At 40.8% G+C, this 60,948-nt stretch overlaps 7 protein-coding genes across 8 annotated transcripts in view; 6 read left to right on the top strand and 1 right to left on the bottom strand.

The window, feature by feature from the left end:
- The first annotated feature begins 827 nt into the window (after positions 1-827).
- On the top strand, positions 828-5,872 carry LOC101913806 (arylacetamide deacetylase-like 4). The gene is made up of 4 exons (XM_013300309.3): positions 828-983; positions 2,999-3,215; positions 4,011-4,074; positions 5,095-5,872. The coding sequence occupies exons 1-4, from the start codon at positions 828-830 to the stop codon at positions 5,870-5,872; spliced, it is 1,215 nt and encodes a 404-aa protein (XP_013155763.3).
- Positions 5,873-13,709: 7,837 nt separating this feature from the next.
- Positions 13,710-18,189, top strand: LOC101921650 (arylacetamide deacetylase-like 4). Its single transcript, XM_005229612.1, has 4 exons — positions 13,710-13,892; positions 14,273-14,489; positions 17,026-17,089; positions 17,415-18,189. Exons 1-4 carry the CDS (start codon positions 13,710-13,712, stop codon positions 18,187-18,189), a joined length of 1,239 nt encoding a protein of 412 aa, XP_005229669.1.
- Positions 18,190-20,421: 2,232 nt separating this feature from the next.
- Positions 20,422-24,946, top strand: LOC101921821 (arylacetamide deacetylase-like 4). Its single transcript, XM_005229613.1, has 4 exons — positions 20,422-20,598; positions 22,727-22,943; positions 23,343-23,406; positions 24,172-24,946. Exons 1-4 carry the CDS (start codon positions 20,422-20,424, stop codon positions 24,944-24,946), a joined length of 1,233 nt encoding a protein of 410 aa, XP_005229670.1.
- A 303-nt stretch (positions 24,947-25,249) lies between these two features.
- On the top strand, positions 25,250-29,747 carry LOC101913976 (arylacetamide deacetylase-like 4). Its single transcript, XM_055799935.1, is given in 6 exon segments — positions 25,250-25,418; positions 26,182-26,294; positions 27,163-27,385; positions 27,388-27,427; positions 27,717-27,775; positions 28,894-29,747. Coding segments are annotated over 6 exon segments (1,458 nt in total).
- A 1,183-nt stretch (positions 29,748-30,930) lies between these two features.
- LOC101914143 (arylacetamide deacetylase-like 4) lies at positions 30,931-35,430 on the top strand. The gene is made up of 4 exons (XM_055800727.1): positions 30,931-31,333; positions 33,185-33,404; positions 33,606-33,669; positions 34,356-35,430. Exons 1-4 carry the CDS (start codon positions 31,166-31,168, stop codon positions 35,128-35,130), a joined length of 1,227 nt encoding a protein of 408 aa, XP_055656702.1. The 5' UTR covers positions 30,931-31,165; the 3' UTR covers positions 35,131-35,430.
- Positions 35,239-39,765, top strand: CFAP107 (cilia and flagella associated protein 107). Its single transcript, XM_027787690.2, is given in 8 exon segments — positions 35,239-35,310; positions 35,779-35,883; positions 35,885-35,926; positions 36,949-37,062; positions 37,940-38,035; positions 38,038-38,137; positions 38,736-38,882; positions 38,885-39,765. Coding segments are annotated over 8 exon segments (813 nt in total). The 3' UTR covers positions 39,022-39,765.
- Positions 39,766-55,636: 15,871 nt separating this feature from the next.
- LRRC38 (leucine rich repeat containing 38) overlaps positions 55,637-60,948 on the bottom strand; it is a 21,727-nt gene continuing 16,415 nt past the window's right edge. Inside the window, exon 4 of one of the 2 annotated variants that reach the window (XR_003554882.2) lies at positions 55,637-60,855. The gene's annotated coding sequence lies outside the window, so the exon portion shown is untranslated. The other variant, XM_027788192.2, reaches the window with a different exon arrangement.

Raw genomic sequence — 60,948 nt, 5'->3', positions numbered from 1 at the left:
TGCCTAGTCATTGCTACTAGCATTGAAACCATGAAGTCCAAGTCTAGTTTTCATTAGCTGGAATCATATCTCTACCTGGAATGACATCTGTAAGTAATATATTAATAAGAAAACAGAGACAGCAGTACTGTAAGGCTCAACCAAGAGGCTGTTAAAAAACCAAACACAAACCAAACAAACATAACTGCTGGAGAAAATCTACCCAGGAGGATGAAGCAAGCTGCAAAGCACTGACACTTCAGGCTCTAGCTGCTTCTGGTTCCATTAGACTCAAAGACGCAACAGCATAGCAGTGCACAAAATCAGTCATCAAAGATGATGAAATGTGTTTGCGACACTGAAACCCTGATTTCATTAAAAAGTCTAAAGAAGGAAGGTGTGGAAGCACAATAAACCAAGGAACTGAGCAGCTCTGAAGATGACTACTACGAAACCCTGTTTCACAGGAACTCAGAAATAATACAGACTTGACTGCATTCAAGAACTAGGGAGAGACATAAGTTTTTGTCTTCTTTTAACGCTGATGCTACAAATGATACATCAAGTACGGCTTCTATATTGATAGGCAGAGACTCAGAACATGTTAGCTGCAAATACGAAAAACTGCTTATGTAAGCCTCTCCCACAACTAATTGTTACTGCCTGTTTAATTGTATGGTTTGATTGCCACACACTTTCATCTTCCTATTGGCATTTTTAAAAGCTGAATGATGGGATATGAAGAGAATTGCTAATCCTTTGCCTTTACCTTCAGAAATCCTTCAAAAGCCAGAGGGGGAAAGAAGCCACAGCTGGTTCTTCTGTTTGGCTCCTAACACTACAGTGAGATGGAACTCCTCCTAGTGACTTTTCTGGCTGTTTTGACTGTCTTTGTGGCAATGGCATTCTATTATGAACACCCCACGGCAGACATCCCTCATGGAATTAGTCAGCGCCGAAAGCTTTACCTTTTTCATTACATCCTGAACTTCGGGTTTGGTCTGGTAAGTAAAACTTCATTAAAGCTGGAGTTTTTAATTTCTGATAGAGGGGTAATGGATTGCTGAGGTTTTTTTAGAATCAGTGTTTAAATATATTGGAAATATGCCACTGGATTTATTTGGTGATGTGAGAACCACTGCAGATACCTTCAGCTCAGCTGGATGTAACAGACTCTGCTGCTTGCTACAGAGCACCAAAGGTAACAATATGGAAAAATAAAATTCTGCAGACTGTGTAATTCCCAGTGTTTTCTGATGGCCTGTGTTTTAGCTTTTTAATCCTGTTGCCTTGATGCACTGCTGGAAGGCTTCAGAAGCTTACTGCACTGTATATGTGGAACTTCTGCGCTGTGTAACACAGTGCTTACTTACAGAAGGAGCAACTAAATAATGTTTATGACTTCAGCTCCTTTCTACAGCTGTGTACTCTGAGCCTTCTGAAAGACAACTGCCACACTCATCATCTTTTGCCTTTCAATATGTCTATATGATTTTCTTTTTTGAGATAGTACACATAGTATTAAAGCTGTCTTTCTCTGTCATTGTTTTTGGCACATTTTTGATCCTCCCTTGTTTTTCATACTTGCTTCGCTTCAAAACTAAAATGTGACTTCTACTTGTCTTTCTGTTTCAACACCTATTCTTTGCTGAATTAACTGTTGCCTCTGTCATTTTAAAAACACTTCTGTGATACCTAAAATCAAGCTTCTTTTCTTTTAGTTCTTTGAATTGTAAAAAAAATAATCAGTTTCTTTGACTTGAGTATCACATTTCACTTCAATTTCATGTTCCAATGTTTTTTCTTCCTCCCTTTCCCTGCTACATTGCTTATGAAGTTTTGTTTGAAGTCAGCCAGTAAGCTCCTACGAACTGACTCATCACGTCTCTGGAGAAGTGCCCCACCCGGGCCTGAACACTGCTGCCACAGCAAAGCAATGCAGTGAAACAGAAGAGCAACACAAGTCAAATTAAATTTTCTACATCTACTCTACAATGTGTGGACTTCAACATTTTCAAAACACTGTATGAATACTCCTTATTCATCAGACAAATTTTATCTTTGTGTAATTCATATGGAAAAAGCTGAACTTCAGAATTTGGAAATAAAATGGTGATTAATGTGGTTTTTAACTTCTGATCTTATAATTTTGTACCTTTTCTGCTGACCTCTTCTGAAAGGCCAAGCGAAAGCACTGTACCACATCATCTAAAGAAGCAGAAAGATAAGAATATTAATGTATGGTTATACAAAAGTTTAAATGCAAGTGAAGTCAGAGTCACGTAGCAACTTGTGGTATTGCTGTTGGGCAAATTAGTTATGCCAAAGTAGCCAAATCCTTTCAAAGATTGTCACAATGTCAAAACTGCAGGGGAAATTAAAGTCTACTAGCATATCTAGTCTTCAGCTGGGACAAAAGATGCACGTGATGTAACTGGAGAGAAAGCAGTTTGAAGTAGTTGTGTCCGATCTAATAGATTTTGTGAGAGGATGTCTGCATTCACCTATGAGGATACACTTAAATAAACCCCTCCTCACCTTAAAGTTAATACAACTTCTTCACTAAAAAATTCATTAACTCATCCTTTATTTTTTCACCCAATATTCAGTCTATAAGAAGAAAAACTGACATATTGGTAAAGCTAAACAATCGACAGGCGACTTACAACTGATCCTGTCTTGGTAATAGAGGGACTGGTTAAATTATGCTACCTACCGCGTCAATAATTGTGTAAGCTTCTTGTACCCAGTTTATTCCAGCAATGATTTAGGTAGAAGAGCTGGCATGAAGTGCAGTCAGGTTCTGGGGTGCACACGGTAGGCCTGTGTACCTGTGTACAGAGGCCAGAGGACCCTAACACCACAGATAGCACAGCTCTGTCACATCCCTCCCACAGACATTGCTCTGTGCATGTTGCTGCAAACCCTAGTCCTGTGCTTGAGCATGTCTCTGGGCCCCCACTCCTAAGCCAAGACAGACATCTGCACTAATCTGTGGTTTCTTTCCCTTTATTAATAGGGCAAATTTTTGGACAAAGTAGGTATCACCTCAGAGGTCCATTTCCTCAGGGCTGCAATGGATGGAGTACCACCATTAAAAGACAAACATCTTTTTATCAAGGACTTACGGTTTGAAAAGGTTAAAGTAAGAATTTACCAGCCAAAAATGTCAACCACTGGCCAAAGAAGAGGAATCCTTTATTTTCATGGAGGAGTTGGACGGTTTGGAAGCATACGTAAGTAATATAAATAGTATGACCTATAACTAAAAATACTGTGCAGTTTCTGATCTGATTCAGTATTTCTTACATGACAAGAAGAGTTAGTAGGTTAAGCATTATAAATAACAAAATTAATTTCAGGACAGCAGAGTAATTTTGTTTATATGCAGTGGGAATCATGTTAAATTCTCTTTACATAGGTTGTGTATCCAGAACTTTTAATATCTGATCATTTATAATGCCTGTTTTCTTCCTTCTTCATGCTTATGAGAAAAGTTGAAAATCTCATTAGAATTTTATTTCTTAAAGAACCCAGTCTGTGTTCACATGTATGTACAAGCTTATGTGTATGTGTGTATACTGCTGTGTCTTCACAGTGGCAAAACAAGGAAAAAAAACATTTTGGTATTTGAATTGGAAAGGCCTAAGAGATTAGACAGCAGCACATGCACAGGAAAAATCCTTGTGCTAGGTTTAGCAGGGGGAGTTCATGTTGCCGGTTTTTTTAAAATAACTTCTCACCTGCAATGCTGCTTTAGAAGTGGCAGCAGTGGTGCCTTCTATTAACTGACTTTTCAAAGAGAAGAATGAAACAATACAATACATTCATGTAAATTCCAGGGGGTTTACTGGCAAGAAGATTCCCCCAGAAGTAATGAAATGGTGAGCAATGTCCAGATTAGACCATGCTACAATAATAGAATTACAGTGTAGTATTAATCACAGAATAGAGAGAAGAATTTCAGAATGGTTTCATTCAAATTGGTTTTAACGCAAGTTACAGTTCCATTGAAATATTTTGTTTTACAGGGGCCTATGAAAGAACATGCCGCTATTTCGCTAGAAAAAGCAATTCAGTGGTTGTGTCTGTTGGGTAAGTGGAGTCAATCCAGACACACAATACGATAGCCATTTGTGCCTCCTTCTAGGTTTGTAAGTCTTTACTACATAGTCACAATCCTTGTAAAGTGCATACAGTACTTACATTTAATAATCACATGTGTTTCACAGCACTAATTACTCTTAGGAAGAATTAGTCACCTAATCTCCAATTGCTTATTTCCAAATAAAATTCATTATAATAATTTTCTAATTTGTAGCCACCACTAAGAGGTAAGGATGGTTTTGTCTCCTAAAGCTGTATCCAAACCACCTATAAGGTGAAAGCCAACACTGTGCCTGAAGTATAACTGTTCCTGTAAAAGCACAGTTGCCCAGACTACTAAACACTCACTTCAGTGAGTAGTTCTGAAAAACTGGTGGAGGGATATCCACATTTAACTTGCAATCAACCTGCGATTGATTTCAAACATCAAAAATATTTTTCTGATGAGCTTTTAAAGGAAGCAATTTCTAAAAGTTCAGGAAAAAAGTTGGTGTCTTAGAAACTGATTAAAATTGCACTAACTAGTGTTTACATCCTAAAATACTTGAACAATTAACTCCTATTGATTCTGTTTATAAAGAACTCAGCTGATAAAAAAACACTGAAAACCTTTCCTATTTTCATTATCAATTTCCTGTGCTCATATTCTCTAACAATTTGTTGGGAAACGTTCACTGCAATTTCTAATTAGAATTGCTGATAACTGATACAGTTCATATCAAGGCCACACATACTGGTCTTGCCACCTAATTCTACAATGACCCAGCCTGTGCCTTCAGTCACCTAAGAGATAGGGAAAGGAGTATTCTGCAAAGATGTTTGAGGGAGTCAGTACGCTATTAACAACAATAGCAAATAATACATAAGAAAGCAATAACTGATAAATTCTATTGCTGTCATTATCTCAGAATATTTTCCTGTCTTCAGAAAGAAATACATGAATGAAAAGATGACAAGAGGACCATTCACTAGATATGACTATGTTAAAACACTTTAACTCATATTTAGGTATCGCTTAGCTCCCGAGTATCCATATCCAACCCAGTCTGAGGATTGTGTCACTGCCACCGTACACTTTATGAGGACTGCACAGGAATATGGAGTAGACCCTTCCCGCATTATCATCTGTGGAGACAGTAGTGGAGGTACACTCACTGCTGCTGTTGCACAAGCACTGGTGAACAGAAGAGATCTCCCAAAGCTGAGAGCACAAATCCTAATATATCCTTTTCTCCAGTGTGTAGACTTCAATTTGCCTTCTTATCAGCAGAATAAGGGAGTCCCCATTTTGTTAAAGGAACGAACCCTTGCTCTTGGTTTGAAGTATCTTAATAAAGACTTGTCTGTCATGGAAGCAGTGTTCAAAGGTTGTCATATTCCAGAAGATTTGCAACTTAAGTATCAGAAATGGATAAACGTTGACTGCATCCCTCATGAGTTTAAAACAAGAGGCTACAAACCAAGTACAAAGCATCCTTTCTCAGAAGAAGTCTATGCATTGGTCAAGCCTATGTTTGACACTGTTTTTTCACCACTGCTAGCTGAAGACAGTGTTATTGCTCGACTGCCTGAGACTTTCATTTTGACCTGTGAATTTGATGTGCTTAGAGATGATGGACTGCTGTACAAGAAACGATTAGAGGATCATGGTGTAAAAGTGACCTGGTGCCATCTGCAAGAGGGATTCCATGGAACATTATTCTTAGCTCTTTATGGTAAGGTGATAGGATTCCGGTCTGGAAATAAAGGCCTGGAAAAGATAGTACATTTTCTAAGATTGATGTAAAATTCCATTTCTTGCTTTTCTTTCCTGATTCCTGTCTCTTATTGCCTGCAAAGATTTTTAAAAAATACCCTCTATTTTCCTATTAAATCATCTTCTTAAATTTCTGCAGTGCATCTGTATTCTTTTTACCCAATAAATCAACTTGGTGATTGCTTTTGCTTCGTCTTCTCTTACGAGAGGCAAAATCAGGTAAACTTACCTTTCTTCTACCACCTCTTCAAAGTTTTCTCCTGTGCCCATAAAAGATCTGGTCTCCATGGCAAGTGTTCTGTAATGACGTTTGGCTCAATAAAGTTCTGGTAATATTAAAACACAAACCGCAATTTGAGGACTACTTGGGGCAGGTAACGGAATGAATCATGGAAGGTTAAGTGTATAATGAGCACAGTTAATGATTTATTAAAGCCTACATCTGGTGAAAGCTGAATTTGAAGAATGCTTAAAGAGAATTGAATATAGTAGAAAAGATTTGAGCATAGACATAAAAGAAGTGGAAGGAAAGGAGGTCAGGAAAAGGGTTAGGCCTGAAACTACAGATGTTATAAAAAGTATTGGTTAAGGAATATAAAATCTGTTTTTAAAATCCTGTATATATCTTTTATATATAGATAAAGATATATGGGAATATACAGTAGTATCAGTTACTTTACAAAGAGCTTTGTATTAACTGTAGGCCTGCACTGTTTGAAGCAGGAAGCACTTCCTCACAGAGGAACAATGTAAAGTGCCATGGCAAAGTAAGGAGAATGAAGAAGGAAGAAAAAAAAATCATAATGAAATCAAAGTTCACATTGTTCTTAAACTGTTTACAACAAGATGAGATTAATGATCAGTAAAAATACAAAACAAAATAGCATGGCAAATGTGTACCGATATTTTCTTAGAAATGTAAGCAAGTATTGCCAAGAAATGTAAACATTTCAATGACACTGTTCTCCTGAGATGAGTGTCTCACAGTATAACTGTTTCCTCTCTGCTTTTATTATAACCTTATATCTTGCATTACAATAATTTATAATGTCATTAGACTCTAATATCTTAAATTCTTCAGTAAATTATACTTAGAGGCATCATATATTTCCACACAGAAATAGAAGCAGGGCTAGGTAGCAATTTTACTTACAGTCAAAACTTCTGACTATCTTTGCTTAAATTAATACCTAGAACACTACCCATACTATGAATTACCTTCATTCTTCTCAGGGAAATTTATAGATTTAACATATAAAATTAATAATAATATCTTTATCTGATGTTATTGTACATATTTTCTGCCCACCACTGGCTTATTTAAACTATAATCAAAAGCAATGCCATGTGGCAGACAGTTATGTAAGGTAAGTGTTCCAGCAGAAGACACCCTACAAGCAACAGAAGGACATTCTGCCATGCTCTGCGTGGCTATATTATCTGTATTCAGCATATGAGAAAATAAAGCCTGCCAGAACAATATGAATGACATTCAGTTACACTCAGGAAAAAAGAGGAAATTTTACAGGGCTCTTCCATATGCCCTTTCTGAATGAGTACAATTTGAATAAGCAAAAAGCCTGAAAAATCTTCTACAGTATTTTCCTGATTTCTAGACACACCTATCAGTTAAAACCAATTTTTGAATGCTGCGTTTTTCATGTGGGCAACCTATCCCACTAACGCTAAGATTTACTTGCTCCATTGATGTCAGTGGCAGTTTGTCCATAAAGTAATAGAAGAGTAGATTCCCAATGCTAGAATACAGAAGAAGTCAGACTAAGACAAAGGCTGACAACTGTCAAATCTCTCATGGGTATTAAACCCTGAAGAAGGCATGCTGAAGATACTACAGATTTTTTTTTTTTTTTTTTTTTTTTTTAACCTAGGTAACTGCTAGGTTATCAAGGAGTCTTTACCCATAAAGAACGTAGGAAAATATAATCTTGAAAAATAAGTTTCCTTAGATATGGCAGTTGCTTCCCATCTCAACAGAAACAACTAGTTCTTTCCAAAAGGGAAGGCGAGTATGCCTGAGGTGATAATTAACTCTAGAGTTTACATCCTGAGTAAAGAGGCAGACCATGCCATGATGCTCCCCAGGCAGTAACAGGCTGTGGACAAGGCTGGTCCACTACAGAGGTAGTAAGACTAAATAACATGGACATGAGCCACATTTCTTTAGCTAGACTTTGGCACAAAGGCAGTATATCACAAATAAAAGGATTCAGGAACAGATCAGAACACTGTCAAGACCTGAAAACTGGTGAAATGCTGCAAAGTTCAGTACAGCTGGGAGCTCCTGACACTATTTGTGCAGCTATGTGTTACAGGAAGATGTTAAAAGAAATTAAGAAAAGGAAAAATTGTTGTGCATCATTCCCATCACCAGATGTCAGTACACAATTGAGTTTCTAATGCCAGCAGAATAAACTGGCAAACTTCTTTGTGCTCTGGGCACAGAAGACGAGTACCCAAAACACATTACAAAAAGTCAATCCATGCTTTAAGTACTTTTACCGAACCTGTTGTTATGTCTTCATAGACTGAAGCTGTTATTTTTAATAACAGAGCACCTTTTAAACCACATGATTTTAAAGTTAGATTACCTGTTCTAAACCAATCAAGTTACAGTGGTTTATTACAGAAGTCTACAACTTCAATTATCTTCTGCTTTGCTGTCTTTACAGAACCTCTTTGTACCTTTCTAATTAAAAGTTAATATGTAACAGCAAGTATTTTCAAAAATAAGCAGGCAAATAGAAAACATTCCAAATGTATTAACTCTACTATTTATAAAGATTATTATTTATTTAAAAGCATTTAACATTACTGCCTGCATATGATGCACTTTCTCCTTATGGCTCCTGAAATAAATAGGCATAATCCTGCAGACGATGGCTCCTTTATTCCGATCAGTCTTCTTTCTCTGATTACCCATTACCTCAATGATTCATTGTGCTCACTGACTGTCTCATGATAGTGAAGAAACTGCTAACCTAAATACTTGGAGTAATGAGTCTCAGACAAATCTGGCCACAGCAAATTAAGGCCAGTTGTGGTTTACATATTTACATTGCAACTACTTATGGCTTAACAAGAATACATCTTGGCGCGGTGCCCTGTCATGAAAATCCAGGTGGATGTTCCAGAGCAGTTTATTTGGACTCCATTTGCATGGAGCAGAGTTCATCCATTCTGAGAAACAGAACTGCACAGCTACTGAGACACATATATCCAAGAACTTGTCCACATTTCAAAATGCTACATAACAAAAAAACCCTTCTGTTGAGTCACCATTTCAAAAATATACCTGCTCTGAACTGTACAGCACAAGATCTGAATTTCCATCACTGAATGCTAGAACTTAATATTTGTCATAATTTTTTCAATTTTTTTTTTATACAGTACAGCTTTTTACTGCAGAATTTGTCAGCAGATGTTTAAGCTAGGAGTCATTTGGAAGGGACAGACTTCAAAGAATAACTTAGAGGAAGAAAGGAAAGGTTAAAATAAAGATTTTATGGCAGACTAAATGGAAGACGGCTTTCAGTTGTAAGTAAGGGCAAAATGCACAGGGAGTAGCTACTCATGTGGGTGGGGAGATGGAGATAACAAAAAGGGAGGACACCAGAAAGTAGGTAGGAGGCAGGCTAAATGAAGAAGGAGATAAATCAAGCAAATACATAGCAGCTTTATAAAACAGCATCATAAAGCACATACTAAGCTGTAATTTCTTAAAGCATCTTATTGTCACTGTAAAGAGCATGCTAAAACCATTTCACAGATGGGAAGAATAAGGCTTACAGGTATGAAGAAGTCTGAGATGTTTTCAGTCATTTGTTTACATAAATACAAGAGAAGAAATGTGACCTGGAGGACAATAATTTTTCTTACATGCTTACTTAATAAAAACAAAGTTAGTGAAATTGCAATACACAGCCTAACTGTCCTACTAAATTACCTAAAGTAAATAAATAAAATAAAATAAAAAAGCCAGGCAAATTATATTTACCAGAGTGTTTCAATTTGAAATGTACATTAAAAAAAAAAAGAAAAAAGGAATGTATCAGAAGCTGTTATTTCTGCTGTTAATTCCTCTTTGGAATACATAATTTTTCCTGTTTTCTTAGCTTTATGCCTTCCAGTTAGTTGTTAAGTCCAGCTATACTTGTCAGAATCAATACCTCAGTCATTACAGCTAGCTACTTATCCATGCTTTAGTTAATCCTTGTAGTATTTCCTGTATTACACATAGTAGCTCCACCAACAGTCAACTAACTATAGGCTAACTGTAGGCTGTGTTAGGAAACACAGGCTACAATCACAAGCGAAATGTTTTGCAATATTTTACATAAAGACATTACAAGAAAAACAGTAACACATGACATTAACATAACTCATTAGCACCAACCACCCTGACACTTTTGCCTTTGTTAGTGTTTGGCTTGAAAGCTACCTGCCTCTTACGCTGATAGATCATTGATGTGAAGTTGATGAGTTTTTACACATTCTCAATCTACAAAGAGGTCTGTGATTACACAGCTACGTAAACTTTACAAAACCTGACAGGTTAAGCCTGGGGAAAACCCAGCAAAGATCATATTTCTTTGAATAGGTATTGTTATAATACTTGGCCTCCCTATCATTACTAGGACCATTAGAAATACGCTGAAAAGTTAAGAAAATAATTAATTTTAGAGGTGACTAATCTCTTGCATAAACAGAGGATTGCTGATGAGAAAATGAAGAATTTACTCAACTATCATCAATTGATATATTAAACCTGTCAGTCTCCAGCAACACTAAATTCAATGAATAAAGTATCGGTTTCATGAGATCCAAGTAGCTGACTGTTTTATAAGAATAAAGAACCATATGCACATCCATAATGCACATTACAATGCCACACTCCAGGCTGTGTTAATTTTCACCAGTTTAGTGGAATCTCTCCCAACTTCTTTACCTAATGCAAGGCTGTTCTCATCTATGGATAGGTGAAGACTTTGTGGAAGCTGGGGTTTTGCACCAAGCTTGTTGAAAGAATGAAAGAATGGATGTAGCAAAACACATCAGCAAAACCCTACAGTTTAAAGAGCTACTATTAGTAACTTTTTCTCCAAGATGGATATCTATCTACTGCAAGAAAGAGAGAAAGCCTTTTTGCTTGCAAAGATGTAAGGCACTCACTTCATGGAGTGGGTTGAAAGGGAATAAAACATTTTTTTCACAATTTAACACCTCAAAAAACGATTGAGAAAAAAACAACCAAAAAACCCACTGACTGTTAGAAACATGCAAGACTGACAGTGATCATAGATATCTCTACCCATACATCTGCAGGTACAGGAATGGCTGACCAGACTGGAAATATCTGAAGCACCTCTGAACAAGCATCAGTAGTAAAGTGACATGCAGCAACAGGATTATTTGAGTCACTTGAACATTTTTAAATATGACACACCAAGTATCATGAAACAGTTGTGAATATGAGCATCCCAAGAAGGACAGAGTAGCTCAAAGACATTGGGATTTGCTTGATTCTGGAAAAACATGAAAACTGTTGTAAAAGGACTGAGGTGCTGACATAGCATACAGTTAGAATATGCTCTAACTAAGCATACTCTGAGTATGCTTTAAGAGTAAAATATTAAGATATTAAGAGCTCAAGAGTAAAATATTAAGATACTATTCTGAAACATTACTTAACCAAGATTTCTTTAACAACAGAAGGGCTATAATGCATAACTGAAAGATTTTTGTTCAGACTGTAATGACTGTACAAGGTTCTTACTGAAGACAACTGCCAGGGCATAACATCAAAACACAAACAAACAGAAACCAAAACCCCCAGACTGTCTCTTTTTTAATTAATTTTTTAAATAAAAAAGACAGTAAAGAAATATTCCTTCCACTCTATCAGACCCATCAAAGTTTCAAAACAGAGATGGCATCTGTGAGGTGTTTTGGTTTTGATGAAAGACGTTTAATTATTGACTCACTGAATACTGTGAAGAAAAGACTCCTGCCCGTGTGGTGTCAGCAACAGCTTATACAGCTACAGCAGACATACGTGTCCTCTTTGGTATTAAGTTTTTCAATCTGAACTGATTTATTCCAAGTGTCGGGTATTTAATTGTTATTGGTTGCTCTTAAAAGTTTCATTTACTGCCACTGCAGTTGTTAAGTGCCTTTATGAGTTTACTATTCTTGTTTACAGGTTCTTCTGAAAGCACAGAATATTCCTCCTCTGAGGATTCAAACATAAGAAACTATCAAGAATGCTGAAACACAATATTCAAAGCTGATCTCCATGTGTTAACTTATTTCAGGATATTTGGATTGATGGCACAGACATCAGAAATAAGCACTTAATAACAACTGTGGTGTTCTGCTGTTTTGCTGGGAAAATACAGCAAAACAAATAATAAAAACCCCACAGACTGTGCTATAATATCACACTACAGAGAAACTATTTATAGAACCAATAACCAAAACCATCCACAGGATGACCCTACTGTGCTGCAGAAAAAGCCCTGCAGATATATGTTGATAAGCTTAGGACAGAATGAGCGTTGACCAGAGTCTGCGTTTGGCTTCAGCACTAGTCTGACATTTGTAAGGAACTATATCGCTAGATTTATGCTCCATGTAAGGGACAGCCAACCCCAGCCAAGGCAAAGCTCTTACTGTGAACAGCCCACGACCTGCCCATTTCACAAATGTTGGTGCAAATTGGTTGCTTTATCCCACACATTCTTGTCTCCACAAGCTACAATTGTGTAAAAATTTTTGCTTTGCTTTAAATACTGTGCTAATGAAGCTAAGGACTGATTCAGTTTTCAGACTGGAATTTCACTTTAAAAGCCAGGAGAGGAAAAAGTTTGGGAGCTGTAACTTTAAAATTGTGTGGAAATGACATTCTGCTAAGAAGAATACAAACCAGAAAAATTATTTCACCAAACAACTGCCACCAACTTTAATCATTCCTCTCTAATACACATGTATTCCTAATGCCTGTACATTAAACTACAAACAAGAATTACAATGAAAATAAAATTCTGGGAGTTTAATTAGTGAAAAGCTTTTACCAGAAACAACAGTGACTTAAATCTACAAACACACCACCATGTATCTGGAGAGACTTTAATGTACATTAAGACTTGCACTGTCTAGCACTGATTCTACTTGTATTCCTACTCCGATGTGAATAGCGGTATCTATGCGTAAAACATCTATCTTGCACAGCTGAAGTAATGTAGACATGTATCACATAAACAGAGCAAATCTGTCTGCCAGAGCATATCACAGGTTATACACCGAGCAAATGTACTCTTATTTAAACCAAAATTAAAGAATTAATGTCTCTGTGCATTCCACTATGAAACAAAGTTTCAAAAACACGTGGATTTGAGTATTTTTCTTCTCAGAGAGGTATATACCTTGATGACAACTGCAAGTAGCCCCACATCACTAAAATTTAACACTACAACAGGAATGTCCATCCATAATGAACCCACAATGAACCAAACACAGACAATCTTCAGTTAAGGGCCCCTCTGAATAATAATAATTTCTCATTGTTAGTGAAGAACTCATGATACAAATCAATTCCACGTACTTTGAATTCCACCTTTTGTAAAGGGTAGAAGCTTCCCCCTGCCTTTATTTTAGTATAAGGAAGTGTTGCCAGTAATATCATTAACAAAAGAAGGGTGGAGAAAATTATGGTATTGCAACATTAATAAACTTTTTATTCTGCTTATGAACTGAGTGCTTAGTCTCCTGTGAAGACACCTCAGAAACACTTGAAAACAAGGCTAAAGACAGCATAGGTTTTTTAAGTGTTCACTTCTGTCGAAGTGAAATGGCATTGGTTTATACAATTTTAGCAATAATAGGAATGGGTTTAATTTCTCCTGTTATAATACCAGCACTGGTTTTGGGCGGGTTGTTTTATGATTTTTTCAATTCAGAACTGCCACCTGGAATTGACCAACCTCTAAAGCTTCGGTTTTTCCATTCATTGTTGCTTACAACCATGGTCTTGGTAAGTTAACTTTCTTATAACTGGGGTTTTCACTTTTATTTTGGTAGGATATTTGGGAGCAGGAAGACAATGACTTAAGAAAAAAAAAAAAGACAAGAAGAAGCAATTCACTCTCCTGAAGCCTGTAAGCATTGCTATATGAACCACATCACGTTAAATTAACTCATAAAACTGATACGACTGATCTTAAAAGCTTATTTAGATTTTTCAGTGCATCTGTCAAACTACAGCCACTATACATTGGAAAACTTTCACATGAGAATTAAAAAATAACTGCATGTATTCTGTACCTATTAAACTGCATGTATATTTAATAATGCTATCTATTCAGAAGCAAGCCTACATTACTCTTCTTCTTCCAAATTCTTTATTTTCCACAGGGAAAGATTTTGGAGAAGGTAGGGATCTGCAGTGATTTAAGCTTATTGCGAGTTATGCTAGATGGAATACCACCATGGAGAGATTCAAAACTTCTTATCAAAGATGTCAAAGCAGATGAGGTACCATTGAGGATTTATCAGCCTAAATGGCCACCTACCGGCAAAAGAAGAGGAATACTGTATTTTCATGGAGGCGCTGGCACATTTGGGAGCATTAGTAAGAAATCAGCAAGTTTTGTTTTTAAAATCAAATCCAAACCTTTTACACTTTTACCTTCAGACATGTGTCAGTCAGTATCTCACCTGTCCTTTCTAGTGACGATAGCCTTTGCAATCAGTCCCAATACAAATGCAAAACACCTTGTGGAATTAATAGTCTAGTGCACAGTCCAGGTAATCACATTTCTGCTTTCTCTGGGCTACAGGCAAAGTTGATGAAAGCAGCTCTTAGCAGACCTGAGGCTTCTAACTCCAGAACTGTGATTCAGAAACCCCTCAATCAGCTGTCAGCTAACAGCAAAGGGACTCTGCTCCTCCTGTTGAAGCTGTTCTGAGAAAGATTCAGTTTGCTGGGGCCGAGAAAGAGACACCATTAAAACAAAACACGTATGCTTAGGTCACTGTGAGGGAAGATCAGCTCACAGGATGTTCGTGAACCTTAACTAATGGCTAGCTAAAAATAAGATACAGCAACAGTCCTGGAGTAAGAGTTGGAATCTATGGCTCTTCTCTCATTCTCTGTACTCCATCTTTTTTGAAAATGTACCTTAAAATCCTTTTAGGTTGATATGGAACTCAGCCTAGATCTACTTTCTGGAATAATTACAGTATCATGAAAATGGCAATGCTGTTGCTAAAAAGAGTATATTCTGGCTTCCTTCTTTGGAACAATGCTTTGCTTACTTCTCAAGGAGAAATTTTTAGTTTTGGATCTCAATTGGACTGAAGTATTTCCTGTAAGCTTGGGTAGGGCCTCAAAGTACAGAATTTAAGATATACTTCTGCGCTCAGCACTAAACTTTTGTGTGGAAACGCTACAAAAGTCAGTGTTTCTCAACTTGCAGTCCATGCATCAAAGGAAGTCTAAAAGATATAACATGGTCCAAAATAGAATTTAAAGAATACATTAAAAACCTAATCTGTACATATATTCCCATTCATGCAAACAAGGAATGAAAATGAAGGGAAATATAAATAATAAATGAGCATTAAAAATAGAAGCAGTCTGGGAGAGTTTGATCCTTGTAATAACACTGCACAGAATGCTTTATTTCTTTTTCAGAAAGGGAGACAACCCTTTGATTGCCTCAGTAGCAGCTGGCTCAGCCTCCTAATCATTCTGAATCTTTTTCTGAGCAACCAAGTCTATGTGTGCTTTGTCTGGAAGCCAGGGCACCTAACATGGAAACCCAGGCTTCATTCCAGGGGTCAGACAGGGAAGTTCGTGGGGTTTGAAACCTTTACTGTTTCAAAGGGTAAGTCTCCACTAGCACTACATTAGACAGACTTCAGTTACCTGCAAACGAGTTAGAGTCTCCCTAGCTTCATTGAGCATCATGCAGAAACAGTAATAGTTTACAATACAATACAAACCCCTAGTAACTGAGGTTCCGTTCTGCACTGTGGCAGAAATAATCTACCCTCGTTTCACTGCAGAGCATGTTAATCTGGGTGGAGTGTTAGGCTGACACCAGCTGTGATGCTTCCAGTTCTAGAGCTAGTTTGGGTGGACTCAAGAGATAAGCCTCTTCCAATCTAAGTGAAAGGTAAATTGCCATTGCTGGAATTAAAAAACACACCACAAAGTTGCATAGTTGTAGTTGTTGTTCACAACACAATTGCTGTTGCACAATCAGGACACTGAGGGAGCTGTATCATATGCCATGGATTAATATAATACCCATACCGATACACTGACTGTATCATGTGACCTTCCGTTTGAATTCCCGATCGTACTTGGTAACAGGAAAGCAACATAAGGACAAGCTTTTAAAGGGACTTGGGGAATCTACATACTAGTAAGCCTGAAGTCTGCAACTAGCAAGTTAGCAGAAGCTACAATGAACAGGATCATTGGGCAGATAAATATGACTTACTCCTTAAAATCCATATGAATGGCAGCCATGCTTCACAAATGAATTTAAATTTTTTTAAATGAGTCAGCAAATACATGAATAAAGGAGACTGAGGTGATGGTATGTCACCAAATAGAAGTAGTGAATGCCAGGTACAAAATGAGCAAACAGAAATGGTTCTTTACATGTTTGTAAGCAAGCTATGGACATTTTCAATGCATAAAGTTGTTAATGTTAAAATCATGGCTTTGAGAAGTGGTTTGAATAATTCAGGGAAGAAATATTAATCAATGGCATTAAATATAAAGACACAGTTTCTGTCTCAAAGGAGTTCTCTGAGCCTCAACTTTTTGTATGCTTCTTATTACTACATGCTTGTCCTCAGCTTATGCTTCTCCTTAGCCATCTTTTGCTGACCACCAGCTGAGGTGCAATACCAGCCTAGACAGACTTCTGTTTTTTCCTAGTATTACCATTCTTACACGCTTATGCCCTAACAGCCACTGACCAATAACCAGAGAATGTGTTAACATGTAAAGACTGCATTGCGTAACACAAGTTACTCATCGGTCTCATGTTGCAGTGCCTTCCACAAAGCATAGGTTCAAGGATCTATATTTTCATTTCAAAAGGATATTTGATTTTTAAAACATGATTTCTGATAAACTTTCTCTTTAGGAGCTTTTGAAAGAATATGCCGATATATTGCCAAAAAATGCAACTCAGTGGTTGCGTCTGTTGGGTAAGTGCTACTTTTACATAGAAGTATTTGTGGTAATACAGTTCAGTGTTGAAACACTTCTGAAAAATCTGCTGAAAATACTTTTTTTAGATTGGGCTCCGTATTTTTTGCTTTAGCCTTTCGTTTAATTTAGAAGTGTGCTTATAGGCAAAGTATTCTAATACCATTAGTTTTTCTTTCCAATCTACACTAGTTAAAAACAAATATAATCTTTAAAAATTAGGAAAAAAGGCCTACATAACTATCATACCAGTCAACCATGAACAACACAAGTTAAATTTTTATAATTACTTTGACAATAACCACAGTACTGTTGACATTTCAGTTATCGTTTGGCTCCTGAACACCCATACCCAGGGCAATATTTTGATTGTCTCAATGCCACCTTATACTTTATGAGGAATTTAGAAGAGTATCATGTGGATCCTGCTCTCATCATCATTAGTGGTGACAGCTGTGGAGCTAATTTTGCTACGGTTATTTGCCAAATACTGCTGAATAAAAAAGATCTCCCAAAAGTACGTGCTCAAGTCTTACTCTATCCTGGACTACAGGGGCTAGATTTTCATTTGCCTTCCTATCAGCAGAATGCTTCAGTCCCCATGTTGTTTCGGAGGCTAGTTATCTACTTCTGTTTTCGTTATCTTAATAAAGAACCATCAGTTTTGGAAGATGTCCTACAAAACTGCCATGTTCCTGAGAGTATGAAACGGAAGTATAAAAAATGGATAAGTGCTGACATTATTCCTGATGAATTTAAGATTAGAGGCTATGTACCACAGAAATCCACTTCATACAAACCTGAAGTCCATGAAGCAGTCAAAGAACTTTTAGCAATAACATTTTCCCCACTTTTAGCTGAAGACTCCATAATTTGCCAGCTCCCTGAATCCTACATTGTGACCTGTGAGTTTGATGTACTGAGGGATGACGGACTATTATACAAGAAGCGATTAGAGGACAATGGTGTTCAAGTGACCTGGTATCATTGTGAAAGTGGGTTCCATGGAATTTTAGCCTTTTTTGGCTACGGGATTTTTTCCTTTTTATCTGGAAAAAAGATAATGGATAGTACTGTGAAGTATATAAACAGTTTATAAAAGTATTTTTCAGAATAAAGATGCAAGTCTTGCATTATTCTTGGCAAAGAATGTTAACACTTTTGATTAATGTTTTGGATTTAGATTGCATTTTTTCTTTCTTATTTCTGCTTCTATAGTGACTCTCTAAAAAATGTTAAGATTATTTAAAGCACCACCATTCTAGAAAACATTATTATAAAAGCACACCAATAAGATCCAAGATGCAAACCCAAGCCACTTGGAACATACTCTTTCACTTTAACTCTAGCAATCCCAGTATCTTTGCATGGCTGGCACACATTCAAGGCAAGCAGCAAGAACACCCCTCCCTGAAGATTCTTTGACGGCCCATAAATGCTGAAGACAACAAGCGGGGTCTACTTTGGTCCATTTGGTGAGAGACAGGAGGTGTTTACACTATCAGATGGAGAGCCCAATGACTCGGGTTCTATCAAGTCTTATGTCCAATAGGGAAATTGCAGCTATACATTTTGATTTTTAGGGTTAGTTTGCACAAAGACTTTCAAAAGAAAGGCTTCTGTCCCAGGTGGAAGTTCTAAACTGGAACTAGTATGTGTTTGACTTTGTTTGGAATCTGAGAAACAACATTTCATTTTGGAACTTGATTCTTAAACTAGAATCCCTAAACTTTAATGAGTGTCTACATGTTAGGGAAGTGTAGAGGTGAGACTTCTTTTCCTTTTTGTACTCTTTCCTTCAAGATTGTCTCATGCTCAAGACTACCTGTTACGCTACATTTGTTGAAAAAGTTCTGAAGATCACAGATGTAAGAAGGCAGAGGAGCACAACATTATATTATCTTACCACTGTAATGCTATGGCAATTTTGTGATGCTTTCAACAACAACAACAACAAAAACCAACAAACTAGCTCTTCAAATATTTGTTACGAGAGCAAGTTACATTTGCTAAACACATACTCAGTGATGAACCTGAACAAACACCTCATGGTGAAAGGAACCATGCAACACTGGCAGACAGAGACCACAGTCTTGCTAATTCTACCTTGTCAAACCTGTGCTCTGCACAGTAATTCATTTACCAGACTACTGGACTATCCAAGACTATTGTATATGATCACACAACTGTGGAACCATAACACAAACTGAAAGTCCAGCAACGCCACTGGGTGGGCTTTTTTTTTTTTTTTAATCTGGACTTTTGCCATTTTAAACAAACCATTTCCTTCTATTTCAGAATATTTTACAATGACCATGTGCCCTATTAAAAATACTCAACTTCTCATTGGAAAAAATAATGAAATTTAATTTTCTATGAAGTTTTCTAACTAAAATGGCATGGTACTTTCCTCCTATCACTTACAATTTCACTTAAAATAAAAAAGTTACATTATAACATGGCTGATTATTGAAGTTAGATTTTTATTTCTTTCATTTCCCCGGGGAATTTGCAATTTCAAGAATGTTCTGATATCCTAGTTATCTGAAGAGTTGCAGACTCAGATTCACAATTAGTATCTCAAGCTTCATTTACATCACAGCACTCTACATTAGCACAATCCCATTCTACAGCAAGAGCAAGATAAAGCAGTTTGACTCGAACTCTTTAATTGCCGATTACCTTAAGCCATTTTATGCTGTACCTATTGCACACTGAGAGTGACTGAAGCTCACCTGACAGGAGGTAACCTGATCATGAATCTAAACTCAGCCTCCTGTGGGTTTTTCTAACCATGTTTTTCTTTTAGAAGAAAACACAAAAACTAATAAAAACTGAGATTGAGATAATGGCATCATTTTATAAGCACACTTTTCTGAAAAACATTGGTGACAATCCATTTGGCCCTTTAGAGTCAGAATCATCATATCTCTGCAAAATCCTAGAGAGACTCTTCTTCAGAATAGTGCGGTTTAGTGTCACAGACTCAAAGCACACAAATGCCCTGTGTCCATCTTCCACCTCTAACTAATTTAATATTAATGCTTAATAACCAGCTAAGGACTGGTTTCTTGCAAAAATTCCAAAGTGATGCTGGCATAGATCTTTAAATGAGTTCAGGGCTTTAACCAACTTATTTTTTGTGAAATAAAGGCAGCACAGGGGAAGAAAGTGGGAGAGGGAAAGATACCTACTAATGTATTCGTAAAGGCAGGAGAAAGGTTTTTACTAGAGCAACCTTATGACAAACAAAGAATCAGGAAGTAACAAACCGAAGGTATCTGGGAAAGTCAAATCAAAGGCATTTCAGATCACTTTGCTGCTTGGCAAAATGGCAGTTGTATACACACTGCTGGTGTTATTCTTAGCAGTTTTTGTTGCTGGATTCATATTATTGGTCATAGGGGCAATTAATTTTGATATCTCCAACTCAGAAATTCCTCCTGGAGTGAACCAGCCTGTAAAGCTCCGAATCATTCATGTAATTTTAATAAGCAGAGCCGTGGTGGTAAGTTAACCTGGTGTGATTTCTGGGGGAAGAATGGTTAAACCTATAGATTTTAAACAATGCAACGCTAGAACCCTACTTGGAATTAATTTTCAGGGAGGAGAGCAGGGCATTGCTGTCGTGCTACATGTTCGTTTTTTCTAAAGAAACCTTTACCAGATTTTTTATGCTACACTGCATTACTACAGTCCTGCCTAGCTCTTACATTAGGCAGTATATAAATGCCGCCTAACACAAGCATTTGAAAGTCTGACTGTGCTTCTGCAATTAATTGTACTAACCTAGCAATAATTTAATTAAGAACACTATCATATGTTGGATCATTTATATTTCCATTCTGTATATCAGATGTTTTTGGGTCATGCTTTCTAGCTCTTCTTGGATCTGGGTATGAGGAGTTAAGTATTTATTTTGAAGATAAAATTGGAAACTGAACATTTCAAAACTGGTTTTGGGAAGGGGGAGTTTTTGTCACACAAGTGACAAAGTTAGGTAATGTTGCTCAAGAGGAGCTGAAAGAATTCCATCTCCCTTGAACACATATTTATAACTTCTGCAGCAACTAAGCAGGCTTCTCTGATGGGAATGGGGGGTTCTGGCCAGCCCAACTTCTTCAGATGAACTGGCAGGTAAAAGAGTGGGAAGCTAACCAGCCCACAGGAGCTGAAGCTCTTACCAGCACTCAACTTCTGGTGATCTCTGCTGACACAGGATCTCACTGAATCAGCCTATTTCCATGTAATGATAGACGCACAGATGCTGTGATGACAGAAGTTGTTAGAAATATATGAGATGGCAGAAATTGTGCACATATTTAATAATGTACTTAAACACCGCCAAGAGAGAAAAACTATTTAAAATGGGGCTGGGGGGAATAATTGTCAGAAATACTCTAGATTATAGTGGACCACAGTAAAGAATTCTAGATACGTATTCACATGCTTTGGCTGCACACAAGTTGCAGTTAGAAAGAGATTACTTCACTCAAGCAGCCAGAAAAGCCAGTTCTCTTTTTATCATCTACACACTGCCCATTAACACCATAAACCAGAACTGTATGCAGCAATGTAAACAATACAGGATGAAAGAGACCAAACAAGTTGAATGTAAAGGTGAGAATATTCTTTGGAGTTGTTCCATTTCTGCTTGGAAAATAGCACATCCAAAAGAATAAATAACTTGATCATGTTTGTATACAATCAGAGACACTAAGATTAGTTTCTATAATGAATTAAAATCAGTAGGTTGCAAAATATATTAGTTTCTTCAGCTTCAAAATCTGTTATGGAGAACATTACAAATACCTGGAGTCACTGAAGAAAAGATCTTTCATAGGTAAATATATCGAGAAGCATAACACCGCACTGACAATCCATACAGATGGAAATATTCATAACAAAATATTGAATACTAAGAGCTTGATCCAAATCTTCATAAGGACCAAAGTACTGGTTTGGCACGACTAAATAATGTATTTCAAAACAGAGTTATGCCTTTTTTTCTTATTTTTGCAAACTTATATTGGACCAGTAGCTCTCATTTATATTTTTTTCATCTTCTGGTGCCTGGCACGAATATCACGTCAGCATATGTAAAGATCAGAAGTTTGGTCCTACTAAATATCTCAGGATCTTTCATTGTATTGTATACATCAGTGAACATTTCTGAGACCAATCAAAAAGCAATTATCCAATATATTCTCAAGTTAGTCAACTCTACTTTGGGCAAGTATCCAAATAATGAAAATCAGCACCAGAACTATCATCTTTCACAACGTTTTCACATCTTCTCAGGGGCAAGGACAGAATAACCAGTGAAAATCAAACTTGTTTTCAATGTTAGGTAAAGGACCTGCTGAGAAAGCAAACGAATATATTTCACCAGTCTTTGTTAATGCTGTGTTGTTTTGGGATTATGTTTTTTGGTGAGCACTGCTGTTCATGTGACCTCTCATGATGCTACTGTTAGTTGTGCAGTTGTACTACACTTGTACAACTACTCAAATATTTTATGATTGCCCTAAACTATACGACTTAGACATCATGAGTATACTGCCCATACAGTTCCTTTACCTTGGAAAATACAGAATCTCTTGAGTGAACTCCCTATTCTCTTTGCATTTAAACAGGGAAAGATTTTGGAGAATATTGGCATCTGCAGTCAGGTTACATTTGTCCGGTACACACAAGAAAGAAAGACTCTGGGAATGGACTCAAAGCTCTTCATCAAGGACCTGTGGTTTGAGAAAGTGCCTGTAAGGATTTATCAGCCTAAGGATCCATCTGCCAGCCAAAGGAGAGGAGTTGTGTTTTTCCATGGAGGAGGATGGGTATTTGGAAGTCTTGGTAAGATATCTAACAGAAAAAAATATTGTAATTTAGCTAAAGAAGTATTTTCTTCATAAATGGTAAAGCTGATTGTCGCCTGACCTGTAGCAGTTATGACATTCAAGTATAACCACAGATGCACTCTCCCAAGCACTGCTGTTAGAGGAAAGCATCTGCTGTGCATTGTTTTTCTTAAAAGACAAGGACGACGAGGTATAAGAGGAAAAAATACAGTAAGCAAATATTGAAATAGGAAGATGACGGGGTACAAAAGATCTGAAGAGCTATGTGGCAAGGAAAAATAGTGTTTTCTTCTTGCAATTCTTTGACCTCTGCAATAGACAATGTTAACACTCTGGGGAAAAAAACAAACCAAAACTAAACAAATCCAAACCCCACCAAATATGTTTCTTTCAGAGACTCATGAAAAGCTATGCCGCTGTATTGCCAGAGAAAGCGAGTCAGTGGTTGTATCTGTTGGGTGAGTCTTTCCTCACATTGCTTTTTAGAGATTATTTCCCATAGCGTTCATATCACCTTAGAGCTTCCCTGAGTGCAGCAACAACCATTCTCAGGTAAGTGTTTCTGTAGGACTTGTCAAGGATGCGATTTACAAATTCACTCTGCTTTTGTTTGGAGCCACTGAAGGCTGACTCAAGCTAAGTTTTCACTGTTTGACTACATCACAAATAATACTTGGGGATATCTAGCAGGAAAATGAAGTTTTGAATCAATGTTTTCAAATTCCAAACTCAAAATCGATAGTAAACAGATAGTAAGCCATATATTCAACTTAATCATTATTCAAGGGAACTCTGCCTAATGCTAACAGAGGCACTACATGAATGACAAGACATCATCGATGTACTGACATAAGGATTTGGATTATGAGAATATAGTTGCACTGTAATAAAGACGTAAAACAGAAGCACTGACATTTGTATCCAACCCATGGAAAGCTAAAGCATAAAATGACTAAATGAATGTCAATAAACCCCAGACATAATTGGAGGGTGGTTACTCTTGTGTTCTTAAAGACCTGAGAAACATCCTAAACAGATGATATCCTAACAAATTAATCTGCACCACCTGGCTGAACTAGCCACAGTTTATTTATGATCAGCCTGTGGAGAAAGGGAAATTCTGAGGAATCCAGGTATCACTGGTGGTAGGAACCAGTATTTTCAGCAATATCTTTAAACCCACTTTCCTTCTCGTACTTTTGTTGCCACTTTCTGTGTACCAGGTATCGTTTAGCCCCTGAACACAAATACCCTGCTGCATATGAAGACTGTCTTAGTGCCACCATACACTTCATGAAGAATATCGAGCACTATGACGTGGATCCTGGCAATGTCATTGTCTGCGGGGACAGTGCTGGGGGCAATCTAGCAGCTGCTGTTAGCCAGACCCTTGCAGGCAGATCAGACCTCCCCAAACTACGTGCTCAGATCTTGATCTACCCAGGCCTTCAGGCACTGGACTTCAATTTACCATCCTATCAGCAGAATCGGGGAGTCCCTCTCTTATTCCGAGAACGCGCCGCTTTCTATGTGTTACAGTACCTAAATGGGAATGCATCAAATCTGGATGAGGTCTTGGAGGGTTCCCATATTCCTATAGATATTAAATTAAATTACAGGAAGTGGGTGAGTCCAGATAACATCCCCGAAAAGTTTAAGGTCAGAGGCTACAAACCACATGTGCTACTTGACTGCACAACCGAAATTTATGAGACAGTGAAAAGATTCTGTGAGCCCAACCTGTGCCCGCTGTTGGCCGAAGATGCTATTATTCACCAGCTGCCCGAGTCTTTCATCTTGACTTGCGAGTATGATGTGCTGAGGGATGACGGCTTGCTTTACAAGAAGAGACTGGAGGACAACGGTGTTCAAGTGACCTGGTACCACCTCGAGGATGGATTCCACGGAATCATAAATACATTTAATAGTGATTGGTTTTCATTTCCAGCTGGGAAAAGGGGTCTTGACAATATTGTGAACTTTCTAAAAAGCTTATAGAAACAATTTTCTTTTCTTCTGTAAGAACTGCCAATTTTCTGTGGTCTTTTATCTCCCAAATTCCCTACAAGAGGTTTAGATAGGGCAATTTCTTAATGAGCAATTACGTCAGTGTGACCACTGAAGAATGTATTTCAAGAACGCTGTGAAAGTTTCTTTCAGCGCTGTTTGAAGTATTTCATGTGCAGTCTGCCTATTTTAATGATCTATTTGTACTAGACACTTTCCATTCTCCCAGTGAACATTAAAGATGCAGTAAAATTTTAAATCAACATCTAGTCTGATCAATTTTATTCAATTACAATGGATGGTGTCATTCTTCCTAGAGGCCAAGTGCATTTTGGCGAAGGAGAAAGTATTACAATGTACCGGTATTACAATGCTACAATGCAGTGCCCATGCTATATGCTACAGGTAGCACCTGATTCTAAGATTCCCAGTCACCAACTTGCAGAAAATTTCTATGCGCTAGGTAACTGGTATTTTAGACTCAAATAAATGAAGTCAAAACTGCAACTGTCACCAACAGAGATAGTCTATTAACAGCTTTGTTTAAATTAAAATGGAGGAAATGCTGTGTTTCCCTATGTTTATGAAACACATAGGTATGCTGAAAAACTTGTTCCTGTGCTTAAATACTTCAACAACAAAGTAAGATTGATGTATTTACCTTTCTAGAGCACATGTTAGCTGGCTTGGTTTTTTCCCTTCATGTTAGCTCCCGTTTTCTTTTCTAAATGTCATTGTTAAAACTATATATTCTAAACTACTTAAAGAATGTCCACAACACAGGAAGCAATATGTTGTGGCTGCAGATCAGATGTAAGAGACAACCTCCACATTAGTTGTCTCTCCTTGTAAATAGTGACCATCATAAACTGGAATGTCATTCGGTACTTAACAGCTATCTCTCTCTGAACAGCCTTTCATATCATCCGCAATCCAATAATAGCACGTAGAATATCAGGCCCTGTATCAATCCCACAATTAATATAAAGCTAAACAGGAAATTAAATACATTCTCCTCTGACTCTTCTCCAATGTGATGCATGAGGGCACCTTGCAAATATTTCCAAGGACTTTAAAGTGTGTGGCACTTGAGAGATCTGTTACTACTGAGAAAGATAAATCAAAGATAGGCATAAAGATACCTCACCTTTGGTTAAGTGAAATGGTGGGGTTTTATATACTGCCGGTGATACTGCTGGTGATTTTTACTGCTTCATTCATCCTAGCAATTATGCAAACAATTAAATCCGAGTACTCCAACTTCAGCATCCCTCCTGGAGTTAATCACCCTGGAAAGCTTCGAATTGTCCTTGCTTCTATGATTTGTACATCTGCTATGGTGAGTTGCTCTCATGATTTCTGCCAGAAATGTGTTTGAGGTGTTCTTTTTGTAAGGTTATATGTGTAAATATAAAATAAGATGCTGGCTACACCCAGAAGGCTTTCCTTTTTTGGGGAGCTGACTTTAGAGAACAATTTTTGTAAAATAATCTGTTAGGCCTCAAGCAGTTTCAGCCAGGTTTTCCCTACAACACAGGGACTAAGCCAATCATAAAAACCCAAGCTTTATCAGCTCAGTTTCCCTAATAAAGTTTAAATTAATTATTTATAAAAAGTGAGATTGCTTTGGCTTCCATTTTAGCTCAGCACAGATGATGGTTTTTAGGCCATTCTTGGGGCTTTCCAGTAATACTGATGGAAAGCTAGGTGCTTCTTAAGCAGATAAAACCAGAGACTCAGGGGAACCACTGGGGAATGACACCCGAGTGGCAAGGTGGGCAGTGGCGGGAGGCTGGCACAAACCCTAGCATGTGGTGACGCTGGGACAGAAACTCCTTTTTTTTTCCCGTAAGCCATTTTTGCCTGACGGAGCGTGAGTGGGAGACGTGGGCCTACCTGCTCAGGCGCGCGGTGCCACTGCCACCCCGCTCGGCCGGGCGCACTGCCTCAGCTCCATCTTCTCCTGGGCCAGCTCTCGGTGAGGACCAGCCCTGGGGCGGCCACCAAGGCTGAAGGTGGAGGCCTGCGGCTCTGGGGCGGGCTGGGCCCCGCCGACACAAAGCCCAGGTGCCCCCTCAGGCCTGGCAGCGGCCGGGGGGCGGCAGGCGCAGGGTCTCCTTCGTGGCAACCTGCCCGGCTGCTGCAGCTGCTGCCCGCGGGGAGGCCGCGCTCCGCTCGGCCGGGCTCTCTTCCCTCTCTTCGAAGAGGGGAAGATTTGGGAGAAGATGGGGGTGTGCAGCCGGATCGCCTTCAGCCGCTACGTGCGCGCCGGGCGGGAGCTGGGGCCGGGGCCGGGGCCGCACCGTGGGGCCGGGGCCGCACCGTGGGGCCGGGGCCGCACCGTGGGGCCGGGGCCGCACCGTGGGGCCGGGGCCGCACCGTGGGGCCGGGGCCCAGTGCGGCTCCACCGGCCCCGCGCGCCATCTGCCGGCTGCGCCCGGCCGCCATCTTCTTGCACGGCGGCGGGCGGCTGTCCTGCGGCACCGGCTGGGCGGGCCGGGCCTCGGCCTCTTGCCGCAGCGCAGCCGGGCGCTGCCGCGGTCCCTGCCGGAGCCGGGGGGATGATTCTGGCCCGGGACCGAAATCTGGAGGAGACTGCGCGTCATGTTCGGGCAGCTCGGCGCTGCCGGCGAGCCGCGGGTGCCCGCGTGAGGCGAGGGGAGGCGGCTGTGAGGGGCGGGAAAAGGGCGGGAAAAGGGCCGCTGCCTGTGGAGCCGGGCGGCAGCGCGCAGCCCCCCGCTTTCCTGCGGATCCCCGTGAGCGGGGCTGCCGTCACGCCGCCGGAGAGCCAGCGGTGGTTGTGCCGGGACAGCTACGCCGGTGCGACCCTGCGGGCCAGCGTCTTTTTGCTTCTGGGCACTTCTGGGCATGGCAGGGTGGCACATCTTGTGGGAATGCCACCCCTCAGCACACTGTGTGCCCAGACCCCTGTGGCCTGGCAGCACCTCAGGGGGTGCTCATGGCCTCTCCCCAGTCTGGTGAGGCGGGGCGAGCCCCGAGCAGGGCCCGTGTGCCTCCCAGCATGGCCATGTGCCTCCCAGCACGGCCCATGTGCCTCCCAGCACAGCTATGTGCCTCCCAGCACGGCCGTGTGCCTCCCAGCACGGCCGTGTGCCTCCCAGCACGGCCGTGTGCCTCCCAGCATGGCCGTGTGCCTCCCAGTATGGCCCATGTGCCTCCCAATATGGCCTGTGTGCCTCCCAGCACGGCCATGTGCCTCCCAGTAGAGCCCGTGTGCCTCCCAGTAGAGCCCGTGTGCCTCCCAGTACGGCCCATGTGCCTCCCAGTACGGCCCATGTGCCTCCCAGCATGGCCATGTGCCTCCCAGCATGGTCGTGTGCCTCCCAGCACGGTGTGCTGCTGGCACCACGCAGAAAAGAGGGAATGTTTTCCAGAAGAGTTTTCTAACATGTTGAGAACTGACTAATAAACGAACTTGGAAGGTGATGATTCAGTGATCCATTTAAGTAGATGTAATTGCCCTGCAAACTCCAAGGAGCTTTCTAACAGTAAAGAAAATGCTAATGTATTTTAATAATACAGAAAACTATAACTGTCCCATTATTTAAATAAAGAAAAATAGAGTAAAAAAAATTCTCAAGGCAAAATACCCTAAGTAAAGGCGAGGTGCAGATCGATTAAATTACTTTATCTGTAAGCCAGATGCAGTCTATACCAGAAGAGCAAAATGAACTTGGATCACTTAAGTTCTGATTAGTGCTGTTCTACGAAGACAATCCCAGCTATGCTACATCCTTGCAACTTCATCCTACTGGCTATCATTTATCTGCGATAACTCACTGGACAAACACCTGTTTAGCAGATAACAGCACTGGGGGTTTCTTTGCTGAAGGAAAAATACTCCAAACATGGCAAAAAAAAAGGTGCTGTTAAGAAATTTGCATTTGAGCTTATGACACTTCTTCTCTTTTGTTGCCTCCTTGTGTGTACCGGGTATCGTTTAGCCCCTGAACACAAATACCCTGCTGTGTATGAAGACTGTCTTAGTGCCACCATACACTTCATGAAGAATATCGAGCACTATGACGTGGATCCTGGCAATGTCATTGTCTGCGGGGACAGTGCTGGGGGCAATCTAGCAGCTGCTGTTAGCCAGACCCTTGCAGGCAGATCAGACCTCCCCAAACTACGTGCTCAGATCTTGATCTACCCGGGCCTTCAGGCACTGGACTTCAATTTACCATCCTATCAGCAGAATCGGGGAGTCCCTCTCTTATTCCGAGAACGCGCCGCTTTCTATGTGTTACAGTACCTAAATGGGAATGCATCAAATCTGGATGAGGTCTTGGAGGGTTCCCATATTCCTATAGATATTAAATTAAATTACAGGAAGTGGGTGAGTCCAGATAACATCCCCGAAAAGTTTAAGGTCAGAGGCTACAAACCACATGTGCTACTTGACTGCACAACCGAAATTTATGAGACAGTGAAAAGATTCTGTGAGCCCAACCTGTGCCCGCTGTTGGCCGAAGATGCTATTATTCACCAGCTGCCCGAGTCTTTCATCTTGACTTGCGAGTATGATGTGCTGAGGGATGACGGCTTGCTTTACAAGAAGAGACTGGAGGACAACGGTGTTCAAGTGACCTGGTACCACCTCGAGGATGGATTCCACGGAATCATAAGCCTGTATGATTATTGTGGTTTCTTATTTACTGCTGGGAAAAGGGGATTGGACAGAACTGTTAAATTCCTAAAAAGGCCTATAAAACCAACTTTCCTTATGCTTCTCACACTAATGTCTCCATTTAGGCTCCCAAACCTTAGGTAGCACTTGTCAGCAAAAATGTGATGCAAATACCAATTTTAATATTCATGAACTTGAAATGAGCACTGGTCTTTGTCCTCGTAAGACTAGTTCAGTCTTTACAGTCTTAATATTTTCCACATGCTGTGTTTCAATCCCTTGTCTTTCAAATCAGCATTTGATTGATTCCTTTTATTTATTTACCAGATTATTTACTTCTAGGTAAATAACATCTGTGGAATGATTTGGATTAAGTAGCTCCCATGAATTACAGTCAGGACCTTTGTGATGTCCATTTGATAGGCCCCAAAGCATGATTTTATTTAGGTAGAAAGTACAAGTTAGCTACGTGGTGAGCAGGAGGGAGGAAAGCTCTGGAAAAACAGGCAGCGGTCAAGGTCTGTGTGAAAAATTCGACATTCAGTGGGCATGGCAGAACCACATCTCTGAGTGTGGCAGTGGGTGGCCCGAGTTAATTGGGGACACCTTGCTGGAGGCAAGGAAGGGCTGCCCTGATTTTGAAATAATCGCAGCACTACAAAAGCCTGTTTCATTTTGGGATGTTTCCATTATGTCCACTTAAGCTCTGGGCATATCTCATATCTGAGATACTGGTTGAGAGGAAACATGTCAGTTTTTAGGAAGAAAGCAAGGGTTAGCCAAGTGGGCTCTTGACCTGTGTCTGCTGGAAGGTTTAGGGTAAAGAGACAAAACACTTTCATGTTCTTTCAGAGTAGTTCCCCAGTATTCTTTTTTTTTTTTTCATTTTGTGCTGTTTCTCCACGTTGTGTGTTTTCTTTATATGACAAGCCAGTGTATTCCTCGACATGATGCTTTGTTATACCCTGCTGATGAAAGCAAGGAAGACCAGCAGCGAGCACACTCAAAATAGCAAGCTGAAGAAATGAAAACCCTAAGGAAAACCAAAAAAGATCCCAAGACAGAGGAAATCAGGAATTTTTACGGAACAAGTGCTGTCCCGTTCAGATGCCGCAAGGGCTCAGGCAGCCAGCCCCCGCGGCCCCCGCCCGCACGGCCCCGCGGCACGGCACGGCACGGCACTGCACGGTCCGGCCCGCGCCCGGTGCGGGCTGGCCCGGCAGGAGTCCCGCGCACCATCCGCCCCTCGGCAGCGCCCGCCCGCAGCCCGCCGAGCCGAGCCGAGCCGAGCCGAGCCGAGCCGAGCCGAGCCGAGCCGAGCCGAGCCGAGCCGAGCCGCAGGTCACGCACTGCCTCCTTGAACCGAGATTACGGCGCGCCTCAAGCCGGCGGCGCGGCCTCCCCCCAGCCCGCGGCCGCCCGCACCATGACCCCGGCGGCGGCTTTGCAGAGCTGTCACAAACGGGCCGTGACGCCGCCGGCCCGGGCCGCGGAGGAGGGGGCGGGCGGGCGCTGCGGGCCCCGCGGCGGGCCGGGGAGCCCCGCGGGGCGGCCGCCGGGCCATGGCGCTGCTGCCCGCGCTGCTGCTGCTGCTCCTGCCCCTGGCGGCGCTGGCCGTGGCACTGGCCACCGTCCTCCTCGGCCTCCCCAGCTACGACATCCCGCCCGGGGTGAACCAGCCCGCCAAGCTGCGCCTGGTCCTGGCCGTCCTCCTGGGCACGGCGGCCCTGGTGAGTGGCGCCCGCCGCCGCGCTTCGCCTTTTCGGGGGGCGGGGGTGCTCCGGCCGCGCCGGGGTGCTGCCGGGTCTCGCGGGGTCGCCTCCACCCGCACCCGCCGGGGTCCCCCGCGGCGAGGCCGGTGCTGGAGGCCGCCCCCCGGGCCGAGGCGTGCGGTCCCCGGGCCGCGCCGGGTCGGGCTGGTCGCTGCCCGCGGCCCCAGGCGAGGGCACCTTGCGCAAGGGGCCACACCGCTGCGCGGCCCCTGCCCTGCGCGGCCCCTGCCCTGCGCGGCCCCTGCCCTGCGCGGTCCCTGCCCTGCGCGGTCCCTGCCCTGCGCGGTCCCTGCCCTGCGCGGTCCCTGCCCTGCGCGGTCCCTGCCCTGCGCGGTCCCTGCCGCGGCTGACATTGACGGTGCAAAGCCGGTCAGGGCTGCGCTGCTTAATCCCTGGGCTCCTTCTGCAGCGTTGCATAAACGGCATTAGAGCTCTCCCAGCTCCTCCTTTGTCACTTGCTGTATCTTTTCCATTTTTGTACATCTTCACTTTTCTCCATCACTCCTGTAGCCACAACACTGCCAGGGCAGTCACACACACCTTGTTTTCCTCTGCACCGTTTCTTACACCATTTACATCCTCTTGGAATTTACTGACAAAGCTACTCCTGAATTCCACTAGCAGGTGACAACAAGGAAATGGATCAAGACAGACTCTTGCCAGGCATTTGAAACTGGGATCTTGTTTAGTAACTGAACTGCAATAGTTTATTTGTGTGATGCCATTAATTAATTTGGTTCCCAACTTCTTGTTTGTGCGCTTACTACATGAGATTTATATTCTAGCTTGCAAGAGCACTGGGAAAGGAAGCTGCTTGATTTTGGTCAGTAAATCTGTTGTGCAAATAAAAAGCAGTAACTAACTCACACAACACAACTCAGCACTTAAGATTTGCAGATTCTCTGAGTTTTATGGTCTAATTCAGGCATATCAGTTATGCACTGAAGAACTATTCAAGTTTTTATTACTGCTTCTATATATGGCATTTCATTTTTACCCAGTAAAACTGGAACAAAATGAGCACAGAAGTGTGCAGGACAATACAGAGAATTAAAATGTATACTCCAAGACAGCCAGTTTGGGTGGCCTATATAAAATTTCTGATGTGACATTGGAATGATACTGGATTTGAGTAATGGAAGTAGATTTTTTACCGTCTGTAGGATGTGAGAGCTTGGGATTAATTTTTTTTCTGAATCAGAGTGCTTTTATTTTTATCAGACAACAGGGGCCAAAATTACTGTATGAGAAGGCTAGATTTTTTAATCTGATTCTTCAGATTCCAGTGATTGCTCATATGCGAAAAGGTAGAACTCCTTTTCGGTAAAACTAATCTAGGCAAATTTACAACAAATACTGTTTTCTGACTGTATCTTGGGATCTCTTACCTTCCTAGCACTGGGCATTCCTCTCAAGAAAACCAGCTGTGGAGTTACTTTTCCTCACTGTTTTCCACAGGCTTATCAAGGCAAACCCCAAGGACTACACGGCCTGTTAGAATGAACTCCCTGTCAGTACTTGGCGTACAGGAAGCCGTTTAGAGAATGGTTGGAAGATGCTTGCATAGCCATTACCCTTCCCTGTCAGCAGTCCTCACAGTAGCTATTCTAACTTCTTGTGCTCTTTTATTATTTTATTGTCTTATAGTGTATTAATATTTTAGAACATTACAACTTTTGTTCTCCAAAGTTCTGTGTTTCTTTTAAAATTTCCCTCAAATACAGTTCAATGTAAGTATGATGCAGAGTTGTTATACCTTCAATAACTCAAGACTTTCAAAGAAGCCTTAATTTCTTTTACCTTTAACAGGGAAGGATCTTGGAGAAGACTGGACTTTGCAGTCAGATCACTTTTGGCCGATACGTGCGACAGGGCCGGAAACTCGGGGTGGATCCAAAGCTCTTTATCCAGGATCTGCAGTTTAACAAAGTACCTGTGAGGGTTTATCAGCCTAAAGCTACCTCAGATGGGCGGCGAAGGAGAGGTATCATCTTCTTTCACGGAGGAGGCTGGGTGTTTGGAAGTCTTGGTAAGATATTTGCTGGAGGAGTTGCAGTAATGTAGAAAGAACATTCTCGTCTTTTTCTAAAATTGAAGTACGAGGAGGTTTCAGCATGTGATTTGGGAGGAGGTCTGAAGACAAATAGATGCCTTTCTGGAATGAACATTCCCTAGCTGTCTCAAAGATTAGGGCAATAGCAAACCACTAATAAAAATATTTCTTTTCCAGATACCTATGAAAAAGTATGTCGCTACATATCCAGAGAAAGCGAATCGGTAGTTGTATCTGTTCAGTAAGTGAACCCAGTTCTATTGTTTGGAGATTTATTATTGCTGTGGTGCCACAGCAGAGATGCACTGCTTTTGGAGGTGTTCTGTTTTACAGAGAAATTTCTGTAGAATTCAGTGAAGTCTATAAAGAGACAAAAGGAGTAACAGAGATTGCACACCTCGTAACTGTTCATGCCCTGATATACTCAGAAAAGACCCAAACTGAAATGTTTGGCACACTAAGAAAATCTGTAAAAGCCAATCAAAAACTTGGGTAAAAAAAGTTTTCCTTGTGCTGAACGAACAAGCATGTAATAAGATGTTTCAAACGTGATTTATTAAAGTGAATAATCACACTGCATTACTCCCATTTTATATGTAGGAAGCAGAGGCACAAAATGATATAATTATCTTGTCAAGAATACACAGGGAGTTTTCAGCATGACTAAGAAATGTACAAGGTCTTGATCAGAGTCCTGATCAGAAGGCAGTCCTACTTTACTGAGTCCTTGTGACTGAAAACACAGATTTACAGCTTACCTGCAGTCACTAACTGAGGAATGCCTGCTTAGGAGGTAATGAATATCCTAACCTAGAGGAAAAACACCCCAAAATGATAGGGCTGAAAGAGAGCATAGATAGGATACCATTTCCTGATTAATGCTAACGACATTTCCTTCTCTTATACTTGTCTCTTTCTGTGTACCAGGTATCGTTTAGCCCCTGAACACAAATACCCTGCTGCGTATGAAGACTGTCTTAGTGCCACCATACACTTCATGAAGAATATCGAGCACTATGACGTGGATCCTGGCAATGTCATTGTCTGCGGGGACAGTGCTGGGGGCAATCTAGCAGCTGCTGTTAGCCAGACCCTTGCAGGCAGATCAGACCTCCCCAAACTACGTGCTCAGATCTTGATCTACCCGGGCCTTCAGGCACTGGACTTCAATTTACCATCCTATCAGCAGAATCGGGGAGTCCCTCTCTTACTCCGAGAACGCGCCGCTTTCTTTGCTCTGCAGTACCTAAACGGGCACGCACTGCATATGCAAGAGGTCTTGGAGGGCTCTCATATACCTCCAGATGTGAGGCTCAAGTACAGGAAGTGGGTGAGTCCAGATAACATCCCCGAAAAATTTAAGGTCAGAGGTGTGAAGCCACTTAGGCCCACTGATTTTATAGCTGAAGTTTATGAGACAGTGAAAAGATTCTGTGAGCCCAACCTGTGCCCACTGTTGGCCGAAGATGCTATTATTCACCAGCTGCCCGAGTCTTTCATCTTGACTTGCGAGTATGATGTGCTGAGGGATGACGGCTTGCTTTACAAGAAGAGATTGGAGGACAACGGTGTTCGAGTGACCTGGTACCACCTCGAGGATGGATTCCACGGAATCATAAGCCTGTATGATTATTGTGGTTTCTCATTTCCAGCTGGGAAAAGGGGATTGGACAGAATTGTTAAGTTCCTAAAAAGCTTATAGTAAACATCTTAGATTCCATGAGTCTGTTCACGCCTCAACCTAGCAAAATATCTTTTTAGGATATTCAGTATTAGGTGATGGGTAGTCAATCAACAGCAGCCATTAACAATGAGAAAAACGGCTCATCAGAACTGCATTCCAGCTTTTAGTTGGAACATGGAATATGCAAACATTATACAAGCTTGTACCAGGCTGCAAGCCCTTATCTTTAGCTGTGTCAATAAAGAAGGACAAGATTTTGAACGGACATCCTGGTTTGGTCCACTTGTTTAAAACAAAATGTGTCTGTCTATGGAGAGAGACTGTGTGTCATGCAGGCATGTGTGGTGTGTTGGCATAGAGCAGTGTGCCACTTTTGTAGCAGTGTTTTGAGACATACCCTGTGCTCTGGTTCTGAACTCTATTAGAGAAAAAACAGCTGACTTTAGTGGGTTAGGAGCCACTGTTTCAGTCAACAGTAAATACGATGCAGCCTAGAATGTGGTTACGGAACGACAGTCACCGTGGGGACAGCAAACACAAAAGGTTCTGTGGCCAAGCAGTTCCACATGTCACCCATGTTTATCAGCACACGGGCAGGCAGAAGGTTTTTCTGCCCTGGTTTTAGCTCTGAACTATTGAGTAACCTTCCACCCACACAACCTGAAGGACAGTTCCAACAACCAAGGGAGGGCAGTGCTGGTGAGACAAAGAAATAAGATTGCATCGCAAAAAGATAGACAGGATTGGTGGAAAATTGAACCCAAATACTCTTAATACAGTTCTCATTTGAAATTGGCTGGAAGAGAGGAAAAGGGTAAGATTGGGAAAGCAGTGTGAGAGCTGGAATGGAATGGCTCAGGACCAGCGCTGTGGAGCTGGTATAGTACTGCAGTCATAAGATAGAGTCCAGGCTCATCTCAGAAGAGTAATTAAAGGGAGAGCAATAAGCATCTTGCTTGTCCTGCATTAATTCATTTTGTTTATGATCTGCCATTCTTCTCTCTAAGCCAGGACAGCAGCAGTGCCTGAGCAGGGGTTATATTGCATGGTTCACACTGCACCTAACGTTAGCCAAATAAAAATGCTATAGCACTTTTCATGGCAATCACTTCAGACTGCTATAAACTTACATACAGCTATACGACAATATATACAACTTAATAATATATATGACATTGTACAAGAAAGGCTTCATTAACCTTTCCACAAGTTAATACTTATTATTACTTGTATGAGAGCATCCTTAATAATTTAGATACTGGTTTCATTTGCTTGTATAAACAAGAGCATCTTCGCTAGCAGAGCCGCTCAACAGACTGCATGCCTTGCTTAAGCACTGAGAAAAATTTTATCATTAGACATCTTTGTGGAAACATGCCAGTTAGGTTCAATATTGGAGCTGTTAGGGCGAATCCTCCTGACTGCTAAAATGATTTCCTTTAGACTTCCCCGCCCCCCCCTCTCTGGAGCAAAATGGTAGACTATACTGCTGAGACTGGCCTGCTGCAGCAGAAGTAGGAACCAAGGGTGGGGAAATGGGTTAATTTGTCCTTTTCAGATGCTAGTTCACATGGCAGGTGAAATTATTTAACACCAAACCATGAATAATTTTCCAAGTGCTGTACAGTATCTTATGTTTACACCAAGAAATCAATCCAGAATTTTACAATAGCTGATTTTACCAGCTGACTTCACCAGCTGAGAAGAAGTACATAGCACAGACTTCTTTCCAGGTGAGTGCTTTTTAAATGTGTAGATGAAGAAAGCAGCACTGGAACAGAGCTTCTGTAATTATCAGATTGCCTTAGCTATACTGAGTGTTGTGTATCTATTTAGTTTATAAAAGACACTGGGGGACTCGGCAGCAGCATGTACAGAGCAGACTTCACCTGCTTCCTGAATCACAAACCAGACGAAGCACTAAGGAGAGCCATGATGGAAAAATCTGAGGTAAGTAAAAGAAATTTCAAATGTAGGGCTGTGTTCACCAACATTTCAAACACCGATGACCTTTGATTAATACTTAAAAAATACTTTGTATCCTTAAACAACTACATGTGTAAAAGAAGGCAGTGCCGCTCCGCGGCCAGGTTACAGGATCCAGAGCTCCCCTGGGTGTTTGCTTAAAGCAGGATGCCTTTCAGAGGTAGACGCACAGCACGTCCTTCCTGGCACTCTGGTGGTTTTCCAGTCTCCGTCTCAGAGGGTGACCAGGGCATATAAAGAAGATCAGCACATTACTGCCAGCTAGGACCGGGTGTTGTGTCTTCAGGACATGCCCTGGGCTACAACATGAGCTTCCTAGTAAAGAGGATTATTTCCATCAGCACACCTCCAATTCATAGGAACAAACTGCACTTAAACAAGACCCAGGTCTTTCACTACAATATTTTTGCCACAAGTATCTGCTAGAATGTCCCCTCCTCCATGGGGCCTCTCCATCCCCAAATATTATCATGGTCTGACAGATGGTTGGAAGGTAGTGTATGTAGTGCTAGGGCACAATTAAAAACACTTAAGCAGCATAAGACAAATCAGCTTCTCATTTGCAGGCTTCTTAAATGTATCTGCAAACCCGTGATGCATGTGTTGAAATCAGACTAATCAGATCTCATGAGATACAGATGTAGTTGCTTAATTTAACTAGAAATTCACTTGAAATGCAAATGCCATTATTTTCAGAGATGAAATTATAACTAAAAGTAGTATAAGTCCTGACAAAATTGTGTGGTATGACTGGTAGTACAGTTGATTCAAAGTGTGCTAAAGCCCTCTGAATGCTGCGTACAAGGACAAATAACTTGGTTTCATGTACATCTCGTTTCAGGGCCTGCCGATGCAGTGCTTCTTCACCCACCATGAGGAACCAAGAAGCTGAAATTTAGTTTCGGAGTATGATGATAATACATAATATTATATAATGAATACAATAGACATGGTTACAAGCCTGTGCTGCCTCCCCTCTGCAGCTGGAATGGATGCAAGTTTGCCTGGATTCCTCAGAAATCAGATTTCCCCATACTTGGTTGTTTTTGGCATTATTAATTCAATCAGATGGAACATGATGCAGTGGTCCATATATAGACATAGAGCCAGGAACCTCCTTCTGTTTTAATTCTGAAAATGGATCTTGTGGTGGCTTTCGGCTACTTTCTTATGCAGGCAGTAGCTTATTTTTTGGATTGATGAAGTGGAAATGTTACTTAATCACCACAGGAAGCAGTGAAGGACAGTGTCAATGAACAGATCTCTCTCCCCTGTGCAGTTATGCAAGACACCAACTGAAAACAAGGAGATGCAACTAGCAGGAGAATTCATGGAGTATTATGTTTCTGAATTCAAGTGACATGTACAGCTCTGCTAGTATTTTTAATATCTGCCAGAGGGACTATGAAGAATCAGGACTCCTCACGTTTATACCATTACTGCTGTCCTATTGTCACAGTGATTTTCCCTTCCAGCCAGAGGGTAGACACACATGCCCTGGGAACAAAAAGATCAGTTTCATCCTTGACCTGCTGTCAAAATAGTACAAATATTTCCTATGACAACTGTGGAGTAAAAAGACCAGGATCAACAATTTAATTCTATCATATCTAATATTTAATCATTTCCTGCCTCAGAACCACCCACCAACTATGGCCTTCTTGAGCACCTGATGAAAAAATGGCACAAGAAAGAAGCTGGAGTGATGAACAACGTCTACACCATTTCCTATCAGAGCCCACTGATTTCTGCTTTTGCTACTTGTCAGCTGAGACAACCAGCTAAAATCATGACCCCTCTTCCAACCAGGAACATCTTCCCCAAAACATTAGAGGAATCCTGGACTGTGAAGGGGATCAGAAATATCTGCAAGCCACTGGCCAACTGGTGAGAGACAGGAAAGCAAGGGACACCTCTGTGTAAACTGCTTAGGGTGATCTTAAGTACTACTTAATATAGCTTGTTGTTTATGTACGTAAGAGGGATCTGTTCCACGTGGAAGTAAGGAGAATGAGGTTGTATAGGCGGAGGGCTGTCTACTAGTTAGAACAAGTTGCTGGGTTACATTCTGACCTGCAGATGGCTGGGAATATTTCAGAAGATATAAAATCACTGAAAACAAAATTTCCATCTGTTGGTGTCTGGTCAATGAATAGCTGCTGTAAGCAAAAAACAAAACAAAACAGAGTGGGAGTGAACCTGAAAGGATGTAAGTCTCTTAATTGCTTTCTCCTGAGTTGTTTCTTCATTTTTACACAGCTTGACATGTTTCTTTGAAGCAAGAGTAGAAAAGAAACTTGCGTTATCCCACAGTGTGTCTGAAACACCCAAGAATAAAGTAAACATGTGAAATGGCTGCATACCCAAGAAGGACAAGGTGAACCAAGGTTTCTCCCAATGCAGTAAGCAAGCAGACCCTGATTGCCCTTGGCTTTATGTACTGAATGGCACTTAATGGTAGATAAGCTGCAAAGTGAACTACTTTAGCTGACCTTACATTACTAGACTGTAAACGTGGAAGAAATCTCTGTAGGTGACCTTTATACTGCTGGGTAGGCTACCCTGTATTACTCAGTTGAGAAAGTATGTGAATGGCCTATGTAAAAAGTGCTGACAGAAGTCTGAATTCTTTTTGCAGCGATGTGCAGCTTCTGTATTTAAATACCACATTTGGTCCAGAGGAGATATTTGCAAAGTTCAGTTGCTGTTGGTCTGAGGCTTAACAATAAACTTGCAGCAAGTGAAAGGCTTAGATTAAATATATCTGGAATTAATTCAACGCATATTTATCTCTTCATCAGTTTTGGTCAAGCAATAATATGATTATTTTTAGGAATAAGATAAAGCATATACCTTAGCCTTGGCATGGACGAGCCCCTGGCCATGGTCTGTACAGAGTATTACCTCTGCAACGTTTTAGCCACCGTGATTTAGGTTTGCTTTTTCAAGGTTGGATTTTCAATTGAAGGGCAGGGACAATTCAGACATGTGCACAGAGCAACAGTGGCATCTATTGGCAAAGTGATTCTTCACCAATCTATGAAACACCCAAAGGCCTCTGCGGGAGCAGGACGCAGACCTTCAGCTGGCTGCATGAATCAGAAAGCAGCATTGCTAATGAAATCTTCTGGAGCTGCAAGAGCCCTGATAATTAGATAAGCGTTATATGGGCTTTTTTTGGCTACAAAGGCCCAGGGGGACCAAAGGCAATTAGAAAAAATTGAAAACAAAGTGAGTGAAAGTAGTTACTGAAACGCGGCCAGCTGTTAGTGCTGTGTCATAAAACCCCACATTCTCCTGAAAAAACATCTTTAAAATAACCCATAAAGAAGACATGCCTTACAATGGAATGGAAATGGGCCGATACAGAAATTCTTGTCTCCATGAGGAAGTGCATGCAGATCAATTTTATTGCCAGTACAACTATAAAAATATATTTTTCTGTTTGTCACCCATATGCTAATATTTTTAATGAAAATACCAATCAGGCATGCATCTTAATAGCACAACAAAACCCATATAATATTTAGAATACGGCCTAGAAAATTACACAAAGGTAGCCTTCATTTTATGCAACTATCAGTTTGCTTAGAAATTTGGTCACCAATCATTCATAATTACTGAATATTTATAGGAAATGAAACACGGTTGTTATCTACTTTGCTTCTAAAACCAAAGCTCATATATGGAAAGAAATGACCAGCTTGATGTACAGGGAATTGCTGAGATGCACAAGTACCACCTATGAAATCTGTATGAAAACATTAATTCCAAATCTGTAAGCTGACTGGCCAGGGCTCTCCAAGCGCAGGTCTAATCTGTTCAATTATTGAGCCATTTACAAGTAAAATATACAACTACAACAGACAGAGGAACCAAACAAAGCATGCTGGCTAACTAGATAAAATACATTTTGATAGAGAGCTTCTTAAAGAGATAAATGCACAACTCTACAAACATGCCAGTTGTGATTAATAATAGTGGTAGCAAAATATCTGCTCGGAACTGTTTAACTGATTAGCTGTTCTCACTTCAGCAATGCTAAATATGCATCTTGCTAGGTTTTTGGTGACTCACACCTCAAGCTGAACTCATGGCAGAAAGAGTCCAGGCTTTTCCATCTCTTGATCTGAGTTCAGCAAAGGTGGAATCAAACACCAACCAGACTAACAAAAATTGAATGAATGTATCCTTATCTCAAAAGCATTGCTCAAGTATTCTACAAGACAGAATTTCAGGCAAAATAGCACTGATAATCAAGCTTCCCCCCCCCTTTTTTTTCCCTACAAAACGTAGTTGGCCTAGATAAGTCCAGAGCCCCTCAAAACCATAAGGTTGAGTCACTGCTGCAAACGCACGGCTATGCCAAGAACACCTCATTTATATTTTTTTGATTAGGCCATAATCCTAGGTTCTGATCCTGTACATATATTTCATTGCCAATAGGCAGAGGTAAGCATATACACAATTTTTTCCAGGTCCTATACTACATTTGGCAGAAGTAGGAATGGCAGATAAAAATGAAGGATACCTACACCTACAGTTTGTAGACACCAATCCTTGCTGAGACAAAAAATGCCATTTAATCATTTACAGCACTGTTGTGCTGATGATTCCTTTAATAATAAATATCCTTGCTTGTCTAGCACAAATAGATTACCCAACTCCCTCAAAACTTCAGAAATTCTGAGGACTTTAATGCAAGGTAAACCCACTAAAACAGAGGTCATTTTGCCTGTGCTTCAAGAACAGGTAAAAACTGAAACAATTAAGATGTTTGCAGCTGCCATGGAAAAGAGGTGAGAAAAACTGAAATTTCATCATTAAAAAATTTGCAATAGCTTAGAAATCCATTTACCAGTAAATAGAAAATGCAGCCAGCTAATGAAAACGTGCAACAGAAAGGCTGGGTTACCCTGTGAAGGTGTACACTTTTCAGGAAGAGGGGATATCAATGATGAAAATAGCATGGCCTTAGAAAGGAAAGAGATCAGCTTGAGATATAGACCTGGTGATAAAAACTCTTAATCTTGGAGACCTGTGAAATATGGATCCAGTTCAGAACTTAAGTACATTTCTATCAGACGAGTACACTCTGATGTTGTAATTCATAATTCATTAATGCACAACAAGCACTTTGGGACTCCTGGGAGAATCATTATAATATGCAAAGGACTATATTTTGTGGTTGTGTCAGATTTACCCAAGCTTTTTTTGAGAATTTTTTTTTTTTTAGTCTCAGGGCCTTGTGGTCTGGAAAAGGAGTGCACCAGTCTCTTCAGTTTTTCGTGGAGCAAATAGATGTTTTGATACAGCTCTGTTATAAAAACGTTCTAGACAGTCTTGATTGCATGAAATCAGACTCATATCTGAACTTCTGTGACATTAAAGAGACAAAGCGGTAGTTAGAATTGATGCACATCTCTCAAAGCAAGCACATTTCTTGCCTTGAAGGAGACGGATGTCAGCCTAGATGAACTGCATAAACAAGAAGATAGATTCTTTGGACCGAGAATCTCAGTCAGGGTTGGGACTCAGACAAGGAACACTGATTCTGGCTGGCAAGTTCTGAAATAATTGGGGACTGTGGATGCCAGCTGTGAAGGGAGGGTGGTCACAGAGCCTAAATGGCAGGGTTTCAGGGAGAGGAGAAACAGGCTGTTGACAAGAGGTGGTTTGCCTGGTCAGGAGGCTTCTTTCAGAAAGTTACAAATATTCCTTGGAAGGTGCTTAAAAAGAGCTATCCAAGTCAGTTAACTGGTAAAACAGCTTCACTGGTCTGAATTTGAGCATTGCCTAACAGGGACACAATGGCTGCCAAGTCCTGTCCTCCAAATCTGCACATTCCATTGCACTGATTTCTTTGAACAGCACCTTTAAACACGTATAGCTCCTGGGACTGGGATTCAGCCTCACCCTGCTTCCGTGAGGCTATAAAAAAGCTGTCTTTGATGGCAGTTACACAAGGCACACATATCTGGCAAAGCTCATTGTATATTTAAACATGCATTTTTCATATTGGTGATGAAACATCAAATTGCCATTAGTAACTAGCAGTTTCCTTTTCTAAATTCTTGTACTGTTTGTTGAACTGAGATGAACTGATCAGCTCTTAAGGCACCATCTTAAAACCATACCATTGATACCCTTTTTTCCCCCTGTAAGTCTAAGCAGTCTAAACAGATTTCATTTGCAGCACACCTATGATGATAATCTTACTGCCATATGGGCTTGTAACACTTCAGGAAAAAAATTCATTTCCTAGCTTTTAAAAAGAATATGTATTCGGTCTTTCTTTTCCTAGACAGCACAGCTTTCCTCATAGAAACACTATTACACACCAGCAGGAACTACAGCTCCCGTCAAGATTTTCATCGAACCAAGAAAATACCTGAAACACAGTGCTGTACCACACGGCTCCCACCAGGGACAGGGACCAAGGGGGGGCACAGTCCCACGGGGTTCAGTAGGGCCAAGTTAACCATTAAGCAGAGTTAGGCCCTGCGTACTCACCCCAACGAAGAGTGCAAAAACTTCCCAAAACGTGACACATTCTTTACAAAAACATCTTACCTAATCTACACCACACACTCGCATTTCAAAGGAGCCACCTGTCTTCAAGAGCAGCTGTAAGCCACAGAAATGCAGCAGCATGTCAGGAACTTGATTTGTGCTGTGAGCTGTCGCTAATAAAGACATTCCCTTGGTTCTTTCTTTCTTTGATCTTCTTTTCTTATGATTTAAAAGCTACATGAGTTCAAAAGGCTATTTGTGAGAATTACTTCACAAAGGAGTAAGTTTGGGATATTGAAGAACTGCTGCAGAATAGAATTATATTATTCCTGTGTGTAACCGTGAGGTAGCTCCCAAGCTTGTTGGTGAAGAGAAGAACTCCATCTTGACAGCGTATAAAGGAAATAATTTTGTAGTTGCAGTGATGGGGGCATTCGCTCTGGGTATGGAAGGACCTGAGTTCTATTCCACAATGACCCATAAGGAAATAGTTACATAAATAATATACTAGTTGTTCTGGGGCAATAGCATTTGCTAAGAAGGAAAAAATCTCTAGGCACAATCATTTTATAGGGAGTTGCTCTTTACTGTCACATACTTTTATTCTTTCAATTGCAACAACCCCTAAGGATGCCAGCCTTATTGTGCAGAACTCAGCTGTAAACAGACAATACAAAGACAGCCCCTGGCCCGGAGAGCTCCCAAACCCAGCATCATCTAAATACTCTGTCAAGGTTTTAAAAAATACATTGGACAAGCCAGTCCACTGTTTTAAAATAAAAACTCAGGACTGGCTACATCAATATCTATTTACCTGCTCTGGTGCTGTAAATACGTAATTTAGGCTGCTGCCTCATGACACACTTTGTGTCTAATTTAAGGAACTCTATATTTGGAGAAGAGGGTCTGGATGTCTGTCAGGTAAATATTACAAGCTGTAAATTTTCACAGCAGATTTAACACTAAATTTAGTTAGCACTATATATAAAGAGAACATTGACCTGATAGTAGCCCTTGTCCTTGACAGTGGTTGGCCTGAGAGGTAGTTCAGGATCCATAGAGGAATGCCGCCAACATCTCCCTTAAGTTCCAAGCAACAACATTCTGCCGTGGCAACCCTAACATCCTTGATATCGGCACTTCAGCAGCTTCCAGCCTTGTCCTCCCTAGCGCACCTCAAGGGGGGCAACACTCATACCAGACAGAGAAGTGCTTATGGCTCAGCGGCTAGGCATTGCCGAAGCTTCTTGTGTGCTGCAGCCTAGCAGCCAATAAAGAGAAAATCTTAGATTTTTAAAATTAAAAATAAAGCAAGTTTGAATTCCTCCAGCGATACAGAAGCTATGGCTTTGCACATGCTGGTTGCTGGTAACTGCCCACGTAGCCAGCTTGCTAATTTAAACTCTTCACTTTGAGATATCTAGAGGGATGCTATAAAAATCCACTGGTTTGTACAGGCAAGCCTGCATTTTTCCTCTGTTCCTCAATTGATTAAGCTTTGAAAGGACCTTTAGTTATGTCAGTGGTCCTGCTGGACAGCCCACTCTTCGTCAATATTCCTGACAGTTTGTGTTATCAGTAATTTTACTTTTAAATACATCCTTAGCACAATCTAATTATTTGTTTTTGTAAAACAGGTGTGGACATTCTTCACCATGTATATCACTACATACTGCACAGACATTTTTCATTACTGCTGTTACTCATAAATATCGGAAGCAAATCACCTAATCTAGCTGCTCAAGTGTTTTAGGCTTAAGTGCAGCAATCCCACCGGTACAGACCATCTCGGTAAATCTCAAGCAGGTTAAAGCAGACCAAGGCTGAGCATTACTGACAGCGAGGGCACTGTAGCAGTGCAGGGAAGCAGCAGGTGGCAGAATGTGCCCTGGTTTAGCTCCCTGCAGCCTGCACCACGGTGCCCTGGGTTCTCCGGCACCCAGGGGCGGCTCAGGAGCAGCTGCCCGCTGGTGGGTACCCCGCGCATCTGCGGGGACCGGGGCTCCCTGCACGGCGAGCTAAAGCCCAAGTGGTGGCCACAGGGCTGCTGGCAGTTGAGCTCTGAGCCAGCCCCCGCTGGCCTAGAGCCCATCTCTGATTTAAGGGAAAGCAGCACCCCCTCCTCCTTACGGGGAGGGGACGCGTTCCCTAAAACAGCGCCGTGTATCTTTTCAGAGGAGGCAGCTTTTCCAAATGTTTTGAAACCCCCGGAGATGAAAGGTGTTGTTACTATTATTTCTACTACAGTAGAAACGAGGTCAAAGCAACGTCGAAGGTAAACTGCACTTGATTTTATGCCATCAACACAAAAAGCAGACCTTGGCACAGGTACTTGTTAAATGGTACGTGGCTGATGGACCAGGTAGCGAGAGATCTGGCTCTCCTTCATCAATAATTGTTTCTGGAAATAGTCAATGCACTTACTACAGAGTACAGGGCGTGGAAGGCAGAAAACATTGATGCCAGCCAGCCCAGAACCACCCGCGGTGTTTTAACACAAACAATTTGCATTGTCACACAAATTTGTGTGATTTACACACCAGCCGCTTTCACCTCTCGCACTCCATTTGTGAAGACATTGCCTTGTCCAGGAAATGTTGCTCTCAGTTTTGGGGCAGAATCCAGCCCTTTGTCAGTGATTAAATTACAAGGAGGCAAGGTGGTTTGCCGGCAGCTACTCGGTGGGAGAGCTGGAGAAACAACACAGGCATTTTGATCCTTATTTCCATATTTTAAACACTTGACTAAACTTTCTCCCTACAAAATGTTAGCGCAGCCCAGACTGTTCCCCTTGATTGCTCAGACAGCTCTGTCAGCCCCTGTTTACCTGGTCAGTGGTAAGCAGGGTTCTCGGGCTGTACCTGTTTCTCTGATTAATGAGTCTTTCTCTAGCTGGTCATTTCACAGAAACAGCTTCTGATTTTCTATATATAGAGACTATTTGCAAAGCCACCTCAGTCAGCACTGAAATCTCATAATCAGCAAATTGCTACAGGGAAAAATATGCTCCAATTAATATTAAATGAGAAATGGGCTAATATTTTTTTTTCCTTTTTACAGAGCAGCTAACAAGGAAAATCAAAATAGCATCTTCCAGTGAACTGGCGACAGATCTAAGGTGCTAAAAGTTTAAATCTGAATACAAACAGAGCACTCTCAAGCCCCCAAATACCAACCCTGTTAATGGGAAATGTCAAAAATGCCTGTGAGGTTTCAGATGGCCTTTTTAAAAGGTGAACACTGGCACCAAAACCCCAAAATAATGGACCAGCTTGTTACCAAGCTGAAATAAATTTCATGGGGTTTTTTTTAAGGTGAATGTAGCTTTGGCTTATGGTGCTAGTTTGACAGTCTTAGAGGATCACAGTCATCTGCTTCTGCCTCGAGCTAAGACAGCAGGCGCAGAGGCAGGGTGGATTTATTCAGAGTGCTCTAATTTTACTCAAATTTGTTAGAATAAAGAAGTTTATTTAGCTTCAGACAGTGAGAAATAGCAGCTTTTAAATCGTGTCTTTTACAGAGATTACTGCTGTGGAATCAAAATGGTAGAATTTGCCAGCTTCATAGTTAAAATAACATTTTTCTTTCCTTCAAACATACCGAGTCATAGCAAACTTCCAGATGTTTTTAAGGCCTAATTTAATTAGACCAACTACTGCTAATTATTGTCTTCCCTTCAGAATTCTGCAACAGTAATTATTTCTTTATTTTCATCTATTTGATGCAATTCCTATGTCAGAAGTACAACAGACTGCCCATATAAAATACTGACATGCAGATTTACTGTATAATCAGCCACTGTATGACTAAACTGAAATACCTAAGCAAAAATTTGCTGTGAAACTAGTGTTTATCATTGTAGGTCCTTAAATTCTGCTGGAAATGGCATCATAATATATATAACACAGCAGGATCCAGACTATATTTCCAGGGGGAAATTAGGAATTCTACAGCATGAGATGCATTACATACAACATAGTCCAAAGTAAATTGAAAACAGTGGAAAAGATTTCTAACTGCCTGTAAAAGACTTATGGTCAGGCTGTTAATACTTGGTTCTTAGAACTGCAGCTAGAAATAATTCTATTTCTAGACCCTGATGACAAGAAAATTCCCCCTTTTCTTGTATCCACTTGCGTACTTGCACTTCAAAGTTTTGGGGGACATTCTTCCCCCTCCTCCCCCCCTTTTTCTTTGTAGATTAAATCACACATTGTCCAATTAGCCAGCATCAACCTTGAAACCAAGAACTGTCATTATTAGATCACGGTTGCAGATAGCTGGGTAGCACCACCAAACGTCTTTCCTTTGGTTTGTGAGGAAGAGTGCCACTGCAAAGGCTGGATACCCCCTGCACCCTCTTCTCCCCCCCAGTGTTGGGACTTTCCATAAGCGATCACAAGACATTTCAGTAAGATAACTGCAATTCATTTGAGTTTAATTATCCAAGAAAGCATGTCCTGGCATTCACGTAGACATGGGTGGGTCTACAAACAAGTCACCCTGTCTGCTCAGAATTAGAATGCAGCAGCTTTTTAGCAGCAAACCTGTACGCTCACAGCAGCCCAGGTTCAGCACATGGAGCTCAAGCGTTCTGGTGAGTTTTGCAGCTTGTGCCACATGCTCCGCAGCTGTGATTACACAATTTCTGTGCACCCAGGCTAGGGAACACGGCAATCACAGTGGTGGTGTGTCTTTGATCCCTGCAAATAATAATGGCACTCATCCTCCCAGCTTGTCCCCAGCAACATGGCGTTACCCACTTCAGCATCAGCATTTCTCTTCTCCAAAAACTTCTAGGTGCCATTCTGACCCCACTGAAGTCAGAGGTAAAAGTCTCATTTATCCAAATTTGTTATGACATGCAAAAAGATCCCCACTTTGTCATTTCTTTCCCTTTCACAAAGAGGGAAAGGCAATAACTAAACATTCACTGGCAACCAAAGCTTTTGCCATCATGAGTTTGATTTCAAAGGCAATTGCCTTCAGGCCTTAAAGCAAAGTGCAAAATACATGTTTCATGAGGTTATTTAAACACTTGGCCTCTTCACGGTGCAACATGCCACGCAGGAAACGAATTCCAAGAACATGTGCCTTTAAAAAATAACCTTTAAAAAAGACAGCTGTTGACCTTACACATCTAACTTCAGACATTTGGTCAGTCAGCTTAAACCTATGAGAGGCTGTGGCCACCTACATATGAAAGCCATATCCCATCATCAGCTAAATATATTTGTATCACAATAGGGGCAGAATACAAGTAAACCTACAAGTCTCCACTTACTAAATTAAGGGATCGATTCCCTAATTCAGCTGGGAAAAGTAATCAAAGCGGACTGGAACAGCAGACAAAAAAGTTTGTATTGTGTGTGTCTCCCAAAATAAACATCATATGAATGCTCTACTTGGCCAAGAAAATGGAGATAATTAGGAGTGGGAACCATCATCTTTTGTATACTGATCTATTGACTGACATGGTTTTTCCTAGCTTAAAAATGTGCTAAGAAATAGAAATTACAGGTGTTTGGGGGCTTTTGGAGACATATTTTACTCCTTTGCTGTTCAAAAACCTCATACAAACCTAGGGGGTTCTACCTAAACTTCAGGGGCTTTTATGTTTTGTATCCATATTTACAGCAATCAGGTGTATTTCAGCCAACATTTAAATAGTTCCTCAATTAGGGGGGAGGGAGGGAGGAAGAGGGAAAAAAAAAAAAAGAGATCTGAATTTGCCACACACCTGATTTTACCTGCCAGGGCAAATATGTTTGCCTGAGCAAAGGCAGACAGGACTAACGAAGTAGCTGCTTCACTGAATGAAGTGCAGAGCAATTGTTAAAATTCCTAAATCTAGAGCACACATTTATTACAAACTTGCTTAAAACAAACCTTATTTGCCTCAACATCTCAAAGCTATAACAAGTCCAAATCAGGAACACTTAAAAAAAAATGTTTTCCATTGGGCTGACTGTTTTGCTTTTGTGGGTTTGTTGGGTATTGGGGTGTTGGGTTTTTTCTCCCAATGCATCATCCTCACCTCATCAGATTCATGTGCATGCTGAGCTCTTGACTGCATCACCCTGGTTATAATACAGCACAAAAGGGCTCCAAAACACTGCTAAAAGGCAGCAGAGACCGGTAGGTTTGCATTTAGGGGGACAATGTGCTTGAACTGAAATTTAACAGGAATGCTAAGGCTTCCCAGTACTACTATGTGAATTCTATGTGAAAGAGAATACACAGGGTCTAGGTAAGCTAAGCAGTCAGAACATTGCTTATGGATAGAGTAATCAGAACTTGTTGGTATTAGAATTAATAAAAGAAAATCGATTAGAGATTTACCTGGGTTATCATAACTAAAATATTTACCAATGAAGTCTAGGAAAAAAGTAATAATCATATTTATTTATTAGGTAATTGTATGAAAAGGTACTTCACCATGAAAATACTTGCTGCCCACTGGTGTCATAAAAATCCTGCTGTAAACCTGAGCCATTTGATGCCTGCTTTTTCTATTTTGCTGATTGTGTTATGCCACAAATAAGTTTCCAAAGGAAGGCGTTTGGGACAGGGACGGTTTCTCTCCATGTTGTAACACACCCTTGGATGCTGACCATAATTCAGCAGGTGGGTTACTGCTATCTGGTATTTTTCAGATAAGCTTCTTTTACTGGCAACTTCCCTGCTTTCTTAGCCCATAAATTGCCTATTTCTCCTCCCACTTCTGCTTTTGTCATTTTTTTATTTGAATCTTGTTCTCCTTTTAAAAGGGGCACTATACAGACATAGGAGATCCTGGCTGTTGGCTGGAATGGACAGGCAGAATGGAGAAACCGTAACCTCCCACAGTGAGCGATGTCAGAGGGGAAGGACGGCCTGAAGTTGATGATCCCTTTTGAGTGAATCTTTATCAAACACATTTCACTGATTCAGCACAGGGAAAACAATAAGCCTATGGATTTTTCCTGATAATTTCCCCCCTTTCATTTTAGAGAAACATAATGCATGGTTGGATATACTCAGGCAAATATTTTATGAATTGGGACTCTCCCAAGCTTTTTTTATTTAAAGAGCTCTTGATATTCTTTTCCAGTAAGTCAGCATTACTGCAATAAACACTGAGCCTTTCATAACCTTGCTGTGTGATCCCTTCTGAAAGTCACTCTACAATCAAATGTACTGGGATTTCATAATAGTAATTTGCCACACTGTCAGAAATAGGCTTATCATGCTGCTGTCATTGGTATCATGTGAACATCACTCAGTATGCTGTGCCCTTCAAATGAAAGGCAGTGCTCTGAGCCAGTAGCAGAGAGGGAGGAAAAAAAGGAAGAGTAGAGAACGTTAACTCTTAAAAGCAGAGTACAGCCTTAGTCTGAAGGAGGAAGCTGCAGAGCTACTTGTCTATGGTGTGAGCATCTGTTTAAACATCAGTAATATTGACTGGGTAATAAAGTTGCATTTTTTCCCAGTCCACCCGAAATCTCTAATAAATCTGTTCCTGTTGTCCCTTATTCTGTGGAGCATGGCATCTACTAATTGCTAATGCAATGAGAAAGACATCGTTCCCAAAGCTCACAGGCCATTAGCAGATCTTGACTAGTTGTTCAGGTTTTAAAAATATTTTTTCATCCTTTTCCACTTTTTTTGCAATTCGTTTTGTGAGTAGTTTCCTAAGGTTTTCCTGTAAAAAAGACCTTAAGAGATTTGGAACTCATGAGCAGGGCTTTATTTAAAGAAGTAATAGGTAACATCCTTTACAAGGGGTTCTCACCTATACTCGCACAGCTGAAACGGTGCTTTTCTCAAAGCTTTCTCCTACAGTGTCACACACTCAGTAAACTCTTCATAGTGATTTCCACAGCTGTGTCAACAAATCAGAAAAAAGAACCACCACGTAGCTTAGATTGACCCGACCAACTTGAATGACAGAAACTTGAGTGGATTTTTACAGTGACAAGTGTCACAGACTGATGTGATTGCTCCTAAAGATTATCCAGAAGCCTATTTTTATTAAGTAAATAGGAAAAAAAATTAGTCCGTTCAATTCCATAAATTCTAGCAGCAAGCATAAAGTACAGGCTTAATACTGCTGGATTGTTTGGGCTATGGATTAAATGCATTGTGCTTGAAGAAAATATATCTTGGTGGATAAAGCTTTAACCTTTACAGCTGTTCAGGATATTTCTGAACAGCATGGGAAGGAAAAGGAAGAGGGAAAAAGAACGCACTAAACCAACAAAATCCAAAGCCATAATATTGGTAATGGCTATAATGTCTCAGGTTACATCTTTAAATTTTTTTCTCCACAGGAACTCATATTATGCAAGAGATCTGGTCTTCAGGTAAAGAGGTAATGCTAAACCTAAGATTTAGCACTTTCAAACATACTGAAGTTATTTGGATGCCCCCAAATTTTAGCACTTCCCAGACAGTAGGTGCTCAGCACTTTAAGGTCAGGTTCCTCAGGATCTCTCAGCTCGCACACTCAGAATCAATAGTTACTTTAGAAAGTGTTTGCTTAAGTCATTTGGTTATTTTAAGAATTCATTTTATAAATGTCTGAGACACCCACGGTGATATTTAGATGCTTTAGAGGGACTTCCCTGTGAATGAATCAGCAATGTAAAATAATCAAACTAATGTAATGTCATAGTTTTGACACTCAGGGTGGATGTCTCTTCCAGTAATGCTTTTTATTTAATTTAGACCACTCCATTTTTTTAGCTGGAAAGTCTAATTTTCTAAATGCCTCTGAAAGAGACAATAGAAATCTTGTGAGCACTGCATCCCCTGTAATAGGTTCGTATCATATTGAGGCATGTGTTCTTTATGACCTTATTCATCTACAGACTCAAGAAATTGCCACAATTTGGTCTATGGAAGTTGCAGGCTGTACTGTTCTCAATTCTTGGGTAAAGAACGCACGTGTGGTTTGAGGTTCTCAGGCGGCACAAAGAAGGAAACCTCACAAACCTGCATATGCAGCCACTTCGCATAGCAGAACTGCACTTCAAACATTGCATCTCCACTGCTGTGGAAATGAACAGTAATTACAGTAATTTTGTGCCTGCAAAGCACACAGTGTCAAATTTTCTTAAAAATATTAGGTAAGATTTGAATACTGTAGCATGTATTAGGCAATCTGTTCAAATATAATTAATCATTGGTTTCTATTTCTGTTAGCTGTTAAATATACACAATTATATTTTACCATAAGCATAACTCCTGAATAACTCAATATAATTTATAAATTTATAAAACTCAATAAAAATAATTTTATTAGTAAAATTAAGTGTTTTCATAATTATTTTTGAAACTGCTGGAGGTCATAGTGGGTAGAGAAATGACATAAAAAATGATACCTGGTCATATTCCATGGACAATCAGCCTGAAATGTAATGCCAGGCCCTTCTACAGAAATTATTCATACCGAGCTCCCGTGAAGGTGTACCATTACTTCCTGTTCTCACTCACAGACCCAGGAAATCTGTTTCATTGATAATAGTCTACTTTGGTTGTTACAGAAATGCCTTCAACTACCTGGTCCAGTTCCTTCTGATCCTGGGGTTAAATTAATTCAAAAGACTGCCTGCCAGGTTGGAGGTCTGAGCTTGTGTCAACATGTATTTAGAAATGCATTAACAAGTTGCTCAACATGTATAATTAATAGGGATGAAGGAACCTTAGACTGTCAGAAAGTCTGTACTCCATCCCAGTACATCTCACACTTCTTGAGACTTCCTTCCCTTTCTGATGTTACTTCTAGAACGCTGATACAGATCACCATATATTACTCTTGGAAATGTATATTTTATGAAAGCAATAATATCACAATAAAACTATTTTGCGTCTCTGTGCATTTTTTATATAGGGAGCTTAAAGTGTTTTAACAGAGCTTGATTAAAAACCAAGCCTCTGTGCAGCTGTGTCAGGCAGGTAAGTAGCATCATATCCATTTTACAGATGGATAAACGCACCATAGAAAGGGTAACTGCCTTGTCCACGGCTGCACACTAAGTTAGCTGCACTGTTGGGAGTCAGAACCCACACCTGACTAAATAATAAATTTCTTTATTTGGTAGCTGATGTACAAATAGTGTTTTCAGTTTCACTACAAATAGTTTCGAATGGCTCTTTTAACCAAGTGAGGTACGACTAAAAATTTAATTTTTGTCAACCAAAAAATTCAGTTTCGTCTCAAAGGAAACCTTCTGCTAGACTTTATCTAAATCTTATGTGAAAGTCGAAGGGAAATCTGACATTTTGAAACCCCATGTTGTTTTCTGAGATGAGGCGGTTGGAAATAATTTGTTTCACCAATCAGTTTCGACAGGTGAACTGGTGGTACCTGGAACTGCTGCTTTGAATGATAGTGCTAGCCTAAAAGTCAGCAGCGACAAGTTCTTTTTTCTTCAAAGCGACAGCATTAATGGAGTATATTTAACATCGTTAATATTCACTCCCATACTGAACACAGAAGTTCCTTCTCTCTGAAAAACAGCACTACAAGTAGCAGGCTCAGAAGACAGGACTTTGGCCTTCAGAGCTTCTTTTCCAACATCTGCAAAAGCAGATTCCCAAATGCCCAGCTTTATGGCTGTAAGAGTATATAGCAATGCGCTGAACAGCACATTCCTACCTGTATTTTGCAGATAGGGAATAAAAAGTGTGTGCACAGGTTTAAGCCTGAGCTCTTGTTCTTTCCTGATTTGTGGACTTTAGAAAGCACGTTCCAGGTAGGGGCAGACTCAGCTGCACAGTGCATGCTGCGCTGCCAATTCAGAGAGCGAGATTTCTCCCTCCACAGCTCTGACAGAGCCAGCTATGGACCACAGCAAAGCATCCCTCTGTAGAGTTTCCGCTGTGGTTTTGGTGGAAGGGCAGGAGGTAGAGAAAACAAGTGCAGCACTGTAGAAAGTGGGATTTGACGGAGTGATTAAGTCTACCATCCAGCTGGCGGACACAACAGCTGTTACTATTACAGTCCTGATAGCATTTAATTTATTTTAAAACCCTATCTTAAAGCTTTAATATCCCATCCATTTTAAATCACTTCATCTGAAGGTGGCAGCAGGGGGGATCATCTAGTAAAGAACATGGAAAAACCGACAGACAAGTCTTAAGCGTCACTTTATGAGACAAAGCTTCTTATACATTTCCATTAAGATTGGACATTCCGAATTTTCTAGTGCTGCAATAGAAGACAGACCAAAATCCTGGAGACTTGGCAAAGGTTCATTTTTGCTAACAGTAGGCAGGTGGACATCAGTTTAATAACCCCAAAATTATTTCCATTAATGAAGTGACTGCCCTCACTGACACTCTCCCTTTCTGAGCCATCCTGTCAAATAGAAAAATGGACAGTTGCCATCAAAGTTTAAGAATAAAGTCTCAGGAATCTATGGTGACATAGATATGAAACAGGCAAGGACCGAAGTTCATCAGGAACTGCAAAGGAGGACTTTGAAAGTAGAATAAGCACTGGGTTTCCCCTGTTGCCTGTAGATGTGCGCCAGGGGCTTCACTGCACTGCAAAGAGGTATGTGATGGAGGCTCGCAGGAATAGTGCCTCTTGCTGACAGTGAAATCTCAGTTCCTGCATCTCAGAAAAGAACAGATGGACCTTCAGGATGGGCAAACGGGCAACTAACTGAATGGCAAGCTTTCCTTAAATAAATACATAGACCATACGTCCTTGGAAGAATCCAAAGGCATTTTGCTTGATAAAAGCCCATATGGTAGGGGGTCAGTGGGCATCTTCTCTTCAGTAGCCATGTGATTTAGAACAGGTTATCAAAGATTCAAAGGTGTAGAGTAATAGATAAATTTAAAAACTATTATTTTCTGTTGAAACCTAGCTTTGGAACCAATTCCCTGTGTGACCATGGGTTTTACAGAGAAACTGTGCTAAGCCTCAGCTTCTGTGCATGTCATACAGTGAAAGGGGTATATAAAGCACTATACGCAACACTATGCCAAAGTGCTACCGTACGCATGTACTGCATACAAGCTGCACCAGTGATGCTGCAAGGATGAAAATGAGGTAGCAGTATCTTAAAATCTTTTCCACATATCTCTATTATATCAAAGACAATCTTAAACCAAAAGAAAACCAATCAATCAGTCTAAAATTCCTATAATTTCATATAACATTTGGAGAAATAAATCATACCACCACGGCAGAGACAAAGCTATTATCTCAGATTTGTGTTTTACTCAGCTCATCAATCCTATGCACAAGAAAATCCCTCTCTTTATACACCACAGGAGTTAAACATTCCCATACCTAACACATCCCTCAAGAGATTAGTGTGTCATTGCTCCATGGTTCAGCTGAGAAGAAATAATGCTAAAGTTTGGTGCCCATGTCCAGTAATACATAGCTCTGACGTCTTCAGTAAAACAGATGCAACAAAATAGGAAACATCTGATTTCTCTGCCCTCTGCATTTTAAGAAGGCTCACCCAAAAATGCCTGCCTGTCTTTACATAACCGTACCAACAAGGAGATTCTACAAATGACCCCTCAACATGTCTGGCTAACGTAATCATGACTCCAGCCCCCTTTACAGCCCCTGCTGAGGACATATGTACGTCTACACTGCTTACTCTGACAAGCCTTCATTTTCCTCAGCACAAAGGTTATTACTGTATTTGGCTGGGGAACTCTCTGCAACCTGTCTTTCCTACTGGGCATTCACACTGAGCTGGGTTACAATCCTGCTGTACGCTGGTGGGAGGAGATGACTCACTATTTGCTCTGTAAGACTACAAGGAGACACTCTGAAGCAAAAAATGGCTTTGGAGTGCCAGCTTGCTTCACAGAGCAGATGGCTACACTGAGGTTAAAGACATTCACTATAAATCCATCATCAAACTAGGACATAGATGTACAGTGGTTATTAGATTGAGGGAGTGTGCTTAGAATGACAACCTCCTTGTTGCTGCCTGAGATACACAAGACTGCAGTCAGGTTTTGGTAAGCAGGGTCAGATCCTCCTTTCACAGAGCAGAGAGCAATACCACTGAATCCAGAAAGAATCTGGAAAAGTTGTACGGCCTCTCTGCACAGGATGTCTGCAGCCTCCGAATAATGCCACCTATAATCCTAAATAAAATTAGCATTCACCCTCCAATGCAGAAATCACAAACTCAGGTTACCAACATACATGCAGATCACCACTACAAAAGGCCCACGCAGAGTGATTTTCTTCCTTTCTGTATGAAAACATAACACAAACAGATGAATGACTGCAGACTTTCTATTATCCAGGCAGTATCTTCATTAGGTAAACCAGCGTATCGGAGTAGTAAAGTTAATGGAGTCCTCCCAATCTTTGCCAGATAAGACCAGATCCCAAATAATTTAGTAGTGAAATCAGAATCGAAGCCAACAGACAACTACAATTGTTTTTGTCAAAACATACTCCAGGTTAACCAGAATGCAATTACTCCCTTTGAAGCACTCACAGTCTCACAAAGCTCACACTACTCAATGATGGATAATCTGCAACCTATACACCAATATTGAAGAAATTAGCCTGCATTAAATCTTTCCTCTGAAAACAATACAAAATTCTCAGCCTAATGACTTTTGTTCCCTCAAGGAAGGATATAAATTAGACTATGTTAAATCTGTAGTCATTTTCCTGCCATACAGTATCATGTTCATGAGTTTATGGTTAGAACACTTTCTGCTTTCATTTAAAATCCTGCATCGCAGGGTTTATTTTAATTTAGTTGTAAAAAAAAAAGCCATTCCAAACTGAATAATCTCTAAACCAGTTTTTTCTTCCAATTCTTTCATATTTTTTTTAAGATGTGGACAATAGATCTAACTTTGCACTCACAATATTATATCACTCTTGGAAACAAATAATTGGATTTTGTGAATTTTCAACATCAAGTTACTCTACGAGAAAGTATTTCTAGAATATATTTACATATCACTCAGTTCAAAGAAGTGTTTTCCCATCTTCAAGCATACAGTTCGCATTGTTAGTAAGAGCATCTCTGTGCATTTGCCCAATTGACCAGAATGACCTTAAGGGATTTATTCTGGTCATTTCCTCCTGTGACCCAAATTCACATCTGAAGCCAGATCTTCAAAGGATAAAGAGTAATGCTTTAACCAACTGCAGATTGCAAACCTAATCCACTCTTAAGAGAGTGACAGTTTCTCAATTTGAGAAAAACTGGTGGACAAAAATAGGCTAGAACTGTTTGTCAAGTATCTTCACAGTCATTTCATTCCCTGTTAAATACCATGAAGACCAAACATTATTTCTACTGCAAAGTCTTTCAACACTTGCCCTAATTAAAGAGCAAACCCCCCACACAACAGCAGCAAGCTACGCCTTGGAATGTCAAGTTAGCTGGACTGTATCACATTTAGATTTTAAGCGAAGGTCACAAAGCTGGATGTCCCACTCAATCCTCAATTCTTTTTTGCTTCTTCTTCCAGCTAAGGGGAGTTTCCAAGGTGGTGTACAATGCCCGTATCCTGCTCTTTGCTTAGCTATTGGTGAGGAGCATGGAAGAGTCAAAATCCAGTTGCTTATATGCAAGCTTGGAAGAATGACCTCACATACCAAAACAACTGAAGCATATCTTGCTAGCACCACTATCTGGATGGACGTTTTTTATTTTCTCAGTTCTGAGTTGATATAAGATTTTTGTACAGCCTACTTAGTGACATAACACATTTCAGATTCGAATTAAAGCTTTTAAATAGGCAAATTGTGCTTTGGCTGGGAGCAGTAAACCTTAGAAATTCAACTGACATCAATTTCTGCTTGAAATAGACTATACTACTTCATACCTGGCTGTGAACTGGCTAACCTTTAGACCTCACAACTGCTAACAGAAATTGGTGAAAAAGCGGCTCTGAGATCCAAACAATGCTTCTTTGAAGCAAATTTGACTCCACTGAACAACTCTGGCCCAAGCTGCTTCACTTCTTATTTGCTGCTCACCTCCCTGCAAACTTTTCACTTCCCACAAAACTAACAGAAGCCTGCTCTGAAGTGTTTACTCGTATGTTTTTTGACAGCCCCCAAAAAAGCACATTATGTGCTGCTAACCCAATGTTACACAATTTCTCATGGCTTCGTGGAGCTCTGGGTGGGGTGGGAGAGCTGATGGGAACTGGAGAGACACATAATTCAGGCATTCTGCTTTGCAACAGAAGGTCTCCTGTTGCTCTCTCTGTCAGCTTAAAATTCCATAGTTTTTTCCTGCTAACTTTTTACAGTCACAGATGGATGGTTGGTCAGCATAAACAAAGCACCGTTTTTCCTAGTCTGCTGGTAGGTTGCTGCTGCTGGTGGCTTGTATTGCTGTGCCATTCAGAGATAACACCGAACTGAGATTCTGTTCTAGATACAGTCAAGATAGTAAGATACAGAAACCAAGACACAAAGGGGAAGATGATGGCAAGATGAGAGTAGGAATTTGATTAGAAAACAAAAGTATTTTCATTATGAAGCTTCAGCTATCATTAGATGATGTATTTGAGGTTCTTCCATAGCTATTTTCTACAATTCTACAACAAGGTTGTATTGCTCCAACGTTAACAGACAGGACACAAAGTTTCTGGTGGTTCGTGCATATTACAGGCTGCTTGGCACTCCGAGTCCATGGCAGATCTTACTTTCCAAGAAATTTAATTTCCTAATGTATATTTTGGTTTATTTTTGGAAAGAGTATGAAAAGATTCAGCATTTTGACATCTCCTTCACCACAATGAATCACAATGACTTACCTCCACAGTAAAGCGTCTCAGTTGCCACTAGTGGTCAATAAAACAAGTTACACCACAAGTGAGAAGATCATTCTCTAGGAGGTACGGTCAGATTTGGACACTATCAAACCCCCTTTATTTTGGGGGCCATGAGCTGAACTTAGAAATGTGCCAGCTAGCAACTCTGGAAACTGAAGTCATTTACTCACGTAGCAGGTAGGCAGCACACGTGGAATCCGTACAAGGTCCTCTGTAGAGTTGCTCCCATAGGTCTGAAAGCCAGCACAGAGGAACTCTGCTAAGGATGGACTGTCTCAGGCTCAGCACCCCCACCAGGCTTCAGCTGTCCCAACTGAGGCTGTCTACAGGGGTGATAGTTACAGCAAGCTCTAGTATTGTTACACACACCCCTTCTCCCTACCGCACAAGTGTGTACATCCTATCCAGATAAAGAGGTGACTGCACACAGTTCTTCCCACAGCCGAAAGATGAGACCGTTTTTGGTCCTCTCTAAGTGTGCCAGACTAAATTTTAGCTGTCAGTGTACAATGGGTCACTCCCTACTATGTATCTGAGGTAGACAAGCAGTGCGTGCCCCTTTAGGAGCTTCCAGAACCATCCCTTCCAGGTACTTTCCCAATGCATTTTATGCTGCTCTAGAAAACAATCCATTAATATTCACATCTAAGTAAGAATCACAGCAGGACTGAAGCTGCCTCAGAAAGATGCTGGCTGGCTGAGCGTGAAATGCTAGGTTTGGACAGTTGCTTCAGGTGATCTCTATTTTAATATTCTGTGGATCAGAGATGTTTTAAACCAATGCTCACACTTTTAAAAAGTCAGACTCTATCTCAATTACATCATGCAGATTTCCTTCTTTGCACGTTTTTTGGATCCTCGCACATACCAAGATCCAGCATTTCATCAAGGAGACATAGCTGCAGGCAATGTGACAGCTGCATCCCGGCTCTTTCAGCCTGCAACATTTTATTTGGGTCACACATAGGATCTTTCCTTCCCCTTGAAGCAGGTAAAATGTCTGCTCACTTCTGACAGTGAAAGATACCACCACGAAAATAAAGTCATTTTAGAAGGAAAATCGTAAATTAAGACAAACTTTCTACTGCACATTTATAATCGCCTACAGGCAGCGCTTCTTGAGCTAGCGATGTATTGCACAGGGAGCTAAATTCAGCTTTTACACTTGGCACCACTGTAATTTCACTAATCTTAACGGGGGTTACTGCAGTCTGAGAAGGGAGTGCATGCTCACTGGATCCCACCCACAGCAGCATCCCTGCAGAGGAACATTTCCCATGTCCACAAAGCTGGAACTGGGATTACCTGCATGTTATTACCTTTGTGGGGGTAAAACTGCAATAATAAATGCAGCCTTCAGGCCGCTTCCTATTCATGACGAAGTTTGCTTTCAAAGTTTTGCAGGGGATCATTGTGGTGATCACTAGTTCTGGCAAGATTCCAACAGGAGAATGTTTTCCTCTGAAGGGTATATAAAATAAGAAAAATCTCAGTAAGAACTAATCCATGTTCTGTCTCGTTTACTAGCAATTAGAATAATGCAAAATCAATATT

Source organism: Falco peregrinus, chromosome 3 (genome assembly GCF_023634155.1).
Source record: "Falco peregrinus isolate bFalPer1 chromosome 3, bFalPer1.pri, whole genome shotgun sequence".
In the NCBI taxonomy this organism is placed as follows: domain Eukaryota; kingdom Metazoa; phylum Chordata; class Aves; order Falconiformes; family Falconidae; genus Falco; species Falco peregrinus.
Note: the sequence above shows the minus strand (reverse complement) of the source record. Positions and strands in the feature narration are given on the sequence as shown.

Coding starts and splice junctions, on each gene's coding strand:
- LOC101921821 (XM_005229613.1), top strand. CDS start 20,422: ATGGCAGTTGTATACACACTGCTGGTGTTATTCTTAGCAGTTTTTGTT. Junction 20,599..22,726: donor TAATAAGCAGAGCCGTGGTG/GTAAGTTAACCT, acceptor GCATTTAAACAG/GGAAAGATTTTGGAGAATAT. Junction 22,944..23,342: donor ATGGGTATTTGGAAGTCTTG/GTAAGATATCTA, acceptor TGTTTCTTTCAG/AGACTCATGAAAAGCTATGC.
- LOC101913806 (XM_013300309.3), top strand. CDS start 828: ATGGAACTCCTCCTAGTGACTTTTCTGGCTGTTTTGACTGTCTTTGTG. Junction 984..2,998: donor TGAACTTCGGGTTTGGTCTG/GTAAGTAAAACT, acceptor CTTTATTAATAG/GGCAAATTTTTGGACAAAGT. Junction 4,075..5,094: donor TCAGTGGTTGTGTCTGTTGG/GTAAGTGGAGTC, acceptor ACTCATATTTAG/GTATCGCTTAGCTCCCGAGT.
- LOC101921650 (XM_005229612.1), top strand. CDS start 13,710: ATGGCATTGGTTTATACAATTTTAGCAATAATAGGAATGGGTTTAATT. Junction 14,490..17,025: donor TGGCACATTTGGGAGCATTA/GTAAGAAATCAG, acceptor CTTTCTCTTTAG/GAGCTTTTGAAAGAATATGC. Junction 17,090..17,414: donor TCAGTGGTTGCGTCTGTTGG/GTAAGTGCTACT, acceptor TTGACATTTCAG/TTATCGTTTGGCTCCTGAAC.
- LOC101914143 (XM_055800727.1), top strand. CDS start 31,166: ATGGCGCTGCTGCCCGCGCTGCTGCTGCTGCTCCTGCCCCTGGCGGCG. Junction 31,334..33,184: donor TCCTGGGCACGGCGGCCCTG/GTGAGTGGCGCC, acceptor TACCTTTAACAG/GGAAGGATCTTGGAGAAGAC. Junction 33,670..34,355: donor TCGGTAGTTGTATCTGTTCA/GTAAGTGAACCC, acceptor TCTGTGTACCAG/GTATCGTTTAGCCCCTGAAC.